Source organism: Dromiciops gliroides, chromosome 2 (genome assembly GCF_019393635.1).
Source record: "Dromiciops gliroides isolate mDroGli1 chromosome 2, mDroGli1.pri, whole genome shotgun sequence".
Taxonomy (NCBI): domain Eukaryota; kingdom Metazoa; phylum Chordata; class Mammalia; order Microbiotheria; family Microbiotheriidae; genus Dromiciops; species Dromiciops gliroides.
Window position 1 is genome coordinate 175,835,718 of NC_057862.1, and position 70,222 is coordinate 175,905,939.

Genomic DNA, 70,222 nt, shown 5'->3' on the forward strand with positions numbered 1-70,222 from the left:
AGGTCTTATGAAAAAAGCAGTCCATCTACAGAGAGAGAACTGATGGTATCTGAATACAGATTGAAGCATAACTTTTTTGTTAGTTCTTTTATCTGAAGTTTTGTTTTTGTCTGTTTTCTTTCACAACCTGACTAATGGGGAAATGTTTTGCATGATTACTCATTTATAGCTTATATTGAATTGTTTGAGGTTTTGGGGGGGGGTAGGGAGGGAGGGAAGAAGAGAATTTGGAACACAAAGTTTTTTAAAAATTCATGTCAAAATTTGTATTTTACATGTAATTTGGGAAAATACAATTCTAAATATAATTTAATTTTAAAAATTAGACTATCTGAAATATCAGATCACAGATAAAGACCTGAAAGGGACTTCAGAGGTCCCCTCGACACAGTCACTTTACAATACCAATTCTATGAAAGATCATGACTTAAAATCATGGAACCATAGAGTCCAATTCAATCCATTCATTTTACAGGTGATGAAACTGAAGCAAGACGAGACTATCATTTACCTGAGATGATACAGCTAGTTACCAACATATTCAAGACTAGAAATAAAACGTTAAGTTTCTGCCCTGCTCCGTACAAATGGGTTGGTCCCCTTCCAAACCCTTACCCACAAACATGCACCGGCTGCTTTCCTTTGGAGAGGGGGAGCATTGGTCTTTCTGTATCACCAGCCTTCTTTCCTGCTTAAGGTAAGGGGTGGGATGGGCAGCCGCAGTTTTGATGGTGGGATCTGCTGAAACTCACCTCTACAATCCTAAGGTGACATAGTTTTGCATAGCAAAAGGAGAAACTGAAATTTGGAGAGGTTAGTTGTCCTGGGAACAGGTATCCAAAATGGGGGTCCAGAAGGCTGGATTCTTGTCCCATTTCTGCCCCTAATGAGCTCACGTGTAAGCTTCACTGAATCACTAATCCTTCCTGGACCTTGAGTTCCTCATCTGTAAAATGGTGATAACACTACCTGCATAGGTCTTGTGAAAATCAGAGTGATGTGTGTAAAGCATTTTGTGAACCACAAAAGGACTGTAAATGTCAGCTAGCTAAAGTCCCTTGTGGCTCTGAAATTCTACATGCCTCCATAAGGTAATTATATAGTTTAAAGCAGGGCTTCTGAAACTTTTTCCACTTGTGACCCCTTTTCACCAGAGAAATTTTGTTTTGTTTTGTTTTGTGGGGCAAAGGGGGTTAAATGACTTGCCCAGGGTCACACAGCTAGTAAGTGTCAAGTGTCTGAGGCCAGATTTGAACTCAGGTCCTCCTGACTCCAGGGCCGGTGCTCTATCCACTGCGCCACCTAGCTGCCCCCACCACCAGAGAAATTTTTATGCAACCCCAGGTATATAAGTATATAAAATAGGTAAACATAACTTTTTACTGTTGCCAAATTTTTTGCAACCCCTACACTCAGTCACCTCTATATGGGGTTGCAACCCACAATTTAAGAAGCTTTGGTTTAAAGAAGTTGAACAGGGGCAGCTAGGTGGCACAATGGATAAAGCTCCAGCCCTGGATTCAGGAGGACCTGAGTTCAAATCCATCCTCAGACACTTGATACTCACTAGCTGTGTGACCCTGAGCAAGTCACTTAACCCTCATTGCCCCACCCCAAAGTTGAACAATGACGGAGTTCCCAACTCTAAATTTATAATGTAACATCTTTTCTCTTTTAGAACTTCATACCTCCTTCTAGATGTCCTCTTATAGCCCCCTTCACTATGTCACCCCTTTCTCCTTCTTTCCTCCTAGCCTCCTCTGCCCCTGCCCCAACTCCTTGATCATTATTTTTTTGTACAAATTTCCCCCCTTTTCTCTTTTTCATGATTACTATTGTTTTGGGGGGGGGTTTGTTTGTTTGTTTTGCAGGGCAATGGGGGTTAAGTGACTTGCCCAGGGTCACACAGCTAGTAAGTGTCAAGTATTTGAGGCTGGATTTGAACTCAGGTACTCCTGAATCCAGGGCTGGTGCTTTATCCACTGCACTACCTAGCTGCCCCTGATCATCATTATTTTTTTTTTTTTAGTGAGGCAATTGGGGTTAAGTGACTTGCCCAGGGTCACACAGCTAGTAAGTACCAAGTGTCTGAGGCCGGATTTGAACTCAGGTCCTCCGGTCTCCAGGGCCAGTGCTCTATTCACTGTGCCATCTAGCTGCCCTGATCATTATTTTTTAAATCATAAAAGTATTTTATTATTTTCCAGTTACTTGTAAAGATAGTTTTCAACATTTATTTTTATAAGATTTTTAGTTCCAGATTTTTCTCCCTCCCTCCTTTCCCTCCCCCCTCCCCAAGACAGAAAGAAATCTGATATTGGTTATATATGTACAATCACATTAAACATATTTCTGTATTAGTCATGTTGTGAAAGAGGAATCAGAACAAAAGAGAAAAACATCAAAAAACAAAAACAAAGTAGAAACAATATGATTCAATCTGCATTCAGATTCCACAATTCTTTTTTCTGGATGTGGAGAGCATTTTCCATCATGAATCCTTTGGAATTGTCTTGGATCAGTGTATTGCTAAGAAGAGCTAAGTCTATCACAGTTGATCATCACACGATGTTGCTGTTACTGTGTATAGTGTTCTCCTGGTTCTGCTCACTTCACTCAGCATCAGTCCACTTAAGTCTTTCCAGGTTTTTCTGAAATCTGCCTGCTCATCATTTCTTTCTTTCTTTCTTTCTTTCTTTCTTTCTTTCTTTCTTTCTTTCTTTCTTTCTTTCTTTCTTTCTTTCTTCTTTCTTTCTTTCTTTCTTCTTTCTTTTTCTTTTCTTTCTTTCTTTCTTTCCTTCCTTCCTTCCTTCCTTCCTTCCTTCCTTCCTTCCTTCCTTCTTCCTTCCTTCCTTCCTTCCTTCCTTCCTTCCTTCCTTCCTTTCTTTTTGGTGAGGCAGTTGGGGCTAAGTGACTTGCCCGGGGTCACACAGCTAGTAAGTCCCAAGGGTCTGAGGCCGAATTTGAACTCAGATCCTCCTGAATCCGGGCCCAGTGCTCTATCTACTGCGCCACCTAGCTGCCCCTGCTCATCATTTCTTACAGCACAATAGTATTCCATTACATTCATATACCACAACTTGTTCAGACATTCCCCAAGTGATGGGCATTCCCTCGATTTCCAATTCTTTGCCATAAAAATTTTGTTTATGCCATCACTTCTCAATACCTGTAAAGCACACACAGTAGGCACTTATTAAATGTTCATTCCCTTCCCCTTTCCCTTTCCTCCCCCAGTAGAATTCTCCCTTCTAACAAAAAGAGTAGTTAAACACTGCAAGTCCAGGCACCAGCCATGCTTGACAACCTGTTCCTCATGGAACACCTCTGGCCCCATCACTGTCAGGTGATTAGAAGCATGATTCACACTCTAAAGTCAGGACTCAGTCATTGCATTCAAATGTCTTACATCTTCCTTTATCCCCACTTATTTCATATAATTTTAAAAATGCTGTGAATTTATACATTAGCAAAAACAAACATATCAATATACAAAAGGACAAGAAAAAGGATTGTATAAGAAACTGTATGTCTTTCAATGTTGTTTTCTTCTATGTTATTGAGATCACTGTATAAATTCTTCTCCAGTTCCGCATTTTTCACTCTGGGTTAATTCATATACATCTTCCCAAAGTGTCTCTGAATTCTTCATTTTTGTTGGGGGTGTTTTGGGGTTTTTTACATAAAGAAAACAAAACAAAACAAAACAAAACAAAAAATAGGGGCAGCAAGGTTCACACAGTCAATAGAGAGCTGTTCCTGGAGTCAGGAATACCTGAGTTCAAATACAGCTTCAGACACCAACTCACTATGTTATCCTGGAACAGTCTTTTAACTTTGTGCCTCAGTTTCTTCAACTGTAAAATGGGACTAATAACAGCACCTACCTCACAGGATTGTTGTAAGGGTCAAATGAGATAATATTTGAAAAGCAGCACAGTACTTGGCAAGTAGTAGGTTCTTAATAAATGCTCATTTCCTTCTCCCCAGATTGAGGTGAGATAATGTATTTAAACCAGTAGATGCTATACAAATGCTTATTATTCCACTTTACTGTATAATAATATTCGTTTACATTCACATACTACAATTGATTCAGTGATTCCCCAACCGATGGGTACCTACTTTGCTTCCAATTTCACAAAAAGTGTTGCTATAAATGTTTATGTATACATGGGTTCTTTCCCTCTGTTCATTCCCTCCCCAGGACACATGCCTGGCAGTAGTATTGGTGGGTCATAGAGTACATGCATTTGAGCATCTTTCTAACTATACTTCCAAATTGTTCTCCAGAATGACTGGACCACTTTAGAGCTCACCAACAGTCTCAACTCACTTCTGACACTCAGAACTCCCCACGCCCAAGTCATGAAGTTGGAAGAAGGGCCCAGGAATGTGGATCAGGGAGGCTATGGTGGGAATGGGGGGGGGGGCAGCAACAGAGCTAGGGGTTGGAAGGAGTCTGGACCTGGAGACCCCAGGGTAAGGTTTGGGGAGGGCTCGCCTATTCTCTCTATCTCCCTCTGGGTGGGCTCCCAATTCCTGCCAGCTGTGGAATGTGAGGCTTGTCCAGGGAGATATTTTTGCTCCCTTTGGAGCTGCCCCCGCCCGCTGGAACTCAGACCCTGCGAGATCTCCGTGCCTTAACAATGACGACCACTTCCAATTGTTTCCTATCCCTCAGGGGGTGGGGGAGAGCGCTGCTTGGAAAGAGGGGGGGAGGGGGACTGGGGGAAATACTTCTGGTGACAACAGTCCTTTCTAAATCCGGCCAGGGACGGGGTGCGGGTGGGGGTGGGAGCACCCTTCAGTTCCATATATAAGGCCCCTGAGACCAGAGCTGCTTCCACATTCTTCTCTCCTTGTTTCTCTCTCTCTCTTTTTCTCTGTGTCTGACTTGCTAATCTCAGGTAGGAGTGGTAAGCCTGTGACCTCCCCGTGATGTGCCTGGGCCACCTTGGATTGGGAGGGGACAGGAGGTGCTCACAGAGAAGGGATTGGCTTAGAGGGATAGGTCTAGTTATCCCTGAGGGGCTGTACACCTGTGCAGGTGGACCTGAAAGGTGAAGGCAAGTGTATGGGGGGGGTATATATAATGGTTATATGGATCTGTACTAGTTATGAAGAGGGCTGTGTGTGTATGTGTTTGGGAGGGCAGGGTTGAGCATATGAAAAGATATTTCCAAGAAAGTGATGTGCCCAGTAACCTGCATGCTATGTGTTAGATATGTAAAGTGTAGGCAAACATGGCATATGAAATTGTGTTTGTCTAGATTTGTGTGTCCATGTCTTGATGAATCATATTAGGGAAGGGTTTTATGAACATATGTCTCTATGGGTATGGATCCCCCTATTAGTGAAAGTAGAGATAACAGAGAGAATGAGATTTCATACCATTTATACCACTTGTTGATCACCTGGAAATATGGGACACATAAAAACATGTGTCCAGGTATGTATAATGTATGTCTATGAGCCCAGGCATTATGTAAATTATTGTGTGTCTAATTATAGTTATGTGTATAATTAAGAATGGATCCCACTTGCATGTACGTATTCATGACATCAGGTATACATGTATGCTCAGGGATGTAGATCTATATTGAGATAGATATATAGAGTCAGATATAGATTATATCCCGGGTATAATCTGGAATATAATCTATATCTGAATCGATATATCTATCTCAATATAGATCTACATATATGTATGTGTGTATACCTGATGACATACATACATACATTCAAGTGGCATCAGTATGCATACATATTTGTGTGCATACATGCATGTTTATGTGGGTATGTATATGGATGTGCATGTGCATATACACATAACACACATGAACATGTATATAAATGGAATATTGGTCTTCGAGTCAGAAAGTCCGAATCGAAGAAAAAACACTGGACTTGGAGTTAGAGTATTGGGGTTTTCCCTTTGACTCTGGCTACTTACTACTTAGGTGGTGTTGGGAAAGTCACTAAACCTCTTTAGGCCTCAGTTTCTTCATCTGAAAAATGGAGAGACCTAGATGAGATGATCTTTAAAGTTCTTTCCAGCTCTCAATCCCATGACCCTATGACTTAAGCAGAATTTATGAGCTACACAACTCTGAGCAAGTCACTTAATTTCTTTGTGCCTCATTTTCTACATTTTTTAAAAAAAGGATTATAACACTTATATTTCCTGGCTTCTAATGTTGCAGGTGAAATGCTTTGTAAACTTTAAAACAGTATAAATATAGGAATTATTATTATTATTAATAATAATAATAACATTAATATTTCCCCACAACACCCCAGGCAGCCTGGCAGTCAGTGCAAATATTTTTGCTTCCTTTTGACAGATGAGGAAATTGAGTCACAAGGTAGTTAAGTGACTTACCCAAGGTTATACAATTAATAAGTAGAAGAGCTGTGATTTTAACTCTAGTTTCCAGCACTATCTCCTAATTATTATTATGTAAATATGTCTGCAAGATATATTTGAATCTACTTTGGAGGCATGGTTGGTTGAAGGATGTGGTCCAGACCTGTGATTTCCTCGGTGTGGGGAAATCATAGTGTGGGAGCTGCTTTCACTGATGGATATGGGCATACCCTGACACACTAAGATGTTTAGGGACCTGCTCAGGCTCCCACAGCCACAATGAATCAAAGTCAGGGCTTGAATTCAGGTCTTACTCCAAGGCAGGCTATATATAATAACTAGCATTTATGTAGCTTTTTAATGTTTGCAAAATGCTTTACATATGTTAACTTATTTCATCCTCATAACAATCCTGTGAAGAAGGTGATATTATTTTTCTCATTTCATAAATGAGGAAACTGAGGCACAGAGAGGTTAACTTACCCAGGGTCCCATAGCTAGTAAGTATCTGAGGCATGATTTGGACTCAGGTCTTCCTGAACCCAAGTCCTGAGCACTATCTACTGAGCTGCCCCTATACCACACTGTCCTTCATAGGAGACACATTGGTGTACATTTTGGGAGTAGAGGTATTCATTAGAAAGTGTGTGTATGCATTTGGAATGTGTACAGGTGTGTGTGTGTGTGTGTGTGTGTGTGTGTGTGTGTGTGTGTAAATGCACACATGCACCTATAAGGAGAAGTGTGTGATGGATGTGTATGAGGGGTGTGTCTGACTGGGGATGCATGGTGTGTCACTTACCTGCTGAGTAGATGGATGTACTCAGAGATACATCACTTTAGCATGTTCTAGGTGTGTTTCTAGCATAGTGAGACTGATGACTCTAGTAGTTTATGAAAATTCGAGTTATTCATTAGTAGCCACACTTTCTATAAACCATGAACACATGCATGGAAAGGGTGTCCGAAGGAGTGAGGGCAATTAAGGTTCAAGGCTCAACCACCATCGGGAAACCAAATTTGCAGCTGTTGAGACTAAAGCTCTGATCTAGAGGGTATGATGTCTGGGAGAAGGGTGGGGGAGGGAAGAGCAAAGCTGACCACCCTCACCCCCAGTCCCAAGAGTTGGGGGCAGGGGGACACACAGGCTCCTGAGGATAACCAGATTGAAGGAAAGTGAGGGTAGGGCCAGAGAAAGGCAAAGGCGATGGGGTTTGCCAGGCTGTGGGGTAAGGGGCCTCCTGTTCCCTTCCCCTGATGTTTCCTTTCTGCTTTCCAGGTCCCCTGCAGGCTTATCTTCTTCCTGTAGACTCTTTTGAGAAGAAGCCAAGGTAAGTGGTTGGGAGAGGGCTGGTGAGGTGATAGGACATGAGAGGAAGGGAGGATAAAAGTAGAGTCCAGCAACCCTAGAGCTTAGGGAGTTTGGGAGTTCTCCCTGCCTTCTTCTGGGAGTCTCCAGATAATGACTTGGAACCCATAGGGAGTGCACCAATGGAGGGATGAAATGAGGGAAAGGAAAGGGACATACCTAGAGAATCTCCCCAACCCACATAGTTCAGACCCAAAGCACAAGCACATTTTCCAAATGGGGGTGTCTCCAGTCTGAACAAATATCTTTTACTTCATTTTCCTTTGCTGCTGGATGTCAATGACTTAGTTGTTCCTCTATAGGAAAGGTGGATTGAGGAAACAGGAGGTGTACCATGGGGTTTAATCTTGTTGCAGAGACTGGAAAGGAAGAAGGAGGAGACAGAGAGATCAGTCTGTTTTTCCCCCTCAGGTGTAGCCATGGGTGATGCTGAGATGGCCGCGTTTGGGGCAGCTGCCCCCTTCCTTCGCAAATCAGAGAAGGAACGGCTAGAGGCACAAACCCGGGCCTTTGACCTCAAGAAGGATGTCTTTGTGCCTGATGACAAGGAAGAGTTTGTCAAAGCCAAGATTGTGTCTCGGGAGGGGGGCAAAGTCACCGCCGAGACTGAGAATGGCAAGGTGGGTCACAGGGCAGGTAGGAATGGCCAGAGGTCCCAATGTGGGTAGACTGTTTTGACTATAACTGAGGTCCCATCCCATAAACCCAAAGGTCCCCCATTCTTCCCCTGTCTTAGGGATCTATACCACCCCACTTTCACTTAGGTGATCCCCAAATTCAAACTCCCCTTCTCCCTTGGGGATCTTGGTTTTCCCTCCAACCTCCTGGTCCTCCACCTCCCTCCTAAAGACCTGACCCCCAATCCCCCAACCATCTCCAGTCCCCTCAGGAATCTTTAGCTATCCTTTCCCCAATGAACCTTAACTCCTGATGTTCTTCCAAGAGTTTGAGAAGGATGAATCGGGAAAGTGTAACCTGATGATGGCAACTGGGGTGTGGTCTATCATAGACGGTGACAGTAAAAGAAGACCAGGTCATGCAGCAGAACCCACCCAAGTTTGACAAGATTGAGGATATGGCGATGCTGACCTTCCTGCACGAGCCTGCAGTGCTGTACAACCTCAAGGACCGCTATGCCTCCTGGATGATCTATGTGAGTGCCCCATTCCAAGACCAGCCCTCTTTCTTCCCTCCCTCTCCACAATGGAAAGTGGCATCATCCTTGGCACTATCATTATCAATTCTATCTCCAGACTCTCCCACCTGTTCTCCTCCTTCTATTCCCACTGTCACCACCACCCTAATTCAGGATCTGATTATCTCTTGCCCAAACTATTATAACAGTCTCTTAATTAGTCTCCATGATCTAGTCCTCCAATCTCACTCCCTTTCAAAACATCAGTGTCAGATTCATCCTCCTCAAGGACAACTCTGACTACATCACTCCTGTATTCTAAAAACTTCAGTAGCTCTGCATTGCCCAGTGAATCAAACCCAAACTTCTTAGCCCGGCATTTAAGGCTTTACACAACCTGGTCACAAGTCTACTTTTTCCAGCTGTATTTCACATAACTCCCCTTTATATATTCCATGCTCCAGCCCAGCTAGGTTATTCATGTATTCAGAAATTCATCTCGTACTTTCTAGGAAGAACAAGTGTTAGACTTGGGATCAAGAAGATAGGAGTTCAGATTCTATCTCAGACACTCACTAGCTGTGTGACCACGGGCAAGTCCCTTGCAGTCTCAGATTCCAAAATGGAGATAACAATAGATCATTATGAAAATCAAATGAGATTATATACATGAAGATTTTCAAGTTGTAAATCACTAGATCAATATTAATTACTATCACCATTATCATTATTCCATGCCTTTGTTCATGGCATTTCCTTCCTTCTCCAACCCAACTCTACCCGCTAAAATCTTTCAAAAGCCCAGGTCAAATGGTATTTCTTCCATAAATCTTTCCCTGTTCCCCCAGCTAGAAATTCCCTCCTTCCTAAAAACAAAACAAAACCCCAACAAACTTATAACACTTGGTAAATCTCTCATGAACCTATTATGTTCAATTTTGTGCTATAGTTATTTGAATATACCTTTTTTCCCCTATGGGGTTGTGAGTTCTTTGAAAGCAAAGACCATATCTTATTCATCCTTATATCTCCCTTAGCACCTAATACAGTGACTTGCACAAAGTCAACACCCCCTAACTACTTGCTGAACATGCTGAATTCAGATGTTTTCATTCTGATTTACACATTCTTTACCCTTTGGAAGCCAGATGTTTCTGCGCTTTATATCCAGATGCTATCATTCACTTAGTCTACATATAATCACCCTTTGATTCAATAATAATTTCTTGATAGGCATAATTTTTTTACTCCTTCAATGAACTCAACATTTTTCTCCTTTTCCTCTTTTTGCATCCTTTTATATGTGTGTAGCTCTCTTGTTTGACAAGAAAGAGACTCACAGGCACAAAAACAGATACAGAGACATAATCACAAAAAGACAGAGAGAAAGAAGCTTGAGAAAAACAGAGACAGAGACAGAGACATGAACAGAGAGACCCTGAGAAAAGAGAGACAGAGACACACAGAGAATCAGATACAGAGAGAGACAGACATGGAGACACAGAGATATAAAGACAGAAAAAGACAGAGACATAATGAGATAGACAAAAAAGACTCCATGTGTATATGCGTTTCCCATTTCTGAATCTATGAGTCCTCTTTCCTCCTCCCCACCCCACACTGTCTCTGACCCTCCTCTCTCTGTCTCTCTCTCTCTCTCTGCTACAGACCTACTCCGGCCTCTTCTGTGTCACTGTCAACCCCTACAAGTGGCTGCCAGTGTACAACGCAGAGGTGGTGGCTGCCTACAGGGGCAAAAAGAGGAGTGAAGCTCCACCCCACATCTTCTCCATTTCTGACAATGCCTATCAGTACATGCTGACAGGTGAGGAAATACCCCATGCCTTCCTGAGCAGGGCCCAAATGAGGAAACTCCCACACTCACCTCCTTCCTCCTCAGAAAGAATAGGAAATTGGGAATATTGAATGAAAGGCAAGGACAGTTGTCTGGTTGGGGAGAGGGGGACAGAAAGAATGTCAGAGAGGATGAAGAAGTAGGAATTACTTCTGCATTCCCTGACTCTCTCCTTTCCATTTTCTTCTGGCAGATAGAGAAAATCAGTCTATCCTCATCACGTGAGTAAAACTCCTATCCTGGTCCTGTCTAGTACACACCCCTACCATCAAATCCCAAATCCAGGATCCTATATCTAATCTTGAACCATTAAACCCTCTTTTCCCTCTCTTCCCCCAAATCTATCTCATCCTTCTTTCTCCTTTATTATTCCCTTTCTAGTTTTCCTTCTCTTTAACTCCTCCCTTCTCATTATTTCTCCTTTCATTCTCTCCCTCTTCTTCTCTTTCCTCTATCCTTCCTCCCTGCTCTCATTCTCTCTACTTCCTTTTCCTCATTCCTTTTCTTTCTCCTCTCTCCCTGGCTCATTTCTTATCTTCTTGCTATTCTCCCAGGAATCTTCCCTGCCCCCTCTGCATTTTGTTTCATCTGGACCTTTGTACATGGTTGGTGTACAATAGTCCTTTTTTTGACTGGTCTATTTGACCAACTGATATCATTCCCACAGCGGAGAATCCGGGGCAGGGAAGACTGTCAACACCAAGAGAGTCATCCAGTACTTTGCCGTCATCGCGGCCATTGGGGACAGAAGCAAGAAGGACCAGACCCCAGGAAAGGTTGGTTTATCAGTCTCCCAGGGAGCTGCAATCCAGAGCAGGAGAGCTAACATCCCTTACCTCTGGTTCCTCTCTCTCATTCTCTCTAGGGTACCCTAGAGGACCAGATCATCCAAGCCAACCCTGCCCTAGAGGCTTTTGGCAATGCCAAGACTGTGAGGAATGACAATTCTTCCCGCTTTGTGAGTTGTACCTGACTCCCAGTTTGGGACTTGGGCATGACTATGGGATGACTCTTAATCTGAGCCTTCCTCTTAATTCTCTCACACTTCTCCCCTCAACTCCACAGGGCAAATTCATTCGCATCCATTTTGGGGCAACAGGGAAGCTGGCATCAGCCGACATTGAGACCTGTAAGTGATGAGTTTGTTGGGGCTGACCCTGAGTTCGCTCCCAGCCCACTCCATCTGCAACTATATCACTCTTCCTGTCTCCCTTGGTCTTTCTATCCCTGCCTCTCTGTTGCTCTTATTTGTCTCCTCTCCCCTTCTCTGGTGGCTATCTTCCTGTTTCTCTCCTTCCATTACTATCCTTTCTCTTCCTTACCTCCTCTCAGACCTCCTAGAGAAGTCCCGGGTTATCTTCCAGCTTAAATCCGAGAGAGATTATCACATCTTCTACCAGATCCTGTCCAACAAGAAGCCAGAGCTGTTGGGTAAGTCAGGGTTCTTGAACAAGATAAAGCCTCTTTTGAGGGACCATGTGGTCCCCTCCATTTTTGCTGAGTTTCTGTGGTGTCTCATTCACCTCCTCTGCTGTGCTGATTTGGATGGGGCTGTGGTGGGAGAGGCAGAGGCTTACATACCTTCCTCACTCGTGTATCTTTCTCTCTAGACATGCTGCTGATTACCAACAACCCCTATGACTATGCATTCATCTCTCAGGGAGAGACCACCGTGGCTTCCATAGATGACTCTGAAGAACTCATGGCCACTGATGTGAGTGAGGGTTTGGAGGAGAGTGGCTACCAGAGTTCCCAAGGATTGGAACGAGTGGAGTCCATTCACTTGGCAAACCTAGGAGTGCTACATAAACGTTAACTACCATCATTATTACCATCAGATAAAACAGTTTTGCCCTTTGGCCTTAAGATACTAGGACCATTGATTTAGGGTAGGAAAGGACTTTAAAGGCCATCTAGCTCAAGGCCTTAATTTTTAAAATGGGAAAACTGAGGCCTAGAGAGTTTAAGTGACTTTCCTAAGGTCGATCAGGTATAAAGGGGCACATCTGATCTTCAAAACCAAGTCCTCTCACTCTAAACCCAGTGCTCTTTCCACTGTACCCAAACAAAGCATGGGAGGCTGGTTTGGCTGACCAAGCCTGGACCCCCACCCAGCTAAGCCACAGGAGACTGTTGCTGGCTGAGACAAGTCAATTGAGAACTCAGGTGAGGCAGGGGAAATCTGGCCAGCAGGCAAAGGACAGAATCCAGGAGACCAGGCCAGGCCTGTAGGCCTGGGCAGGAATGGCAGAGAGGAGAGATTCCAGGTCAACAAAGCCAATGTAACAAGCAGGGAAGCTAATATAACACCAGTGAAAAGAGCTGTGAGTGCCGATTCTATGGAAGAGACAGAGAAGCTGTTTTCTCTCTGTTTCTGCACTCCCTGCTAAGTAAGGAAACACTTAGCCCCACAGACATTGATTTCATCCAGGAGGAAGTCAGGGGGCCTACAGGGGAATCCTATTCTTGGATGGAGCAGGGATGGAGAGGTTAGGCTTATCTCACAGGCCTGGTGATCATGCATTTATCAGCATCCCTGGCCTCAGAAATCAGCCCAACCTATTTTTGAGGGGTGCCAAATCCCATGCCTGTTTACAGAGTGCCTTTGATGTGCTGGGCTTCACTCCTGAAGAGAAGAACTCCATCTACAAGCTGACAGGGGCCATCATGCACTTTGGGAACATGAAGTTTAAGCAGAAGCAGAGAGAGGAACAGGCTGAACCTGACGGCACTGAAGGTGAGAAGATGGGCAGCCTGGACTATGGAAGTAGCCTCCTAACTGGTCTTCTCAAATCTCTCCCCTCTCCAATCTGTCCTCTTCACTGCTGCCAAAATGACTTTCCTAAACTGTGGGTCTGCCCACATCACCTCCTACTCAATAAATTCCAATGGTCCCTGTTGTCCCTAGGACAAAATATGAACTCTTTTGTTTGGCATCTAAGGCCCTTCACAGACTGGTGACAAACTACCTCTCCAGACTGATTACCCATTACCCATTATTTACCTTGATCCCCTCCTACGACCCAGCAAAATGATTTTCTTACTATTCCCCATACATGAGACTGCATTTCCTTCCACCACACTTTTATCTAGCTATCCCCTTTGCCTGGAATATACTCCACAGTCTCAGAATCATTGATTTCTTTCAAGACTCACCCTTAAGAGCCACTTCCATACAAAGCCTCTCCTGATCTCCACAGCTGTGGAGCCTTGATTTCCTCATCTGTAAAATGGGGTAATAATAGCACCTGCCTTCCAGGGTGGTTGTGAGGAGAACATGAAATAATACTTGTAAAGCATTTTTCATATCATAAAAAGTTATATAAATGTCAACTATTATATTAGCTATTATTAATATTATACTCCCTGGCACATAGTAGGCATTTAATAAATGCTTTTTTGTTCAATAATTGAATTTAATTAATTTATTAATTTATTCATTAATTGAATTAATGAAGAAATAACAGAATTGATCTGAAAGTGAGTCAGTTCTTTCACTGGTATCTATCACAACTTTCTCCTCTATCTGCCTTTCCAGAGGCTGACAAGTCAGCCTACCTCATGGGCCTGAACTCAGCTGACCTCCTAAAGGGGCTGTGCCACCCAAGGGTGAAGGTGGGCAATGAATATGTCACCAAGGGACAAAATGTCCAGCAGGTGAGTCTTCTCCTGAGGACGATGAGATCATGGATACCAGGGGGATGGGACAGGGCTGTCTGTTCCTAGGATGATGGATTTGATTTCCCTTGACTATGCATCCTACCTATGCTTTTTACCATGATCATTGGTATCCTTCTCTTACCTCTAGGTGTCATATGCCATTGGAGCTCTTGCCAAGTCAGTCTATGAGAAGATGTTCAACTGGATGGTGACAAGGATCAATGCCACACTGGAAACCAAGCAGCCACGCCAGTATTTCATTGGTGTCCTTGACATTGCTGGCTTTGAGATCTTTGATGTGAGTGAGGGGAGCCTGGAATGACAGTATCTATGCTTCCTTCCCTCATCTGTGGGAAAATCGGCAATATTATTTGCCAGTATCAGGTGGCAAGGAAGGTAGGAGGGGGTTAGAGAGAACAACTTTTTTTTTTTTTTTGGTGGGGCAATGAGGGTTAAGTGACTCGCCCAGGGTCACACAGCCAGTAAGTGTCAAGTGTCTGAGGCCACACTTGAACTCAGGTCCTCCTGAATCCCTTTGCTACCTAGCTGCCCCCAGAACAGCTCTTTCTAATACAGAGAGTCCACCATAATAATCCAGCTCTATCAATTTCCGCCCTCTCTACTCCCCAACAAATCATCCCTCCACTCTGTTGAAAATCCAGTGTCTTCCCCACCTATATGCCATATTCACTGAGTGACTCACCTATCCCACTCTCTCCCTTCTGTCCCCTCCAGTTCAACAGCTTCGAGCAGCTCTGCATCAACTTCACCAATGAGAAACTGCAACAGTTTTTCAATCACCACATGTTTGTGCTGGAGCAGGAGGAGTACAAGAAAGAGGGCATTGAATGGGAGTTCATTGACTTTGGCATGGACCTACAGGCCTGCATCGACCTCATTGAGAAGGTGCCCAGTCCATGCTTCCTTGGCCCCTGCCCCCACACAGCATCATGTCCATGCCAAGACACATAGTCTAAGGAAAAAAATTAGAATCAAGAATCAAGTTAGAAACTAAGGACAAGAAGTTAGACTCCTTCTTCTCAATCCTTTTTTTTCAATCCCTTCTGGAATTACTAGGATCAAGAGAAGCCCTTCCCTTCCCCAGCATCTGTGGTCTCCATCCCTCCCTAGCCCTTCCATCAGGGTACCTCTTCCCCCATACCACTGATCTAATATATTCAGCTGTTCTGACTTCCAGCCATCAGCAAAACAGGAAATTTGGGAGTGGAGCAAGGGGCAGGGAGTACAGCTCACACTTTTTACCTCTGACAACTCAAGAATTTGTAGAATATGGTGATGGCAAAAAATAGTGATAATGAGGATGAGGATGATAATAACTCAAACTTTCACTTAGATATTGTAGGACTTAGAACAGGAAGACACTTTAGAGTTCCTCCCATTCCAAGCTTCTTTTTACAGATGAGGAAACTGAGATCCAGGGAAGTGAGGTGAATTGCTCAAGGTCACATAGATAATAAAGAGCAGGTCCAGGATTCAAACCAAAGGGTACAACTCCAAGTTCATTGCACTTTCCACTACACTGTCTCCTAGAGGCTAAGGTCTCTTTTCTCTAGAAACTCTTTTTTTTTTGGGGGGGGGGTTGAGGCAATTGGGGTTAAGTGACTTGCCCAGGGTCACACAGCTAGTAAGTGTTAAGTGTCTGAGGCCAGATTTGAACTCAGGTCCTCCTGACTCCAGGGCCGGTGCTCTATCCACTGTGCTAACTAGCTGCCCCCTCTCTAGAAACTCTTTATCAATACCATTCAATATTCACCTTTAGAATCAGAATTCTACCTTCCATCATCCCTTATTTCATTTCCTTCTTCCCTGCCTCACTTCCTTTCTTTCTTCTCCACAGCCCATGGGCATAATGTCCATCCTGGAGGAGGAATGTATGTTCCCCAAGGCCACTGACATGACCTTCAAGGCCAAACTCTATGACAACCACTTGGGCAAGTCCAACAACTTCCAGAAGCCCCGCAACATCAAAGGGAAGCAGGAAGCCCACTTCTCCCTGATACACTATGCCGGAACTGTGGATTATAACATCCTGGGCTGGCTGCAAAAGAACAAGGACCCCCTCAACGAGACTGTGGTGGGCCTCTACCAGAAGTCTTCCCTCAAGCTGCTCAGCAACCTATTTGCCAACTATGCTGGGGCTGATGCACGTAAGAAGAGTGGGAAGCAGGGAACTCGTGAGGACTGACTAGTCAGTGGAACCTTAGGAGATGACCTTGGCTATAGAAATATAGGGATGTTATCAAAATCTTGGTGTTAAGTTATACCCCAAGATTCACATATCCAGTGGGAAGGAGGGATGAGACAAGAACACCAAGATATTGGCCTTTTCAGGGAGGGGGTAGTCCAACAGACCACCTGAATGGCAGAGCTGCAAAGAAATAGTCAATAGTCCTCCTTCCCTGCCCATGTCCCTGCCCTTGTCTTCATGCTAAGATTGTCTTCCTTCTTGATCATCTTCTCTACAGCTGTTGAGAAGGGCAAAGGCAAAGCCAAGAAAGGTTCTTCTTTCCAGACGGTGTCTGCCCTGCACAGGGTGAGTGTCCCCCTCCAATCTACATCAGAAACATGATCCTCACATTTCCCTAACAGCTAGTCCCTCCTCTCCTATCATCTTTCTTCTTTCTCCCCCCTTCTTCCTCTCACTTCCCTTCACACTTGGCTCCTTCGTCTATCACTATTTTCTCCTCTTTTCCTACTTCTCTTTATTTCTCCTCCCCATCTCCCCCTCTCCTCACTTTCATTGTCTTTCCTTTTTCCCTTTTCCACTTACTTTCCCCTTTTTCTATTTCCACTTTCTCCTCATCACCCATTTCCATTATTTTCCTTTCCCTTCTCTTTTTGTTTTGCCTCCAATCCCTCCTCTTCTTACAGCTCCTCTTCTCTCCTCTTTCCTTCCCTTCCTCTTTCCTTCCCTTCCTCTCTCCTCTCCTTTTCTTTCTCATTTTTCTTCCTCTTCTTCCTTCTTTTCTGACTTCAGGAGAACCTGAACAAACTCATGACCAACCTCCGTTCTACTCATCCTCACTTTGTGCGTTGCATCATTCCCAATGAGACCAAGTCTCCAGGTGAGACCAGGACATCCAGGAAACCTCAGCCCATTTCTGGACATGCCCTGCCCAGGGACAGTCCCTTACTGAGACACTTCCCAAATCAGTATTATAGGAAAAGGGGGCTCTATTCTCCACCATCATTCTCCCCCAAATCACATAATGCTTTCCACTCTCATAAATTTTCCATAACCTCTCCGTTTCTCTAGCCCCTCATTTATCTATCTTTCCTTCCTCTTCTCTTGTTCATAGGAGTGATGGACAACCCCCTGGTAATGCACCAGCTACGCTGTAATGGGGTGCTTGAGGGGATCCGAATCTGCAGGAAGGGCTTCCCCAACCGCATCCTCTATGGGGACTTCCGACAGAGGTAGGTGAGGGTCCATAGGAAAAAATATTTAGGTTTGGAGAGAGGGCTAGATTAAAAGTGGTTGGAAGCTCTTGCTTCTACCCCGATGGGTTGAGACTCGGGGAGGGGTAATTTTCCATTCAGAAAACAACCACACAATAAGATGGCCATCTCCACTTCTCCCATCAGGTATCGGATTCTGAACCCAGCAGCCATCCCTGAGGGTCAGTTCATCGACAGCAGGAAGGGGGCAGAGAAGCTGCTTGGCTCCCTGGACATTGACCATAATCAGTACAAGTTTGGCCACACCAAGGTGAGGGAGGCAGGGCCATAGGGGAAAGGGCTGAGGGAGAAAATATAAGAACTTCCCCAAAGGGAAAGGGTGTGAGGTCACAGCTGGGAGAAGAGCAGAGGGAGGGAAAGAGATGCTGCTAGTCCTTTATTACTCACCATATCTTACTTATCCCATCAGTGTCATCTCATGTCTTCTTTTTACTTCTACTTACTCCTAGGAATCAGAGTCCTCCCTATGCCCCAACTTTTCTCTGGTGTCTAGGAAAACATACTAGGAAAAGGGAAATTAAATCTCTACCACTAGACTTTGGAATTTCATATATCTTTCATAATGGATACACACACTCAGCTCCCCTAGTCCTTTACTCCTCCCCTTCCAATTTTTGCCTGGGAATATTATCAAAACTTTTCCCATTGAGATAGCCTTCACTCTCCCTCTCTTTAACACACATACCTTCTTCTCAGGTGTTTTTCAAGGCTGGGCTGCTGGGTCTTCTGGAGGAGATGAGAGATGAGAGACTTTCCCGCATCATCACCCGAATCCAGGCCCAATCCAGGGGTGTTCTCTCTCGTATGGAATTCAAGAAGATCCTGGAAAGAAGGTGAGAAATGTTATGAGAAAGGTTCCCCGGCCTTCATTTCAATGCTGGGTCATATCAGGGGAAATTTTCCCTATAGTCTTCAAAAGAAAGGAGGGGAGGGAAGAGGAGAGGAGAGGAGAGGAGAGGAGAGGAGAGGAGAGGAGAGGAGAGGAGAGGAGAGGAGAGGAGAGGAGAGGAGAGGAGAGGAGAGGAGAGGAGAGGAAAGGAAACACAGAGGCAGAGGCAGTGTCCCCAGAGCTGGTGGTGGGGTGGGCACTTATAGGAACTAGAAGTTATAGAGAGAACATTTTTCAGGAGCCTGACAAAAAGGGGAGTGGATGTGAGAGACTTGCCATTGACTCTTTTCTCTGGGTTTCCGCAGAGACTCCTTGTTGATAATTCAATGGAATATTCGAGCTTTCATGAGTGTCAAGAATTGGCCCTGGATGAAGCTTTTCTTCAAGATCAAGCCATTGTTGAAGAGTGCAGAGACAGAGAAGGAGATGGCCACTATGAAGGAAGAGTTTGGGAAGCTCAAAGAAGCCCTGGAGAAGTCAGAAGCAAGACGCAAGGAACTGGAAGAGAAGATGGTGTCTTTGCTGCAGGAGAAGAATGACCTGCAGTTACAAGTCCAGGCGGTGAGCCCCAAGGGCCCCTCCAACTTTCTCTTTCTCACTCTCCTTCCTCAATTTCCCTCTCAGGAATGTTTTCCCATATCCACAGCAAGAACATGCCCAATGTCACTAAATCCATCATCATGGTTCCTTCTCCCTCCAAAAAGAAAAAAAAGGCTTCTAGAAGCAAGACATTCTAGATGGATCATTAGCAAAGGGTTCTCATTAAGCAGTGAGCAAACCCCAAACCCTCTGCATCTCCCTTGCTCAGATCCTGATGGAACTGTGCTCTTCTGGTGTTTTTTTTTGGGGGGGGGCAATGGGGGTTAAGTGACTTGCCCAAGGTCACACAGCTAGTAAGTGTCAAGTGTCTGAGGCCAGATTTGTACTCAGGTACTCCTGAATCCAGGGCCAGTGCTCTATCCACTGTGCTATCTAGCTGCCCCAAAGTGTAATTCTTTTTTTTTTGGATGAGGCAATTGGGGTTAAGTGACTTGCCCAGGGTCACACAGCCAGTAAGTGTTAAGTGTCTGAGACCAGATTTGAACACAGGTCCTCCCGACTCCAGGGCTGGTTCTCTATCCACTGTGCTACCTAGCTGCCCCATAACTGTGCTCTTCTAATAGGTTTATATATCTGATAATCACATTTTTTATTATGATGAATGCTTTTCAAAGCACCTAAATATCTAATTTCTCATTTGATGTTCACAGTTCCCCTGTAAGGAGAGGTTTTATTAGCCCCACTTTTCAGACAGGAATACAGAGTTTCAGAGAGATTAAATAACCTGCCCCAGTCACCCAGCAAGTGAGGGACAGATCTCTTCATGCCTAATCAGATTCTCCTTTTGCTAGAGTTAAATAGTTGCCTCTTTAGAGTAGTCACAATCTGTACTGTAATAGAGTTTACCTACACCGAGGAAGTCACAGATCCATCGAAATATTGAAGCAGAGTCATTTCTTGAGATTCTTTTCTTTCTTTTCTTTGTTCTCACTCATTTCTCATTCTCTCCTTCTTCCTACCAAGTGGAAAGGAAAGAGAGGACAGAAAAAGAGATAGGGATAGGAACTAGACCTGTATTTACATTGATATTCCCTCTACCAAAGCAAGTCTTTTCTACCTATAATCTTAGAGAATTATCTATAGCACTGAGAAGATAACTGATTTATTTACTCAGGGGCACAAAGCCAGCTTGTGTCAGAAGCAGGATTTGAATCTGGGCCTGGCCAGCTCTTTATTCACTTAAAGAAATTCCTATTCCATTCCCTCTCTAGTACTTCCTTCTTCTTCTTTTTCTTTTCTTTCTTTTTTTTTTTTTTTTTTGGTGGGGCAATGAGGATTAAGTGACTTGCCCAGGGTTGTATTTCCTTATTCTAAGCCACATTTCCCCTGTTTCTTTCTCTTCCTGCCTTCTCTGAAAGTTAATATAGTCTGGGAAGCCCCAGGAAGGTCTGGGATCTAAATATGGGAGGGGGGCACTGTCCATCCCAACCAGCACATTTCCCTATAAGGATTGGGACCCCTCTCCTCTCACCCCATCCTCCTCATTCGAGTGAGGACACAGCTCCAGCTGATGGGCCTCCAAAGCATCCTCACCCTTGACCTTGCCCTCAGGAACAAGACAACCTGGCAGATGCAGAAGAGCGCTGTGACCAGCTGATCAAAAACAAGATCCAGCTGGAGGCCAAGGTAAAGGAGCAGACAGAGCGCCTGGAGGATGAGGAGGAGATGAATGCTGAGCTCACCGCCAAGAAGCGAAAGCTGGAGGATGAGTGCTCAGAGCTCAAGAGGGACATAGATGACCTGGAGCTGACCTTGGCCAAGGTAGAGAAGGAGAAACACGCAACGGAGAACAAGGTGAGTAGAGGTTCCCACCTGGCTGATTCCAGCCAGCATGGCAGCTAGTGGTACCCAGGTTTGCAGGATTTTAAATTCTGTGATTATCAAAGATCTGTGGATAAATGCACAGTCCATCCAGAGAATCATAGGTTCATAGATTTAGGGCTGAAAGTGCCCTCAGAAGACATGTAGTCCAACTCCTCATTTTATAGATGAGAATAAAGGCAAGGGAAATAAAATTATTTGCCCACGGTCACTCAGGCAGCAACCATCATAGCATTGCACTCTGCATTACACTGGACTCAGGCCAGGCTGATGGAACCACATCCTCCACTTAGAAACCTGAAAGGATGATTTTCCACAGCTCCCCTGTATCCCTCAACCCAGATTCTGAACTCTTCATCATCTATCAAAAGGATCTTCCTTAGAGCTAAAAAAATCTTCCCCTAATATCAGTTAACAGTGAAGTTGGAGAACAGCTCATCCCTACACTTAGTTCCACAGAGTTGAAAAGTTCTATTTCCTTTGGCCTTTTCTTTTCCAAACTGACATTGGAACTCAATGTCAACTCAACAGCTGGGTGGTGCAGTGGATAGAGTTCTGGGCCTTGAGTCAGGAAGACTCATCTTCCTGAGTTCAAATATGGCCTCAGACACTTACTAGCTGTGTGACCCTGGACAAGTCACTTAACACTGCTTGCCTCAGTTTCCTCATCTGTAAAATGAGCTAGAAAAGGAAATGGCAAACCATTCCCCACTATCTTTGTCAAGAAAATCCTACATGGGCTCATGAAGAGTCAGACAAGATTGAAAACAACTAAACAACAACAGAAATATCAACTCAATCACCATTTTCCTTAGAAGTACCATTTTTCAGTCTAAGCCATTTGAAGATTTTCTTTTCAAATTCCATTTACATTTGCTATCTCCATATCATTGCATCCATTTCTATCCTCTGAATTCTCAAGTTTCTCCATATCCTTTTTTTCCTCCTCGGGGCAATGAGGGTTAAGTGACTTGCCCAGGGTCACACAACTAGTAAGTGTCAAGTGTCTGAGGCCACACTTGAACTCAGGTCCTCTTGAATCCAGGGCTGGTACTTTATCCACTGTGCCACCTAGCTGCCCTCTCCATATCCTTTTTTTTTGTATATTTTTTTCTGGGGCAATGGGGGTTAAGTGATTTGCCCAGGGTAACACAGTTAGTGTCAAGTGTCTGAGGCCAGGCTTGAACTCAGGTCCTCCTGAATCCAGGGCTGGTGCTTTATCCACTGCGCCACCTAGTTGCCCCCCTTCTCCATATCCTTCTTAAAGCAGAGTCCAAAACTGGCCAAAGTATTAAACAACATTGACCACAATTGAGGAATAATCTCCTAGCTTTTCAAACCATACGCTTCACAGCAAAATTCAATATTATCCTACTTTCTTTCACAACAGCTTCTGACACTGACTCTATCCACCGAAATGTCCACTTTTCCTAAATGTGCTTTTACCATGTTCACATTTACTGATGGCTTTCCCTTCCTAGTCCTTCCTTCTCCTGCCCCCAGCTCACCAGACTAGGTAGGAGAAATTATCATCATTCTACAGGAATTACATTCATATTCCTGACAATCCCTGTCAAATGCCCTATGAAAATCTGGAGAGAAAAAAAATAGGAGAGAGAAGTAAAGTTGGTTCTGTTTCCTTCCAGTTCATTGCCTGATTTCTTTAATAACTCTGGGCTCATGGACCTAGCACTTTTATGAGGCATTGGCCTTTTCCACATATATGGAGATTTCCTGATTAACCAGATTCTACCTCTGATCCTTGTGGTGTTTGTGGATACATGGTCCCCGGCATTAAATCACTGGGAATTCCCTTTGAATACAGTCTTAAGGTACCACAATTTGGGTATGATCAGTGGCCTCAATAGGGTTGGGGTTTCTTGGATGCTAGGTCAAGAACTTAACAGAGGAAATGGCCGGGCTGGATGAGATCATTGTCAAGCTGACCAAGGAAAAGAAGGCCTTACAGGAAGCCCACCAACAAGCACTGGATGACTTACAAGCTGAGGAGGACAAAGTCAACACCCTAACTAAGGCCAAGGTCAAGCTGGAACAGCAAGTAGATGATGTAAGTAGATGGTCAGTTGAGGGACTGGAATACCATATTAGTCTGGCCTTTGATGGGTGGTGGGTAGGACTAAGGGAGAAGAATCTTTCTTTTTCATGCTATGTTCTTAGAAGAGGAAATAGGGAGAAAAGACCAACAGAATGGTTCTCAGATCCTAGTCATTGACCTAATCTCATCAGTGTAATCAGAGGTGGGTGAGGCATCTCCATTGCCAACCAAATTGAAACCAATTTTTCCTGTCTTGTACTGGAAGTTTGGGAGGCTTGATTCCCTGGGAAGGGATTCAAGTTCTTAACAATTGTGTGAGTTTCATTTCAAAAAGGGATTGTTAGCGATCCTAAGATTTTATATGAAATCTAATCTTCAGTGATCTTTCCATATAAATTTTGGGGTTCATCTATAGGTCTCTGGTTATATCTGTCTGCTATATTCTGGGCCAACACTGAACTTCTCCTAAGTTAATTTTGTCCCCTATCCTGTGATCTCTCAATTCCTGGAGTGACTGACTTCACAAGATTATCAAGGCAGGCTCTCCCATCTCACCCTGAGTTGTTGACCTATTTTCTTTCTGGATGCCAGCTGGAGGGATCCCTGGAACAGGAGAAGAAGATTCGTATGGACTTGGAGAGGGCAAAGCGAAAGCTGGAAGGTGACCTGAAACTGACCCAGGAAAGCATCATGGACCTAGAGAATGATAAGCAACAGCTGGACGAGCGGCTGAAAAAGTACAATGTCCCCCACCATCTTCCCATCCCTTACTTAGCTAAGAAAGATCATTTTTGTTGTGACTTCACAGGGATAGACCTAAGCTCCTGCTTTCTGCCTTCTTTAAGGAGGGTATTAATGAAGCCAAGGACTGTCTTTTTGTTACCCTTTGCTCTTCTGACATAACTAGTCATATATCTTCTTCTGGTAATATGTCTCCTTGATTCTATCTTTTTATGTCACTTCTTGTGTACTAGTTGTATGTGATGATATGTTTACAACCACTCACTATATATCTCTCTATTACCTTCTGGGTGAGCCTCGATTTCCATTTTCAGAGATTATGGTATTCCAAAATTCCCAACTACCTAACTTCACTAGGGAAATATTGGTATTGAATAGATGGGTTCTTTCATAATAACAATACCTCAAAATTGTAGAGTACTTCAAAGTGTTATACAAATATGATCACTATTCTTATTAAAATTGTTGTTCATAGCTATGAGTAATTGGATAAATAAACAATCTTACTAGATTCTAAAATAAGCAATACAATATGTACCCATTTTACAGATTAGGAAACTCAGACCCCAAAAGGTTGACATCCAGGATCATAAAATCACAGAACCATGGAATTTTAGAGCTAGAATAGTAGAGTTCATCTGGATGATTTTCAATGAATATTTTTTAACAATGAACTTAGAGGTCATTTAGTCCAACCCCTCATTATACAGATGATGAAACTGAGGCATAGCTGAAAGTCCCAAAAGGTTTAAGTGACTTGCTCTAGATTACACAGCTAGTTATTAACAGAACCTGAATGAGAATCCAGGTCTACTGACTCTCAGTTAAAAGGTCCTTCCTCTATGATAGTGTTCAATTCTCAGTGTACAGAACTATAGTTATAAAAGATGTGAGTGGCTGGCTCTGTGGTGACTCCAGTACCCCCTTGAAAATATCTGTCACCTCTCCATAAGTTCAGTCATTTCAGTTCTATATAACTCTTTATGACCCCATTTGGGATTTTCTTGGCAAAGATGCTGGAGTGGATTGCCATTTCCTTCTCCAGCTCATTTTACAGATGAGGAAACTGAAGAAAATGGGGTTAAGTGACTTGCCCACGGTCACACAGCTAGCAAGTGTCTGAAACCAGATTTGAACTCAGGAAGATGAATCTTCCTAACTTCAGGTCCAGCACTCTTTCCACTGCACCACCTACCATAAATGGTCTGTTCAGGACACCTGCTTACTCTCTCTATCTCATACACATACCTCCCTCTTCCACAGGAAGGACTTTGAATTGAATGCTCTCAATGCAAGAATTGAGGATGAGCAAGCTCTAGGCAGCCAACTGCAGAAGAAACTCAAAGAACTACAGGTAAGGCCTGGGAATGAGGTGGACATATGAGTCATGAGGCACAGAAAACTTTTGTCTGGTTTATGGCTTCCCCACAAGTTCTTCCATGGCTTCTCCTGTTCATATGATTAGACCTTTTCAGGTAAGGTTGAGGGCTAGAACTCCATCATGAACCAATCAAGAAGAAAATGGAGATACACCAACAATCCCATGGAGGATTATCAAGCCCTTTGTTGTCTGAAAAGCAAGAACTCGCTCATTCTGTTTAGCCCCAACAGGCACCATCATTACACTGAATTAGGTTGTGGGTGGGGGGAGCAAGTCATCACAAAATGGACACCCAACCCATCAGACAAGGTTTTAACTTGCTTTAAAGTCCAGCATCATGGGAATTCAGGGAATGATAGGACTAGAGAAAAATTTAGAGATCATGTAATGCAAGTCTCTCATTTTTATAATTGAGGAAACTAGGGCTCAGGAAAGTTAAATGATTTTCCAAACACCATTCAGGTAATAAATAACATGTTGAAGATTTGAACCTGGGTTAACTGACTACCAATCCAGCTGTCTTTCAGTAGACCATGCTACTTACTCCTTTCATCCTGAGGGCAGTACTGTTTCCTGATATTACTAGAACCTCCTTAGGGAGGACATTGAAGTCTACTTATCCTGCTAAAACAATAGGAACAAGTGAAATGTAACTTTTGCCAGTAATTCATACACTTGTAGCCTCTAATCTCTTTCCTTTCTCCATCTTTGATTTCTTGGGCCAGAGAAGCCAAGAGGCTTTTCTCCACATAGCTTGTATTTCACTGAATGATATAGTTCTCTCCTTTTTTCCTTTCTGTTCTCATCATGACAGATTCAGAATTCTTTTTTTGGGGGGGTGGTGAGGCAATTGGGGTTAAGTGACTTGCCCAGGGTCACACAGCCAGTAAGTGTCAAGTGTCTGAGGCCAGATTTGAACTCAGGTCCTCCTGATTCCAGGGCTGGTGCTCTATCCACTGTGCCACCTAGCTGCCCCCAGACTCAGAATTCTAAGATTACAAGGTCCTTAGCAATCACTGAGTCCAACCCCAGCACCACTTATCTTTCATTTCACTGTTCTCTCACCTGACTCTCATTACCTCTTGTAGGACCAGAGATGTGGAACCTTCTAGTCCAACTTCCTTATTTTATAGATGAGGAAACTAAACTCTCAGGAGGTTAAATGACTTGCCCAAGATTACATGGTAATAAGTGGCAGAGGATAGGTTCAAATCCCTCTTGACCTCTTCTTCCCTCTCATTTTCTCTTTCTTCCAAAAATGTCTATGAAATTGCAACATTGGGCTCTGCCTACTCTAACTGGTATTCTCTACAATAGCATTTGGCCAACAATTGGATAAAATTAGACCTACTTTCTCAATTTATAGGAATTAATGTTGAAAATTATAGTGGATTTGAATACGGCCCCCCCACAAAAGCTTTCTAAATCAGGTGCAAATCCATGTCTTCACCTGATAAACCTTAGCTTTAGAGGCCTTTGGGCCTAAAATATGTTGAGACATGGCCCTCTTGTGAGATAGCCTATGACAATCAATAGCCATTGAACCTCACTCTGGAATCCAGAAGGTTTGAGTTCATTCTCTGAATGAAGACTCACTAATAAAGAAAATGACCCTCCCATATCTCCAAAGGCTAATGCTTCAGTCTAATTCTATGACTCTTTAAAAGTTCTAGGTAACACTGTTGGTCCTTCTTGTCTTCATTAAGAGACACAGGACTTCCCCCTCTCTCATGATACTCTACAAAAAATATTTTAAATGACAATCACAGACCTTGGAACAAAGGACTTCAACCCCCTTCAAGAGCTTAGTTTCAATACCTTTCATTCCATGAGCAGTATCTTATCCTCCAAAGTCTTTAAAAAACTAAATGAGGGTCCATTTCAAGGTGATTTTCAGAAGTCCTTACATCCTATAGAATTTAGGTCTAAGGGATGCTATAGGCAGAGAGGCAATGTGACATAGTGGATAGAGTGCTGGATTTTAAGTCAGAAAGACCTGGATTCGAATCCCACCTCCAACCCACACTAGCTGTGTGACCCATTGAATGTCTCGGACCTTCAGTTTCTTTCTTTTTTTTTTTTGCAGGGCAATGGGGTTTAAGTGACTTGCCCAGGGTCACACAGCTAGTAAGTGTCTGAGGCTGGGTTTGAACTCAGGTCCTCCTGAATACAAGGCTAGTGCCTTATCCATTGTGCCACCTAGCTGCCCCCCTTCAGTTTCTTAATAGATAAAATGAGGGGTGGGTTCAATGACCTCTCAAATCTGTCCCACTTCTACATTTATGATCCTGTAACTTTTAGAATATGACAAATTAGAACTCAGATCCTGACTTGGGTATTCCACAATGAAAGACTCTGAATCTCTGAGTAAGTAATGTCTCTTCTCTCTGACACCCAGGCTCGAATCGAGGAGCTGGAGGAGGAGCTGGAAGCAGAGAGGACAGCCCGAGCCAAGGTGGAGAAGCTGCGCTCAGACCTGTCCAGGGAACTGGAGGAGATCAGTGAGAGGCTGGAGGAGGCCGGCGGGGCCACATCCGTCCAGATCGAGATGAACAAGAAGAGGGAGGCTGAGTTCCAGAAGATGCGCAGGGACCTGGAAGAGGCGACGCTGCAGCATGAGGCCACAGCAGCCGCCCTGCGCAAGAAGCACGCAGACAGTGTGGCTGAGCTGGGAGAGCAGATTGACAACCTGCAGAGGGTCAAGCAGAAGCTGGAGAAGGAGAAGAGTGAGTTCAAGCTGGAGCTGGATGATGTCACCTCCAACATGGAGCAGATCATCAAGGCCAAGGTGAGATCTCTACCTGAATGGCTGAGTCTCTTGCCCTCAATTTCCTCCATCTAGCTCCATCCACTCACTCTCCTCTTTATTTCATTTCTTCTTCCTGTGAACCAATCTTAACATCGACAATGAGGGTTAAGTGACTTGCCCAGGGTCACACAGCTAGTAAGCGTCAAGTGTCTGAGGCTGGATTTGAACTCAGGTCCTCCTGAATCCAAGGCCAGTGCTTTATCCACTGCACCACCTAGCTGCCCCTCCATTCTTCTTTAATGCCCCACTCTCAGAGCCCACATTTTTACATCATGTCCTTACCCTCAATTCTTCATTGCTCTCTCCATTCTCAGGCTAACCTGGAGAAGATGTGCCGAACCCTAGAAGACCAAATGAATGAGCATCGCAGCAAGGCAGAGGAGACACAACGTTCTGTCAATGATCTCACCAGTCAAAGGGCCAAGTTGCAGACAGAAAATGGTGAGGCTGGGCTAGACTGAGCTGGTGAACACCTTTCCCCACAACATGAATGGGCTCAGGCCCCACTCCCGAAATCAATCACATTACTAGGAAGGCCTAAAAGATCACCACTCCACCATCTCATCATCCACATATACACTGACGTACTACAAGCCCCTGCTCCAAATCATTCCAGAGATCGGAGACGAAGGGTCAGGACAGGGCTGTTGGATAGGGAAGGGGATTACTAACACTATGTTCTCTGTACTTCCCCAGGTGAGCTGTCCCGTCAGCTGGATGAGAAGGAGGCTCTGATCTCCCAGTTGACCAGAGGCAAGCTTACCTACACTCAGCAACTGGAAGATCTCAAGAGGCAGCTGGAAGAAGAAGTCAAGGTGAGGCTAGGACTTCTCATCCATTTCCAGTCCCTGGAACATTCTTCTGGTGGGGAACAAAAATTAGCAACTACCTCAGCCCCTTATTTCCCACACAACCCCCAAAATGAGACCTACCACTTTCCTACTGTTTGCCCAGACCTCCAACAGGTGTCTGGCCCCTGCTGCTCCAGTAACTCCTCAGTTCTCCCAGTCTCATTTGCTAGGTTGAGCTCTACAGAGGCCTCTGTTCCCAATAATTGAGTATGAAGGACTTAGAAATGATCTAGGGAAAGAAGGAAACTTAATAGATAGCTAAGGATGAGAGGAAATGGAGAGACAGCAAGGACTGGAGAAATGGACACCCTTGATGGAACATGAAGATACAACACTGGCTCTGGAGTTAAGATCTAGCTTTGAGCCCTGGCTCAACTACTTGTGTGACCTTGGCCAAGTTCTATAATGTCTCTTGGCCTTACTTTCCTCATCTGAAAAATGAGGGAGTCAGACTAGGGTCTTGAAGAGTCTACCAGCTCTAAATCCTAGAGACACCATGGGATAGTGCATAGAATGTTGAACTTGGAGTCAGGAGGACCTGGGCTCAAAGTGCACCCCAGATGCATCCCAGCTATTTGACCCTGGAAAGCTACTTAATCACTCTGTGCCTCAATTTCCTCATCTGTAAAATTAAGGGGTTGGACTCAATAGCTTTTGAGGTCCCTTCCAGCTCTCAACCCATAATCTTTTTTTTTTTGTTTTGTTTTTGCTGGACAATTGGGGTTAAGTGACTTGCCCAGGGTCACACAGCTAATAAGTGTTAAGTGTCTGAAGCTGGATTTGAACTCAGGTCCTCCTGAATCCAGGGCCAATGCTCTATCCACTGCACCACCTAGCTGTCCCTTCAACCTATAATCTTTGACACAGAGTAAGTTCTCAGTAAATACTTGCAGATTTGTTTAATGTATTGACTAGGAGTAAGGACAAAGGGTAGACTCCAAGAAGAAGTTAATATCAAAAAACTGAAGGGGAAAAACCAAAGTGGGGGACGGAAGGTAGGATTTGTCTTCACTTGGTGCACATAATCGCTTCCTCTTCCACCCATCACTCCCAGGCAAAGAATGCCTTGGCTCACGCCCTGCAATCAGCCCGGCATGACTGTGATCTCCTAAGAGAACAATATGAGGAGGAAACTGAGGCCAAGGCCGAGCTCCAGCGTGTCCTGTCCAAGGCCAACTCAGAGGTGGCACAGTGGAGGACCAAGTATGAGACAGACGCCATCCAGAGGACTGAAGAGCTGGAGGAGGCCAAGTGAGTCCCTGGGGTCTCCCCAATGCCCAGTCACCAAAGAGAGCATAAGCAAGGCTCAGGGCTCAGGGGCCAGATCTCTCTTCCAGATGCTCTTTAGGGGTGGGAGACAAACCCCTTTCCCCACTCCTGCATCTTCTCCTCTCAGGGAAGCTTTTTGCTCGGGTTATGTTTCGGATTTGAATATAAGACGAACAAAAGGTTTGTCTGTGTGCAGAGAATTACGACATGAGACAGGGCACTGAAGCCCTGGGAAGGGCTGCATGGCAGGGTCTGTGAACTCAATGCAGGAAATGTGCCTCTCTATCATATTTGGATCTAGAACTCTATGCTGGGTTATAAGGAAATCTGTTTTTGGAGTGTGGCATTGATGGTTCCTTGTCTTAAGTCAATGTCACAGAGATTAAGTGCTAATTTTGTATACCCTAGATTGTGCTGGTACCTGTTCTTGGATCATTTGTTCTTAGTTTCTCTAGCATGGGTTCTGGATCATTTCAATGTTCTTAACTCCTCTTCCAGTCACAATGCCATTTGCATGTTCTCTAGATCACTCTGATGCCTGGTTCTAGATTTCTCTAAGAAGGATTCTAGGCTCCCAATACTTGTTGGTCTTGAGTGACTGTGTTGTATGTTGCCTAGCTCACTCTGCTACCTGGTCTCAGGCTTCTCTAGGTTTCTCTAAAAAGGTTCTAGGAGTGCCCAGGAATCATTCTCCAGAAGGTTCATGCTGTTTCCCTTTTCCTCCCACCTCCACCCTGGGCAGGAAGAAGCTGGCCCAGAGGCTGCAGGATGCAGAGGAGGCCGTGGAGGCCGTGAATGCCAAGTGTTCATCCCTGGAGAAGACCAAGCACCGACTGCAGAACGAAATCGAGGACCTGATGGTGGATGTGGAGCGGTCCAATGCTGCCGCTGCTGCCCTGGACAAGAAACAGAGGAACTTTGACAAGGTGGGGATGGGATGGAGAGGGACTGCCACAGGGTCATTGCTTTAGCACTTGAAGGGATGTTAAAGGACATTCAGGACAGTGCCTTCATCCTCTAGGTGAGGAAATTAACTTGCCCAGTGTCATGCAGGTATCAAGTGGGGAACCCAGGGTTCAGTTCCAGGTGCTATGAGTCCAAATCCAGTCCTTTTTACTGGGTGGGCCTTGCTCCCCATGAAGAAGGGAAGAAAGACAAGGGGGTGGGATCTCCACAATGGGGCTAGAGCAAGAGGCAGGGGAACAGAAGAAAGAGGAAACTAGATAAGAGTAGAAGGGGCCAAAGAAGACCATAGAGAAGCTTAGGGATGCCCAGGGGGAAGAGCCCAGGCATGGAAGAGGAGGCAGAGAGAGAGATTTGGGGAGAGGAAGCCAAGGGGATGGGGAGATGGGAGGCTAGGAGGGGCAAGGAAGGGAAGGAGGTAGAAGGAGAAGTGGGCCAGGGAGTGAGTCTGGAAGGAGACCCCAAGAATGCAGCTGAGGGGAGTGGAGCCTGGAGACTTTGCTGAGTCAGCTGGTCCCCATCCTTGGCCCTTAACAAGATTCAGAGAAACTTGGACAAGGTGTGGGAGAAAAGGATGGGGAAAAGGGACTAGGTAAGAAGGATGAGGATTAAAGATGGAGAATCCAAGTAGAGAGATGGAGGGAGAGGAAAAAAGAAGAAAGGGCAAGAAGGAGAAGGAATATGGCAGAAGAACAAGGTGTGAAAGAGAAAGATAGCACTAGAGGGGCAAATGGAAGGGGGTAATTAGCAGTAAAAGGACCAGGAGAAGCTCTCCTGGGGGTGAAGGAGACAGTGCCGTGGCTGGAAATAGAAGCCACAGATCATGGCGCCTCTAGCCCAGAACCCTGGGGGTGGAGCTGCTGGAAGAGCAGAGAGCCAGCCCTGGGAAGCTGTGGGGAGTGATCTGCTCCCTGTTTTTGCCTAGATCCTTGCCGAGTGGAAGCAGAAATATGAGGAGTCTCAGTCAGAGCTGGAGTCATCCCAGAAGGAGGCGCGTTCCCTCAGCACCGAGCTCTTCAAGCTCAAGAACGCCTACGAGGAATCCCTGGAGCATCTGGAGACCTTCAAGAGGGAAAACAAGAACCTCCAAGGTGAGTCAGGGAGGGCTCAGGGTAAAAGAAGGAGGCAGCGGTAGATGTGGTGATGAGCTGGCCCGGTCACCATGATCTCCCACCTGTTAGGTCAACTGATGGCTCAGGAGCCACAGTTCTCCTGGGGGATCCTGATGATTCCTGGGGCCAAATGCTCCCTCCCCTGAGGGATCATGCCAAGGATCCCAACCCCATAACTAGGTCATCTGTCTTTGACTCACAGAGGAGATCTCAGACCTGACAGAACAGTTGGGTTCCACCGGGAAGAGCATCCATGAGCTGGAGAAGATCCGGAAACAGCTGGAGGCTGAGAAGCTAGAGCTGCAGTCGGCCCTGGAGGAAGCAGAGGTGAGGGAGGCCTGGGCCACCCCTTGTGCCCTTCCTCCCCCTGTAACTCCCCTACATTCTCTCTTACCTCCATCCCTCCACTCTACCTTTCAAATGCCATCTGCCTGTCTCTCCTTTTCTGCCTCCTTTTCAGTAGCTCCCAGATCATAGGCTTAGAGGTTCTGACCTTAAAAAGGCCTTAAAGGTTATCAAGTCCATCTCTTTCCTTTAATAGAGGAAGAAACAGAATTTCCTACATAACTCCCCCCAGGTCATCCAGGTAGTAAGTGGCAAAGAGGAGATTCAAACCCAAGGCTTCTGAATCCAAATGCAGGGCTCTTTCTTCTCCCTGAACCATGCTGTACCCATTTCCTTTACTGAGCCAATTCTTTCTACTCTATTATCTTTCTATTACCTCTCCTCTGTCTGTGAAGTCCCCACCTCCTTCCTTAATTTCTTTCTTTCTTTCTTTCTTTTTTTTTGACTCAGACTATGATTTCATTGGAATCAGGAGTTTATTAGGGAGGACTCCATGCAGATCTAGCAGTCTACTCATGGGGAACTCCACCCGTTCCACAACATGTAGTCTTAGAGAATTAGTTGCCTGGAAAAATGAGGGGTCGAGTGACTTACGCAGGCTCACTCAGTGTGTAGCAGAGGTGGTGTTCGAGCTGAGGTTGTTCTGTCTCAATCCATCTGCGGATCCATTATGTCAAGCTGACATTCCCCCTTCCCTTATTCTTGACCCCACTCAGCATTTTTAACTTGTCATATGCTGTCTCTCTCCACATGTTCCCATGGTCCTAAAAACCGTTCACCCTTAGCTCTTCTCCTTCATCCTCCCAGGCCTCCTTGGAGCATGAGGAGGGCAAGATCCTCCGGGCACAGCTGGAGTTCAACCAGATCAAGGCAGAGATTGAACGCAAGTTGGCAGAGAAGGATGAGGAGATGGAGCAGGCCAAGCGCAACCACCTACGGGTGGTGGACTCCCTGCAGACCTCCCTGGATGCTGAGACCCGCAGCCGGAACGAGGCTCTTCGGGTGAAGAAGAAGATGGAGGGAGACCTCAACGAGATGGAGATCCAGCTCAGCCATGCTAATCGCATAGCTGCAGAGGCCCAGAAGCAAGTCAAGACCCTACAGGGCTTGCTCAAGGTACGCTACCTTTTTCAGAAGCAGAGGCATCTCCCCTATCATCACTGCAGAAACAATTTAAGTGTCTTAACAGCTGTTTAGTAGTTCAGCAGAAAGGGCAATGGAATTGGAGACAGATTTAAATCCTGCCTCCATTACCTAGGACAAGTCACTTAGCGTCCCCAGGCCTCAGTTTCCACATGTGTAAAACAAGGGCGTTAGACTGGATAATAATAATAACAATAATTGTTGTGGTTGTTGCTGCTGTTCAGTCATTTCAGTTGTGTCCATCTCTTCATGACTCTACTTGGCGTTTTCTTGGCAAAGGTACTAGAGTGGTTAGCCATTTCCTTCTCCAGCTCATTTAACAGATGAAGAAACTGAGGCAAACAGGGCTAAGTGACTTGCCCAGGGTCACACAGCTAGTAAGTGTCTAAGGACAAATTTGAACTCAGATCTTCCTGACTCTAGGCCCAGTGTTCTATCCTCTAGCTACTCTAGGTGGCCTCCAAGATCTCTATTAGTTTTAAATCCATGATCCTATATTGGGAGCAAATTCTGGTACAGTCCCCCAAACCCTGCTGCCTTCAGCTCAAAAGTCAGAACAGAGATATTGGTCATCGTGTGAGAAAATGGGAACCCCAACTTTTTTAGCCCATCATGGATCTCATAGCTGCCCAGGTCAGCCCAGACAGGGTCACTCTCATCTACCCACTCAGTTGATACTACTGCCCTTATCCTATCTAATGTCAGTTTCCTTCATTCTCAGGACACCCAGATCCAACTGGATGATGCGGTCCGGGCCAACGATGACCTGAAGGAGAACATTGCCATTGTGGAACGCCGAAACAACCTGCTACAGGCAGAGCTTGAGGAGCTACGGGCTGTGGTGGAGCAGACAGAGAGGGCCCGGAAGCTGGCTGAGCAGGAACTCATTGAGACCAGTGAGCGGGTGCAGCTGCTCCACTCCCAGGTGAGAGGGAAACTTCTGGACAGCCCAAACCATGCAGAACCCCACTGGTCTTTGTACCAAGAGGCTACTAGTAAATATTTAACAGCCGCCCACTCAAGAGTAACATACTTTTCAGTTTAATCTGCATCACCTTGTTAAGTCTACAAACCAATAAAACAATAAATGAAGCCCTGGTTTGTAGTTTGCTGATTTCTGAGGTATAAATGCTCACACTTAATTGATGCTTGGTTTTGGTTTTGTTTTGTTCACACTTAATTTAACAACTGACTCTTGAGCCCAAGCTGGGTCCAGCACATCCCTGGTTGTAGCTTTCAACAATCCCACCAGAGCAGGTGGTCTAGAACAAAACCACTTGTTGGGTGTCCTCTCTGAGTATAGCACATGACACAAATTACAGAATGTTAGAGTTGGAAGAGACCTCAGCAGGCATCGAGTCTGATCAGAACTCCTCCAAAAACCAAATCCCTACTATAATATCCCCAGCAAATGGTCATCCAGCCTCTGCTCCTCCAATGGGAAGGAGCCATCTGAACAGCCCGCTGAATGGACTTAATGATCAACTCTGTTAGATGGCTTTTCTGGCATTGAGCCCAAATGTGTTTCTTTGGTATTTCCAGCCTCAGTTTCCTTGTCCATCAAGGACTAGATCCTGTCATCCTTTAATTATATACCTGATTATGCCAGGATTATCGACTAGGACATTTTCTTTATAAAGGTTGCACGAGAGGAGGGGAAAGAGAACTAAACTTGGAATCAGGAGAATTGGATCTGAATCCCACCTCAGATGCTGAGTAGCTGTGTGACCATGGGCAAGTCACTTAACTTCTGAGATCCTCAATTTACTCAACTGTAAAATGGGCATAAGGATCCTCGAGCCCTCAGGGCTTCTGTGAGAACAGTGTTTCTCAAACCTTAAAGTACCAGATAAATATACAAGATAACTGTAAATGTTACCATTGTTTATGTCCTTTTAGATAAAGGAACTGGACTTGTTTCGGTTCATTGTTGGGGGTAAACCACCCTCGGACAGGGCCAATCCAGTGAGTCATGAATTTTGTTGTGTGTTTTTTTCCTCCCGATTTAGAACACCAGCCTAATCAACCAGAAGAAGAAGATGGAGGCAGACCTCTCTCAGCTCCAGACAGAAGTGGAAGAGGCCGTGCAGGAGTGCAGGAATGCTGAGGAAAAGGCCAAGAAGGCCATCACCGACGTGAGTCCGGAACCCACCATATACTCCCAACCCGTGTGGCATCATGGCCATTGGTAGGCCTAGGCCTAAAGAAGGCCCCCTCCCTCTCTCCCCACACCCCAGGCAGCCATGATGGCTGAAGAGCTGAAGAAGGAGCAGGATACCAGTGCCCACCTAGAGAGGATGAAGAAGAACATGGAGCAGACCATCAAGGACCTGCAGCATCGGCTGGATGAGGCCGAGCAGATCGCCCTCAAGGGAGGCAAGAAGCAGTTGCAGAAGCTCGAGGCCCGGGTGCGAGAGCTGGAGAATGAGCTTGAGTCTGAGCAGAAACGGAACGCCGAGTCGGTCAAGGGCATGAGGAAGTGTGAGAGGCGCATCAAGGAGCTCACCTACCAGGTGAGTCAGACAGTGACTTTTAGAACTGAGTGTTCTCAGCTCCTTTGATCTAGACCAGTGGCATCAAGCTCAAATAGAAATGGGGGCCACTAAACCCTAGAAAGATCCCTGCAAGCTGCAATTCACTTAGAAAACCACATATTAACATCATCTATGTTCTACCAGTTACATCTTAATCTGGTATTTCAGGCCGCATGTGGCCTAGTGTGTTTGGATACCTCTTATTTAGAACTAGGGTCCCTAAGATAAAGTGAGCCCTTTCTCCTTGGCCTACAGCATGGCAAGCCTCTTCCTGGGGTGGAGAAAGCAGCAGCTAATGCCTGGCCCCTGCCGCAACTCATAGTCATATCCCACATCATCTGCCTCTTGAACTACCACCCCTTTTAAACTCAACCTCCTAGCGGAGCATCATGGGAATATACCCAGAATTCTGGATAAAGATCATCCAACATAGCTCAAGAACCACATTTTAGAACAAGAAGTAAATAGAATCATCCCCTAAAGAGCTCTGGAGGTCTCCAGACCCTAGAAGCACCACCTGAAATACTTTAAATCTTCTAGGCAAGAACCAAAAGAGATGATGCCACTTTCAACTCAAACTCTAAGCTTTTGTTCTCCAGAATCAAATTCTGGAGAAAGTTCTTTCTTCCTAAAAAAAAATGACGCTATGCCTCTAGAGTAAGGATTAGTGGTGCTGCTTGTCCAAGGACCTGGAACATACCACCTTCCATGTGATGATTCCATTTTAGGAAAAATCTCAAGATCACATCTGGGGTTCTAGAACCAACTTTGTCCTGTACTCTAGAGAACGGTTCTTTAACTGCAGTCTGTGAAGGGGTTCATAGACTCCATAAAACTGCTAAAAGGGTCTATGACACTGAAAAAAGTAAAGAACCCCACCTCTAGAGCCAAAGCCCAGAGTCTCATCTTTTTCACTGGATAAATCTCAACTCATGCCTCCCACTCCCCTCCATTCCTTTTCCATGGAAATAAAGAGATTATGATGGTAGTGAATGAAAAGCAGAAAATGGTTGGTTTGTAGTAAAGGATATAATGAAAAATAATAAAAGGATAGGAGAAAAAAAAGCCAGTAGGCTCTCCAGTGACTTCTTCATCCCTGTCCCCGGCAGACAGAGGAAGACAGGAAGAACCTGCTTCGGCTGCAGGATCTGGTGGACAAGTTACAACTGAAGGTCAAGGCCTATAAGCGGCAGGCTGAGGAAGCGGTAAGTTTCCACTTCATGGGAATTGGGAAGCCTGGGCAGTGGATCCAGGAGATAGGAGTCTGGATCAGGGTAGCCCAACTGAGGCCCCCAAATGGAAAGGGAGTTAGTTCCCCAAGCCAAAAATGCCAAGGGAACCCCTTCTATGCTTATCCCTTCCATCCCCAATCATTTCTTCCTGATCTTTTCCCTGCCCATGCTTCAGGAGGAACAAGCCAATACCAACCTGTCCAAGTTCCGGAAGGTCCAGCATGAGCTTGATGAGGCAGAGGAACGGGCTGACATTGCTGAGTCCCAGGTCAACAAGCTTCGGGCCAAGAGCCGTGACATCGGTGCCAAGGTGAGCCCCCTTGTGTAGGGTACTCCCAATTGCCAGACATTGTACCTTCAATGCCCCATACTCACTCTAGCAAACAAGACCCATCCTGGACACCATTGCTTCCTCAGACATGGCACCTGCCTGAAGGAGCATCCCCCTATGGGGTACCCTGTACACAGCTCTCCCCACATGGTTTCCCAAACATTGGGTTTCTCATCCTCTGGGTTTCTCAGACCTTAGGCTCCATACCCCAGCAGACCAAGACGATCTTTTCTGAATCTAATTACTGCTAACTAGCTGTCACCTTCAGTAAGTCATTTCTCAATGACTGAGCCTCAATTTCTATTTCTGTAAAATGAGGTTTGACTAGATTTTTTAAAGTCCCTTCTAACTAAAATTCTATGATTCTATAAATCTCATAGCCAGACTTATCATCATCCCTGAAACTGTACCCATTATGACCCTTGAGATTCTTGACCTCTGCCATTTTGACCCTGAACGTATACCCCCTGTGATCCAAGCCTTGGGGAACTTTTACACTGATTCCCAAGAGCCTCCCACACAACCTCCACCTGTCAATTAGCCCCATACCTGCCCTCTTCACAGAATTGAAGCCCAGAACCAGACCCTTCTCCCACAATCCAGGTCCCTGGGTCCCTTTCCTCAGAACTGACTCGGACTTTGTTTCCTTTCAGAAGGGCTTGAATGAGGAGTAGCCAGGCCACAATGTCCTGCCCTGACTTGGAGTGGCTATTATGGGCCCTCTCAACTCCATGGTCCCTGTACAGTAGACCTTGCCTAGGAAGTAGAATAAAACATCCTCCTAGAAGCTGAGACACTGGTTCCTGCCTTTTCTTCTGCGCCACCTCACCCTAACGTAGAGAACATGGGGAGACAAGTTGAATTATTGGGAAGAAGAAGATTCAGGGGTCTGAGTTAGGGGATGCCCTCTTAAATGGTATTCATTCAAGTAGCTCCCTTCTCCCTACACTTTGGGATGCCCAGGGCCTGAATCTATAGCCCATAGAGAACAACATAGAATAAGAGGCCTCATGAAACAGTAGAAAGAATGCTGACTCTGGATTTATAGAACCTGGGTTCAAATCTTACCTCCAATATGTAAAACCTGTATGACTTTGAGCAAAGTCACTTAATTTTTCTGAGTCTCAGTTTCCTTATCTGTTAAAAATACGGCTTCCAAATCTTTTCTATATTATGGTCTATGATCCTATGAATAGACCAGAGAGTCCTCCTGATGGTCCCCTCTGACTGGAGGCCTTGCCCAAAGACGAGACCCAAAGAGGTTAGGACGGCTCTAGAGTTTGGTCAAACTGGGCCAGTCATATTGACCTATGCACACACCCCATGAGCAAGGATTGACAGACCTGGAGAAAACAGCCATCTGCTCACTGCATCCCATTTCTGTCAGACACAAGATGGCCTCTCGTATCCATTGCTCTGGTTCACTCCCAAGGACATTGGAATGCTGTGAGCCCTATAAGATAGTCCTCCTGAGTGAGGGAATAACCTTCTAAGTCCCAGTGAAGGTCACTGTAAAAGGCAACAAAGACTGGGAACCCAGATGTGATGGAGGTCGTGTTGGCTCCTCACCTATCATGGCATTCTATGTTACTTAGTGAGATGGTCACCACTCCACCAGCCCACATCCAAGTACCTGCTTAGGGGCTCCTCTCCTCTCTGCTCACCCAGTGTTTTCCTTGGTGTGTGGAGGAGTCTGCTTTTCTCCCACTAGAAAAGAGGAGTCAAATACCCAGCCCTTGGGCCAAATGTGGCCCACAACATTCCTGTGTGCCCCCTGAGCCAGATTCAAGATGTAATTGGGAAATATTTAACAAAATAAAAATACAGTAAAACCTAGGTAATATCACACTTTAAAACTGAGTCAAAACACAGCCTGCAGGGATCCCTTTTATGATATAGTGGCCTCCATTTCTATTTGAGTTTGACCCCATTGCTCTAGGACCCTATGTTCCTTTTTGTTTTTTGTTTTTTGGGGGGTTTTCGTGGGGCAATTGGGGTTAAGTGACTTGCCTAGGGTCACACAGCTAGTAAGTGTAAAGTGTCTGAGGCTGGATTTGAACTCAGGTACTCCTGACTCCAGGGCTGGTGATCTATCCACTGCACCACCTAGCTGCCCTGCCCCCATGTTCCTTTTTTATGCTCTTACTCCCCTTAAGCTCTATACCTCTCCTTCCCTACCCTTGCTCCTTCCAGGGTGGAGGGATGTTCTCTTGACCCATGAGGGCCAACGCTTCCTGAGAGAAGCAGAACAGGTGTGTCATAGAATAGAGGGATGGTGGGAGGAGACCTCAAGGATAAGGAAAGTTGGGTACATGGTCACTGAGCACAAAGACATTGGTGCCCAAAGATGGGCAAAGGTAAAACCCAAAGAAATTCCCTTCTGCTACTACCCTCCAACTCCCAGTCCTGGCTGCATAGCTATAAGTCCTCAGTCCTTCCCACGCAGCCCAGTAGCCCTGGGATGGAGTCAAAATGGCGTATAGGCCTCCCATCTAAGGAAAAATACTTTATTGGGGGAGGGGCTTCATTGAGTGAGGCTAGAGCAGTTGTTCTTAACCCAAGAGATCTGAGATGGATCTTATGGGGAACTTAGATAGGGGAAAAAGATTATATCTTTGTTTTCAATGGGAAAAGACTCTGACTGAAATTTAGCATTTCCTTTCATGATGAATGTAGGCCACAGGTGGCATAATGGATAGAGTGTTGGGCCCAGAGTCAGAAAGACCCGAGTTTGAATCTGACCTCCTAAACGTTCTGTGTGATCCTGGGCAAATCTTATAATTTCTGTTTGTTTCAGTTTCCTCAACTGGAAAATGGGGACAGTAATAGTTTCTACCCCCCAGGATTGTTGGGAGGATCAGATGAGATAGTATTTGTAAAAAGTGCCAGGCACAGAGTAGGAACTGAATCAATTCGTGTCTGCTTCCCTTCCCCTTACTAAAACATGTGGCTTTTTTACCAGGCTGCTAAAGGGGACCATAATGCAAAAAGGTTAAGAACCGCTGGGCCACAGGAAGGGGACACGAGTGGAAGGGAAGAGGAGGAAACTAGGGAAACGAAAGGGATACAGAGAATGACCAAGGAAGAGGGACAGAGGAAAAAAGAAATAGAGGCAGAATGCAGAAGAAAAATAGATGAGGTTTAGGGAGACACTCCATGAGCCAGTGACCTTCTCATCTTTCTCTTCCTCTTCCTACACTTTTTTTTCTCTCCTAGTCCCCTACTTATCCCCCTCTCCCTCTTTCCTGGCATTTCCCCCACTTTTGTTGCTGCTTCTCTCTTGGTCTTTTTGTCTCTGTCTCTGTCTCTGTCTTCCCTGTCCAGAACTGAGAGTCTAGGAAGTTCAGAAAGTGGAAATGAGACTAGTGAAAGTGGAAGAGAGAGAGAGAGAGAGAGAGAGAGAGAGAGAGAGAGAGAGGAGAGAGGAGAGAGAAGAGAGAGGAGCTAATTTTTTTTAAGCAGCAAGAAAGGCTAGAGAACAAAAGCAAAGGAAGAAAGAAGGATGCAAAGATAGAAGGAATACAAGAGGGGAGAAGGGGAGAGGAAGGAACAGAAGGGTGAATGGAGAGATAAGGGAGTTGATCTAAGAAATTTGAAAGGCTGGGGGGAGGTGGGAAAGGCAAGTGGACAAAGCAAACCCACATAGTCCTGGGTCACATTAGAGGGAAGCCTCACACTTCAGAGAAAATCCAAGTCACCGAGACATGCAATAGAGAGGCAAAGACTCAGAATGAGAAAGAAAGCAGATGGGAAGACAGAAACGCGGAGAGGCAAGCTGAGTCCCACAGGTGTAGAGATGGAAAGTGTGTCTTGTAGGGAGTAGCCTCCCCATTCCCCCCTTACCTGTAGCTTCGAAGTGCTGCTCTCAGAATCTAGCTCTCATCTTCTTAGTCGTTGAACAGAGTAGGGGAGTAGGTTTGGGAAGATAGGGACTAGGAGGAGGAGGAAGCCTTGATGAAAGGGGGGGGGCAGAGACCAGGACTGGAAAAGCAGAGCCTCAGAAGCAGTTTAACCCCTCCCTGTCCTCTCTCTCTTGTGAGGCACCAGGCTCCTGTATTGTACCCATTCAACCACCCCTCCCCACGCCCCTACCCTCAGTCCTTCATCTAGCCCACCAGTTTGCCTAGGACACAGGGTTCCTTAAGGACACGCCCTGTTCTCATTGCCCTGACTTGACCTCATCTAACCTGGCATTCTCAGCCCCCTTATCATGTATGTACCCAGGCTGGTGGGGGATAAGTACCAGTAGTGACATATAGGGCTCTGGGCTAAATAGCCCCTACTGTGACATGGAATGACCCTGAGTCTGGAGAAATAGGGCGTTTGGTATCCAGTAGGGGTGTAAAGAGGGATTTGAGGTGCACATCGGATAGTGGAGGGATCTGGGGCTCGTGGTAAAGGGAACTTGTGGGGGTACAAAGAAATATTCTGGGGGGCATTATGTAGCCTTTTGGGAAAAGAGGGTACATATTGCTGGGTACGGAAAGGGGTCCTGAAGAGCTGGGAATAGTGTGGGAGAGTGACTACAATGGAAAATTCCATTATTCTGGGGTGCTGACCTTGGCTTCCCTCCCTCTTTCACACTCCTGGAGCTATATTGAGAGGTGGCAGGGGATAGGGGATGAGAGGAGGGGGGGAAAGTCTGGGGAGAGTGTCCTGGCATGGGTTGGGAGGGGGTAGAATTTTGGCTTAGTTCCCTGGACACAATGTCCACTTAGTCACAACAGGCACGGTCTGCTGTGGGCTGACACCCACAGCCTCAATGAGGCAGCCCATTCCCAAGGGCATACACAAGGGTGCTCAGCAGGAGTTGGGGGAGCAGTGATGATAGCAACCCCCTGGAAGAGATGTGAGGGCACACACCCCTGAGGAAAGTAAAGTGGGGACCATGAAGGCACCTCTTTGGTAAGAGGGAGGGAGCAGACATAAAGGTTCCATCGCTCTGCCAGGAATGCCAAACTCAAAGCCTGAGTGTTAATCTCAAAGCATGACAGGCTTCCCAGTCATCCCCCCGGCACCTGTGTCCCCCATGCCACCCCACCTGCTCCAAATGAAAGGGAGCCCCTCACCACCACCCCCATCCTTTAGACCCTAGGATTAACACCTCCAGTGTTTCCTTGCCCAGCCCACCTCCCACCACCACCAGGGACAGAAGGACAAGGACCAGTGAGTGTGAGGGCCCCTGTATGATTGTATGTGTGTGACCGAGCAAATCTAAAGGTATGAGTGAGTATATGTATGGAAATGTGCACATATGGAAATATGCCCATGTGGTATATGAGGGAGAAGAGTGTATTGGTTACATATTCATATACTAGAAATATTGGATAGTAATAATCACTATCCGAAGAGACTTGAAGAGGGGGCAGCTAGGTGGTGCAGTGGATAAAGCACCGGCCCTGGATTCAGGAGGACCTGAGTTCAAATCCAGCCTCAGACACTTGACACTAGCTGTGTGACCCTGGGCAAGTCACTTAACCCTCATTGTCCTGCAAAAAATAAAAAATAAACAAAGAGACTTGAAGGGGTAGGTACAAGGGCATGAGATAGTCATTTCCCCCAGCCCCAGAGCCCCCAAATGTCCCCCAGAACCAAAGCAACCCATAGGTGCTGGGGAGACATATTTAGGATCTCCTTGAAAAGTAAGAGGTGGCATTTGTCATCCTTCCCAGAAGGGGAAATTGAGTTCCAGAGAAGGGCTAGGGGTTCTCCCCTACTTCATCTTGGCATCCTGGCACCATCCTTACCAACTGGGGTCATGGGGAGACAGGGTTCTGTGGTTGGAGAGTGGCGGGGGGGACAAGCATCTGAGCAAATGGGAGAAGGTGACCCGCAATGAGCTTACTTTACCACACCCACCCTTTCAGTTAAAAATAACCGAGGTAAGGAGCATGGTGGGGAGAGAGGACAGTGTTGAAAGAAGGCTGCTGTCTTACCATTATCAGCCCATCAGCCCCTCTGAGGTGAGGAATGCACCCAAGGCCTAAAAAAAGGTCCCAGAGCCAAGGGGCTGGGATGAAGCACCTTTCATGGGCAAATCTGAGGGCCTGGCTGTCCTGCCGTCACCTCGGGGGCAAAGGGAATGAGGGAGGAACTAAGAGGAGAAAGGGAGGGGGAGGGTCCCTCACAATGGGTCCTAATTTGGAGAGAGGGAGTGGGGGGGGGAATATAAAGGCGATAGGGAACTCTGAGAACACAGACACTGCAGTCTGCTGTTGGCTTAGGTAAGAGGGGGATGGCTGGTGAGGTGTGTTCTCTAGATTCCCTCCTCCACTTTGAGGGTAGGTGGGGGAGCCCTGACCCACCCTGGGATTGGGGTGTTGGTAGTGGGGGGTAGGGGATCACAGGAGAAGGCACCCTCACTCCTTTGGGACCCCATCCCCACACACCTGGGAGACTCCACTGGAAACTTTCTGTCTTTAAGAGGTTTCTGGTTGTGGGGTGTTCAGGGCACCATGGTGTCAGAAAACAGTGGCCCTTGGAAGGGTTTTATTTTAAGAGAGAAACATTACTGAATAAGTGAAAAAATCTTTCTTCTTCTTCTTCTTCTTCTTCTTCTTCTTCTTCTTCTTCTTCTTCTTCTCTCTTTCTGTTTCTGTCCTTCAATCTACTGCCATCCCCATCCCATCGCCATCTTCACATCATTCTCTCTTCCTGCATCACTGTCTCTGTATGTCCTTTCCTTCTCTGTATATCGCTTTTTGTAATACTTTTCTCCCTCTTGCCCTCCCTTTTCCACCTCATCTGTCTCTATCTTTATCTTCGTTTTCCTCTGGCTCTATGTGCTTCCATCTCCTTGTCTATATTATCATTTCCATGTCCGACTCCTGTATTTCCCCACTTTCTTTTGTTCTCTGTCTCTGTCTGTCTCTGTCTGTCTCTGTCTCTGTCTCTCTCTGTGTCTCTCTCCCTCTCCCATTTCCTCTTTATTATTTTCTCATTCATTTTCTTTACGTTCCTTCTCTTTCTCCATCTCATTTTCTTTCTTATTCTCTCTTCTCTCTCTGCTCTCACCTCCCCCCTCCCCCCTCCACCTTGGGATCTTTATGTCACCTTTTTTCTATTCTTATTCCTCTTTCTCTCTTCATTTTCCACCTCACTGTTTCTTTGTTTCCCTGACCATCTTTTGCTGCTTATCTCGACATCATGCTTATTATCTTGGTCTTCTCTGTCTTCTTTTCTCTGTCTCTCTGTCTCTGTCTCTGTCTCTGTCTCCTCTCCCTCCCTCTCTCTCTCTCTCTCTCTCTCTCTCTCTCTCTCTCTCTCTCTCTCCTTTGACTCACTCCCATCCCCATCCCATCGCCATCTTCACATCATTCTCTCTTCCTGTATCACTGTCTCTGTATGTCCTTTCCTTCTCTATAAATCCCTTTTTGTAATACTTTTCTCACTCTTGCTCTCCCTTTTCCACCCCATCTGTCTCTATCTTTATCTTTATTTTTCCCTGGCTCTATGTGCTTCCATCTCCTTGTCTGTATTATCATTTCCATCTCTGACTCCTGTATTTTCCCACTTTCCCTCTTTTATTCTCTCTCTGTCTGTCTCTCCCCCCCCCGTCTTTCTGTCTCTCACCTCTTTGTGTCTCTCTGTCTCTGTGTCCCCCTCCATCTCTCTATGTCCCTCTGTGTCTCTGCCTCTCCGTTTTCTATCTCTAACCACAACCCTCCATCTCCAGGGTCCCGGATTCCTCTAAATTCTCTAAAAAGCTGACCAGGTAAGAACCAATCTTTGCTCTTTCCCCACAGCCACAGACAGTCCTGTGGTAGAAGCCAGGCGGAGGAGATGGTCTAGGGATCTGCTCTCTGAGTTGCCCTGAGTTTCACAAAGTGCCCAACCCATTGCCTCACCTCATTCCCTAGTCTTTTGTTCATACAGTGGCCCCTCCTTTAGCTTCAAACTCAGACTTTAAAGAAAGGGATAAAGAAGTAGACCTTTGAAGGAAAGAGAGCTAATACATAGAGTTAGCAACTCAGAGCTAAATAGGGCATCATGGATAGCTAGAAGGGGCATGGAAGTCATTCATCCCAGGTGAAGGGATTCTCTAAGTTCAGCATTATCCCTTGAATATCCCAGAACTGAAGTGTCTTGGGCCCCTATGTCTGTTTAAGTCTATTATCTCCTGGGCTTGGTGCCACCTGCTCCCCTCCAGGTCACTGAGTCCTTTGTCCTTGGAATGACATTTGGGTCACAGCTGTAACAGAGCTGGAGAGCTACCAACCCTCTGTCCTCCCTCTTTCCTATTGCTGAACACTTACAGCATTGCTCCTCGCCCTGTCTTCTAGTTTGCTGTGAAGATGGGTGATGCCCATATGGCCGAGTTTGGGGCTGCTGCCCAATACCTACGCAAGTCTGATAAAGAGAGGCTAGAGGCACAAACCCGGCCCTTCGACATCAGAACAGAATGCTTTGTCCCCGATGACAAGGAAGAGTTCGTCAAGGCCAAAATCGTGTCCCGAGATGGGGGCAAGGTCACCGCGGAGACCGAGAATGGCAAGGTAAATAGGAGAGCCAAGAACAAGGAGGAGAGAGGCTCCTGGGATTGTTGGTGGGGAGGTATGGAGTTAGGATAAGGTAAGAGAAGAATAACTCTAAGAAGCCTGGGTTCTGTTGTAATGACAAAACCATCCCTTCTATACAGAGGAACTCACTGACCCACCTTCTAAGGCTGGTACTATGAGAATTAAGAATGGATTTGCACCAAGCCATTCAAACCTTCAACTCTATCCCCCCATATGACCAAGTGTGGGTATTTAGGAGACAGTGTTACAGAGCTAACCCACAACAGTGGTTAATCAGGAAGGTGCTGGATTCGAATCAGAAGACTTGAGGGTCTACATTCTGATGATGGGCAAGGAGAAAAAGAGCTAACGTCCTAGGGAGAGTTTGAAAAGGGGAATAGGAAGCAGGAGAGGTGGGAGAGAGCTGTGGGAAGGCAGATAGGGAGGAGACAGAATGATTTTGTAAGAGAGATGGGGCCTGAGATATCAAGCTAAGGGGAGAGCCCAGGACAGAAGACCCTCAATGAGAAGCACTACTAGCTGCAATGCCTATGGACTGTTAGAGGCAGAGCCTGGTGAGTGAAGTTGGGGTGGGCAGACAGAGGGGTTATCAGTGTCACATCCAGGCTCTGTTCCCCTGCCAGACGGTGACAGTGAAGGAGGATCAGGTCATGCAGCAGAACCCACCCAAGTTTGACAAGATCGAAGATATGGCAATGCTGACTTTCCTGCATGAGCCAGCTGTGCTCTTCAACCTCAAGGAGCGCTATGCAGCCTGGATGATCTATGTGAGTGCCCACAGCTGTGGGTGTTACAGTATCCAGACCATGGCATTGTGTTACAACAGCAGCCTTATATCATCCCAAGTTAAAAGGTTAAATCTTCCCAAAGGGGAATCAAAATGGGACATGATCCCTGTTTCCTGTCTTTCAGTATGTCCCAAATTAAGCTCTGGACAGCTGTGGAGGTATTCATGACATGCGGCTGAGCATCAGCTCCCATCTTATGGAGCACTGGAAAAACAACCCCCGGTGGGAGGGGGTGGTGGTGTAATCCAGTCTCCATCCCTAAACTCAGGATTCCTGGGGGCTCCTGCCAATCATTCCTTCAACACCTACACACACACACACACACACACACACACACACACACACACACACACACCAGAAAGATGCAATGATAGCCTTGGTTTGCCTGCTGTTTTCCCCATTTCTGAATCTATGAGTCCTCTTTCCTCCTCCCCACCCCACACTGTCTCTGATCCTCCTCTCCCTGTCTCTGTCTCTCTGTCTCTCTGTCTCTCTGTCTCTCTGTCTCTCTCTCTCTCTTGGCTACAGACCTACTCCGGCCTCTTCTGCGTCACTGTCAACCCCTACAAGTGGCTGCCAGTGTACGACGCAGAGGTGGTGGCTGCCTACAGGGGCAAAAAGAGGAGTGAAGCTCCACCCCACATCTTCTCCATTTCTGACAATGCCTATCAGTACATGCTGACAGGTGAGAATCCCCTGAGTAAGGAAACCTCTCTATTCCTTCCAGTCTCTCTTATTTCAACATCCTAACCCTATCCCTCCTTCCTCTTCTTTTCTTCAGACCGGGAGAACCAATCCATCCTGATCACGTGAGTCTCCTTCATTTCCCCCCTCTCAAGGGTACCCATTTCACTCTTGTGGATAGGTAGATTTCATGGAGAAGACTAGAGTATGGGGAGGAAAGAGGGTGTATCTAAGACACTATGGAGGGAACTAAGTGATGATATTAAGATTTTCAGGGGGGCAGCTAGATGGCGCAGTGGTAAAGCACCAGCCCTGAATTCAGGAGTACCTGAGTTCAAATCTTGCCTCAGACACTTTACACTTACTAGCTGTGTGACCCTGGGCAAGTCACTTAACCCTCATTGCCCTGCAAAAAAAGAAAAAAAAAAGATTTTCAGGCAAGTCAAGACTATGATCAATGGAATGCTGGGATAAGATTGGAAGAGAGTGGGGCAGGTTCAGATGTGAGTGTAGGATCACTGAATTCTAATTAGCTACTATTGTCTCCAGTGGAGAATCCGGGGCAGGAAAGACTGTGAACACGAAACGTGTGATCCAGTACTTTGCCAGCATCGCAGCCATTGGGGACCGTAGCAAGAAGGACAGCGCCAGTGCCAACAAGGTACCCATAGGGTCACAGGTTCCTGGGGAATAGTACAGGATGGCCTAACACACTAGGACTCCACTACCCAGAGGGAACCACTCAGGACAGGAAGTGCCTTCATTCAAAAGCAAACTGTTGAGGCTACACGTCCACCTCCCACGGCCTGGACTCCCCTTCCCTGGCAAGAGGAATTGAGAAGGCAAAGGGAGAGGTTGGGCAGTATGCAGGAGTCCTGTCTACCCATCTTCAGCTCTAGGCCCATGACCCAGTTCTAGACCCCGGCCTGGACATTCAGCCATCCAAAAGCTCCCAGCCAAGCCAGATTGGGCTCTTCAACCCCACCATCTGCAGATCTAGCCAAAATTGGGAGTATAAAATCTTGCTGGGGGTGTCTCCTCTCTCTACAGGGTACCCTGGAGGATCAAATCATCCAGGCTAACCCTGCCCTGGAGGCCTTTGGCAATGCTAAAACTCTGAGGAATGACAACTCTTCCCGCTTTGTAAGTAATGTCCACTAAAGAGTGAACTCTCATGACTGCACCCAATTAGTAAAGAGCAGTGGTTATTTAGCCTGGAATTAAACTTAGAGTCTGGGCACCTGGGCTTCAATATGTCATCAGACACTGTCTAGCTTCAAGAACTTGGACAGATCACTTAATTTCTGGGAGCCTCAGTTTCCTCATCTGTAAAATGGGCACTACCTCACAAGGTAGTACTGAGGCAAACATTTTGCAAATTTCAAAGTGTTGTATAAATATTGGAGAAGCCGCTCACTATAATAAACATCAAACTGCCTTTGCATTCAAGCCGACCTAGGTTCAAGTTTTGTTGCTGAGATAAACTGTGTGATCCTCAGGCAAGTCACTTAACTTTCCAGTGTTTAAGAAGCTGACGTTAAACTGCAGAAAAGGTGCCAGTCTGCATTAGTAAGGGGAGTGTCGTCACCTGAGAGTTCCCCATACCAGTGAAAACACAGATCTAAGCCCTGTCCCCAAACATGTGAATTCTATTTTGTAATGTATCAGTTTGGGGCTGCGATCAGAGATCTATATACATTCACCCTTGATGTGCCAGGCTCCATACCCTTCCAAACTCAGCCTGGCTATCATTTTAACAGCTAGATGGAAATAGAGGAAGGCTCTAGGTCACAGTTGAAAAGTGGATAATGTACATATGGAAAATTGGGAATTGATTATAAAAGCATATATTTCTCTAGTGACTTTATTTCCTTCTTCTATTTTAGTTTTTTTCTTGTTTTTACATCATCTTCATTTCCAAATATATCCTCTTCCTCATGTTTAACATGATTATATATATATGTATATATATGTATATATATGTATATATATATATATATATATATATAAAACCTATATCAGATCAGTTGCTGTCTTGTGGAGGGGGAAGGAAAGAGGGAGAAAGGGAGAAAAATTTGGATCTCAAAATCTTATAAAAATGAATGTTGAAAACTATCTTTACATGTAACTGGAAGAAAATAAAATACTATTAAGATTTAAAAAAAAAAAAAAAACATGGGGCAGCTAGGTGGCACAGTGGATAGAGCACCGGCCCTGGAGTCAGGAATACCTGAGTTCAAATCCAGCCTCGGACACTTAACACTTACTAGCTATGTGACCCTGGGCAAGTCACTTAACCCCCATTGCCTCACCCCCAAAATAAAACATACCCCCCCTCCTCTCATCCCCAGAAAGCCATTCCTTGTAACATTTTTTTTTAAAGAAAGAGGAAAAAAGCAGTTTAGGAATAGCTATCAACATTTAGGATTGTAGATTTGTTTCAATCTTAAGGCAATTAGGGTTAAGTAACTTGGCTAGGGTGACACAACTAGTAAGTTTCTGAGGTCAGATTCAAACTCAGGTCCTCCTGACCCCAGGGCTGGTGCTCTATCCACTGTGCTACCTAGCTGTACCTAGAATTGTAGATTTAAAGCTGGAGGGATCCCAGAGGTCTTCTTGGTCCAATATCTTCACTTTATAGATAAGGAAACTGAGACCAGAGAAGTTAGTGACTTGGCTAAAATCAGGACTTGGACCCTGGTTACAAGATGAAGGCTCTTTTTGACTCTACCAATATGCCTTCATTAATTTCTCTGATAGGGTATGCACCATTCCACACCCATAGTCCCCCATCTATGCAAAGAAGGCAGGAAGGTACATTTTTCTCAGCTCTTCTCTGGCAAAAGCTTGGTCATTATAATTACACAATATTAAATTTCACTTTTTTTTTGTTCCATTTACATTATTGTCCTTGTGAAAGGGTTTTCCTGATTTTGCTTACTTTACTTCGCACCCGCTCCCCTGAGTTCCCATGCTTTTTTTGAATATGTCATATTCCTTGTTTCTTATAGTACAACAGTACTCATGTATCACAATCCAGTTAGCCATCCCTACCCCATCCCTTCAATGAGCATCTACTTTGTGTCTGTTTCTCTGCTACCACACACATACACACACACACACACACACACACACACACACACAAGTGTTGCTGCAAATCTGTTGGTGTATAGGTGACTTTTTCTGCCTATAACTTACTTGAGATATACTCCTTGAAGTGGAGATGACTCTGGGTCAGAGTATCTACACCTCAGAGATGACTTTGTTTCCAGAGCTCTCCCATCCATTATCACTCTGTTCCCTGGGTGAGAAGTGGGCCTGCACATTTTTTTATTTTTTATTTTTACTTACTCAAGATCAAACAGTGTATGATGGGTACGGTCAGGGTTTATGGGGAAGGAAAGCCATAACTAGCCCCTCCTGATGATTTTACTTTCCTTCTGCCTCTGACTCTCCTCCTCCTCCTCTTCTTCTTCCTCCTCCTCCTCCTCTTCCTCTTCCTCCATCATTCAGGGAAAATTCATCCGGATCCACTTTGGAGCCACAGGAAAGTTGGCTTCAGCTGACATAGAGACCTGTGAGTGACTAAATTCCCTCCATATTCTTCTGCCTGTCTTTGTCTCCATCAACCTTGTAGCTTTCCTAAGTCCTTCTCTGTAATTCTCGCGCTCTCTGTCCTCTGAGTCACATGCTCTCTAATTCTGCCTCTGTCTGAATCTCATCTCTAATTCCCAGCCTATCTAGCTCTGATTCTGTATCATTTTTACTAGTATCTCCTAGTACTTCTATCACTGTTTCTGTATTTCTCTCTATATATCATTATCTCCCAGCCTCCTTATCTCTGTTTTTCCCAGCCTCTCTTTCCCTCCCTCTCTCTCTTCCTCCCCCTCCCTTTCCCTCTCTCTTTCCCTCCCTCACCCTCTCTCTGTTTCTGTATTACTTTGTCACTGTCCCCCCCACCTTCTTTCTGTCTCTCCATCACTAAGTTTCAAACCCCCCCTCCCCACCCCGTCTGTCTCTCTTGCTCTCTCTTCCTTTCTTTGTTATGTCTTGCTCAGCTTCTTTATCCTCTTTGTCCCCTCTCAGATCTCCTGGAAAAGTCCCGGGTTATCTTCCAGCTAAAAGCAGAAAGAAATTACCATATCTTCTACCAGATCCTGTCCAACAAGAAGCCAGAACTTCTGGGTAAGCCTCAGGCTCTGAGTTTTCTCCCCTAATCACAGGACACACATCCCACACCCCCCCCCACACATACATTCAGTTCTAGGGGAGAGTTGAGAGTAGCTCTGAGAAGAGGGGATCTTCTAATACCTAGATTCTCTAATTCACTCACTCAGTGACTCTTCTCTCTCTACCTCATTTTGTTCTGTTCTTACCTCTTTCCTTGTTGTCTTGCTTTTTCTTCTCTCCTTCCCCCCCTTCCCCTCTCTCTCCCCACCACATTCCCTTTCCAATTTTTTGTCCTTACCTACTCCTTTTCTTTTCTTCTTCCCCCTCTCCCCTTGCTACCCTCTCTCATCTTCATCCTGACAAATGCTGGGAACAGACATGCTGTTGATCACCAACAACCCCTATGACTACTCCTTCGTGTCCCAGGGAGAGGTGTCTGTGGCCTCCATCGATGACTCTGAGGAGCTCCTGGCCACTGATGTGAGTGAGTTGGATCTGGACTGGGGCTGGGGATACAAAGAGATGCTGAGATGCTCCAGAGCTTTGTTTTGAAACTAAAGTGCCCTCTTCTCTCTTCCCAAACCCACCCACCCAGAGTGCCTTTGATGTCCTGGGCTTCACAGCAGAGGAAAAAGCTGGGGTCTACAAGCTTACAGGGGCCATCATGCATTATGGAAACATGAAGTTCAAACAGAAGCAGAGGGAGGAGCAGGCAGAGCCAGATGGCACAGAAGGTGTGAGGGATCGATGGGAGGGCACTGGGTTGGGGGGAGGGGACAGAGGGAGGGATCAAAAGAGGGGGAGAGTGGATAGAGCACTGGCCCTGGAGTCAGGAGTACCTGAGTTCAAATCCGGCCTCAGACACTTAACACTTACTAGCTGTGTGACCCTGGGCAAGTCACTTAACCCCAATTGCCTCACACACAAAAAAAAAAAAAGAGGGGGAGAGAAAGAGAGATTGCAAGAGGGGAGAAAGGAGACAGGAAAGAGGGAGCAAAAGGAGAGAAACAGAGAGAGGAGAGACAGACAGAGACAGAGACACAGAGACACAGAGACAGAAAGAAATTGAAGGCCTTGGATAAAAAAAAAAAAGAGAACTGCAGTTTATACATCATTTTCAACTCCTGTCACCCTCCTGTTGTGATCAGCAGCAAGTAAACCCATCCAATTTTTTTTTGTATGTGTGTTTTTTTGTTTTTGTTTTCTGCGGGGCAGTGGGGGTTAAGTGACTTGCCCAAGGTCACACAGCTAGTAAGTGTCAAGTGTCTGAGGCCGGATTTGAACTCAGGAACTCCTGAATCCAGGGCCGATGCTTTATCCACTGCGTCACCTAGCCGCCCCTAACCCATCCAATTTTTAAAGATGGAGCTCTGGGCAGCTAGGTGACGCAGTGTATAGAGCACCAGCCCTGGAGTCAGGAGGACCTGAGTTCAAGTGTGGCCTCAGACACTTAACACTTACTAGCTGTGTGACCCTGGGCAAGTCACTTAACCCCAATTGCCTTACCCCAAAACAAAAACAAACAAACAAAATTTTTAAAAATATGGAGCTCTGCTTGATATGCCCAACTTCACCCACAGCCCTGGTAATAGGGAGATTTTATGGTGAGTTCCAAGGACAGAAGATGGGAGATGAAGCAGTAGGGAATCTTGGCAGAGATGGAGGTACAGAGAAGGCTAGAGTCGGGAGCCAGAAGAAACCTCAGAGGCCATTTAGTCCAACCCTCTCCCTTGACAGATGAGGAACTAAGAGATCTTAAGTGACTTGCCCAAAGTCCCAAGTCCTTGGATGGCAGAGCCTGCATTAGAACCCAGGTCTCTAAATCCAACACTCTTTCCACAGTGCCACAATGTCTTCCTAGGAGAGCTATAGACCTCCTCTAACCCTAGGTAAAACAGTGGGAGGATTTCCCTTCTCTAGTTGAGTGACTTTCAGCTCCCAGCAGGCTCTCCACAGGAATAGTAAGCACCAAACGCCCTCTACACTTCTTTTAACCAGACCTAAAGGTAAATCCTAATGAGAAAATTACCTCTAACCAAAGCAGATTGGCACCTTTCCCACAACTTAAAGTCTTAGGAAATTGTCTGGGGTCCTTAAAGGTTAAGTGACTTTCCCAGATTCACACAAACAATATCTGTCAGCAGAAGAACTTGAACCCAAGTCTGGCTACCTCTTAAATCTGGCTCCCAAACCACTACGTAATGCTAGTTTTCAGTTTGTAGCATAATAATTATAGTTTGCATTTATATAGCACTTTAAGGTTTACAAAACACATTAGATATATTATCTCATTTGAGCTTCATAAGCCTATGAGGGAGGTGCTATTATTATCCTCATTTTACACAAGAGGAAACTGAGACTGAAAGAGTTTGTGACTTGCCCCAAATCACACAACTATGAAGTTCTGAGGCAAAATTCAAATTCAGGTCTTTCTGACTCCAAGTCAACACTCATCCACTGTGTTACTTTGCTGCTGACATAGATGTCTCAATCATTTTAGAGGGGGTGGCAAAGAGAATGAAAACACAATCAGACCATTTCATATTGTTATTTAACTGAGCAATCATAAAACTAGGTCTCATGAGTTAACATTTGTTCACAAGCAGGGGGATGCTAGTAAATGTTTAACAGTTTTCTGGGGAAATGTAGGCATGGCACATTTTTATATTTAATCTGCATTATTAACATTTTCTCCATAGTTTTCTTAATGTCTAGACAAGCAACAAAATAACAACTCAAGCCCTGGTTTGTATGGTATATAACAACTGGCTCAGGTTCAAGCTGGATCCAGCATATCCCTGCCATATTCTGCTATCAGTTTCAGAGATAGCTGGGCGGGGGGAGTGGGGGGAAGATAGCAGAATGACCACTAGAATAGGTGTTTTGGTTTTTGTGGGGGATTTTTTTGTGGTGGTGGTGGTGGTGGTTTTTTGTCAGGGGTTTTTTGCAGGGCAATGAGGGTTAGGTGACTTGCCCAGGGTCACATACCTAGTAAGCATCAAGTGTCTGAGGCTGGATTTGAACTTAGGTCCTCCTGAATCCAGGGATGGTGCTTTATCCACTGTGTCACCTAGCTGCCCCCTATGGGCACTTAAATTCTAGTCCACATCATAGGTTTAAAGACTTAGAGAGAGAAGGTACCTTAGGGATCATCTAATCCAATCCCCTCCACTCACACACACAATCAATCATTAAGCACCTACTATGTGCCAGTCACTGTGCTAAGCACTTTATAGAATAGGAAACTGAGGCCAATGGAGGTTAAGTGACTTGCACAAAGTCACATAGGCAGTAAGTCAAAGAGCTGAACCCATAGCTCTGCTACCAATTAGCTGAGTGGCTTTGAACAAATCAATCCACCTCTGTTTCCTAATCTCTAAAATGGGAATAACAGTTAAACAACTGCCTACCTCTTGGGGGTAGGAGGAGGATCAAATAGGACTATGTGTGTGGAAGCTCTTTAAAAATTAGAAAATGCTAAGGCATTATAAGTCACTTTCAGTATTTACCCATCATCAGTGGGTGCTTCTCTAGGGTTATCCCAGAAATCCTTAAGACAGAGCTAAATAGTTCTGCTTTCATTACACCCTAGGACAATTTTTGGGGGGTACATGGACTCCTTTGGTACTTTGTACAAAGTTTACAGACCCTTTCTAAGAATAATAGTTTTAAATGTTGAAAATAAAAGTCAAAGGAAATCAATTATATTGAAATACTGTTATCAAAATATATTTTTTAAATCCATTCACAGATCCCAAATTAGGAACCTCTGCCCTAGGGCATCATCCATTATCAAGAGGATTATAAAACTCTCCCCCTCAAAGTCTTAAATTTAATATCTACCACCTCCCCCCTCCCACTCCCACAACTATCTCTTAAACTGAGGATAGCAGAATATTGCAAGGATTTTATTTAAATGTAAAAATATAAGGAGAAGAATTTTATAATCCCTGTGATGATGGATGATGCTTTAGGGCATTCAGATTTGTTTAAATTTAAATGTGTTTAAATTCCTTTCATTTAAAAAGAAATGATAGGGGCAGCTAGGTGGTGTAGTGGATAAAGCACCGGCCCTGGATTCAGGAGTACCTGAGTTCAAATCCGGCCTCAGACACTTGACACTAAATTAGCTGTGTGACCCTGGGCAAGTCACTTAACCCCCATTGCCCTGCAAAAAAAAAAAAAAGAAAGAAAGAAAGAAACGATAGGGGACAGCTAGGTGGCGCAGTGGATAGAGCACTGGCCCTGGAGTCGGGAGTACCTGAGTTCAAATCTGGCCTCGGACACTTGACACTTACTAGCTGTGTGACCCCAGGCAAGTCACTTAACCCCCATTGCCCCACAAAAAAAAAACAAAAACAAAAACAAAAACAAACAAAAAATGATAGATGTCAGATAGGATGTCGGCAGGATTAAATGGGTGAGTAAAAGAATCTAACCACTGATGGTTTGGTGCCAGGCAATCAACCTACCAACAAGTATCAACTGAATGCTTCCTGGGTGCCCTGCACTGCTAGGCTCTGTGGGATATACTTAAGAAACATAACTCTTGGTCTTAACCTTCAAGCAACTTACAGTTTAGGGAAAAGAAGGAAGGGAACAAGGAAGCAAACAAGCTTAAAAGAAGGAAGGAAAGAAGGAAGCAAACAAGCATTTATTAAGTGCCTACTATGCATCAGGCATTGTGCTAAGTGCTTTACAATATTATCTCATTTGATCCTTGCATCAACCCTGGGAGGTAGGTGCTACTAGAGAAGACTAGTACACAGGAAATATTCGATTCGATTCAGTTCAACAATCATTTATTAAATGGCTACTGTATGCCAATCCCTGTGCTAAGTTCTGGGAATATAGACCCTATGGAATAGGGAAATATGGAATAGACCCTTCCCTCAAGGTGCTTACATTATGGAGGGATGGAGAATGGTATGTGATAGGGATTTCAACAATCATTCAGCATTTATTAAACACCTACTATATGCACTGAGATATGGAAGGAGAGCATTCTAGGCATGGGGAATAGTCTGTGCAAAGGTGTGGTGGGAAATGGAGTAATATGTAGAAAGCAGCAAATAATAAGTCAATCTAGTTGGAACTTGAGGGCCAGAGAGAGAGTGTGTCTGTTTAGCTGGCTCTCCAATGGTTCAGCTCAATAGTACCTTGTCAAATGAGATGAGATCATGATGGTGAGAATTGGGAGGGCACTAGGAGGGGCATGGGAGAACATGCTCAACTCTTTCTCTCTCCATCAGATGCTGACAAGTCAGCCTACCTCATGGGGCTGAACTCAGCTGACCTTCTGAAGGGACTGTGCCATCCTCGGGTGAAGGTAGGCAATGAGTACGTCACCAAAGGTCAGAGCGTCCAACAGGTGAACTATTCCATTGGGGCCCTGGCCAAATCTGTCTATGAGAAGATGTTCAACTGGATGGTGGTTCGGATCAATGCTACTCTGGAGACCAAACAGCCACGCCAGTACTTTATTGGTGTCCTCGACATTGCTGGCTTTGAAATCTTTGATGTAAGTTGTGGGGGCTTGGTGGGGGAGACAGGGTGGGGAGGAAGTTTGGTTTAGGAGTGAGTCCTGTAGTGGTGTTGGGCTGGGAGCAGGAAATGATGCATCTCACCTGGACAAGACACACCTTTTAAGCACTAAATCAAGTCCCATCTCTTCCAAGGAGCCTTTGCCAAGTGCTCCAGCCCACATCAATTGCCTCCTTCTCTGAATTCCTATTGTACCAATATTCTACTTTACACTGTTTGGCCTTGATTGATCCTGACTGCTTTTTCTGGCTTTCTAATTGTTTTATATGTTTTATAATTATCTCTAATAGTTGAGGGCTTTATTATATATATTTTTCAGTTATCAAGCATTTATTTTTCTCCCTCCCCAATGAGGGAAAACAAACCCTTGTAACAAATATCTATAATCAAACAGAACAAATGTCCATATTCCTATGTTCAAAAATGTGTGTCTCATTTTGCATATTAGCCCATCTCCTATAGGTCAGAAGGTGCAAGTCATTCTTCATCACTGTTCCTCTGGAGTCATGATTGATCATTGCGTTGATCAGAGTTTTTAAGTCTTTCAAAATCATTCATCTTTACGATATTTGTATTATTGTATAAATTGTTCCCTTTGTTCTGCTCACTACCCTGCATCAGTTCACACAAGTCTTCTCAAGATTCTCTGAAATCATCTTTTTCATTTCTCACAACAGTATTCCATTATAACCATACGCTATTACTTTTTCAGCTCTTCCCCAATTGATAGGGACCCCCCTAGTTTCCAGTGTTTTGCTACTACAAAAAGAGTTGCTGTAAATATTTTTGTACATATAGAAACATTTCCTCTTTCTTTGATTCCTAATTGAATTGTAAAGTCCCTCAGGGCAAGGATCTTCTCTTCTAATCACTGATATGTCCTTCATGGCAATTTCTCAATTCAATTTAATAAAAACCATCCCTTTGCTCTGCTGAAAAGCCAGTGTCTTCCCTGATCCACCTATATGCCATATTCACTGATTGATTGACTCACCTGTCCCACTCTCTCCCTTCTGTCCCCTCCAGTTCAACAGCTTCGAGCAGCTCTGCATCAACTTCACCAATGAGAAACTGCAACAGTTTTTCAATCACCACATGTTTGTGCTGGAGCAGGAGGAGTACAAGAAAGAGGGCATTGAGTGGGAGTTCATTGACTTTGGCATGGACCTACAGGCCTGCATCGACCTCATTGAGAAGGTGCCCAGTCCCTGCTTCCTTGGCCCCCGCCCCCAAACAGCATCATGTCCATGCCAAGACACATAGTCTAAGGACAAGAAGTTAGAATCACAGTATTATGTTCTCTGCCTCCCTTACACCCAGAAAGAGGAATCAATCATAGAAAGAGCCAATGTCTATAACTAGAAATATTTTGTCCTCCTCCCAAACCAAAATGTACTGTCAAAAGGAGGTCCCTTTACTCCCTAATAAGTAGAAACTAAGCACATCTTTAAACATAGATACCTAGGAGGGAAGCCAGATGGCACAGTGGATAGAGCACCGGATTCAGGAGGACCTGAGTTCAAATCCGACCTCAGACACTTGACACTTACTAGCTGTGTGACCCTGGGCAAGTCACTTAACCCCAATTGCCACACAAACACACATACACACACACACAGAGAAAAAGACATAAATATCTAGGTGGTGATCCTACTTAGAAAGAAAGGAAAATAGGAAGCTAGCAGGCATTTTCTTCCTGCTCTGACTCTTTGGGTCTCTCCACTGCCTTTTGCGTTTTCCCCATGAAGACCAGAACCACCTACTGAGTAATCACTACCATTGAGTAAGCAATCCTCAACAGTCTGAATAATTTATCAGGAAGCAGTTATTTCCCTATATGTTGAGATTGAGTAGATGAATCTATAATGTATATGTATTCTATATAGACTTAGAAGTCTCTAGAACACTCTAGCCCTAGCTGAATTAGCACAACTCTCAGATGGATAGGAGCCTACCATATCACCCACTAGTTTATTACTCTTGGGTTGAGGTCTTGAGGCCCTTTCTGCTTCTGGACCCCCAGAATATTCAGGAGCTTCTTCGATAGGAACTTTGCCTATCACGTGAACATTTCATGAAGGAAGAATGTGGAAGAAAGGAAGGAAGAGAGGGAAGGAGGAAGGAAAAAGAGAGAGAGAGAAGAAGAAAGGAAGAAAGGAAGGAAGGAAGGAAAGAAAGAAGGAAAGCACAGGGTTATGGGAGGAAAGTTGCTTTTCTCTAACTCTACTGGGCATGGAATAGATCTCACAGGATCATGGATTTAGGGGTAGAAGAGATCCTGGAGACCATGGAGTCTAATACCCTCATTTTACAGATGAGAAAACTGAGGCCCAGAAAAGTTAAAGGACTTACCCAATCTGATGAAATAATATTGATAGAGCACTCAGCACCGAGTCTGGCACATAGTAGACACTTAACAAATCCCGTTTCCTTTCCCTTCCTAACATCACACAGGTCTTAAGTAGAAAAGCTAGGATTTGAACCCAGGTCCTCTAATGTCTAAATCCAACATTCTCTCCACAGTGTCATGAAATGGGTTTGACCTGAAATCGTGTGTATTTGGGTTAGATATGAGGAATCACTTCCTGAATTCAATCTCATGGACCTAAAAGCTATTCACCCCCACTTTATCTGTTGCCTCACCCTCAGGTCATGAGGTGACTGAAAGAGGCTATGGAAAGCTCCTGTGGGTCAGTAAGAGACCAGATACTCAAATAGAGGATTGGACAAGGGCAGCTAGGTGGCGCAGTGGATAGAGCACCGGCCCTGGATTCAGGAGGACCTGAGTTCAAATCCGCCCTCAGACACTTAACACTTACTAGCTGTGTGACCCTGGGCAAGTCACTTAACCCCAATTGCCTCACTAAAAAAAAAAAAAAAAAAAGTAGCTACATGGGACAGCTAGGTGGCACAGTGGATAGAGCACCGGCCCTGGATTCAGGAGGACCTGAGTTCAAATCCGCCCTCAGACACTTAACACTTACTAGCTGTGTGACCCTGGGCAAGTCACTTAACCCCAATTGCCTCACCAAAAAAAAAAGAGGATTGGACAAACTAACTTCTAGAGGTTCCTTCCTGTCTGGAAAGTCTATGGATCTGCGAGCCCTTGGGAGGAAACTCAGTTATATTCCCTGTCCCCTTCCCCACAGCCCATGGGCATAATGTCCATCCTGGAGGAGGAGTGCATGTTCCCCAAAGCCACTGACACGACCTTCAAGGCCAAACTCTATGACAACCACCTGGGCAAATCCAACAACTTCCAGAAACCCCGAAATATCAAGGGGAAGCCGGAGGCCCACTTCTCCCTGGTCCACTATGCAGGCACCGTAGATTACAACATCATGGGCTGGCTGGAGAAGAACAAGGACCCACTCAACGAGACTGTGGTGGGCCTCTACCAGAAGTCTTCCCTCAAACTGATGGCAACCCTCTTTTCTTCCTATGCTCCTGCCGATGCTGGTAAGGACCCCACTCTAGGCACTGTGCTAAGTGCTACGGGTAGAAAGAAAGGCAAAAAAACCCAGTCCCTGCACTCAAGGAGTATGCAAACAAATAAGTACAAACAAGATTTATACAGGATAAATTGGGGGTAGTCTCGAAGGAAAGGCACAAAGATTAAGGATGATTGGAAAAAAAATTTTGCAGAAGGCAGGACTTTAACTGAGACTTAAAGAAAGCCAGGAGGTAGAGATGAGGAGGGAGAGCCCTCCAGCCATTGGAGACAGTTCTGAGTAGGAAGATGGAGAGATGTGTGACATGTATAAACTATATGGGATTGCTTACCATATCTCAGGGAGGGTGGGAGATGGAGAGAGGGATAGAATTTGGAACTCAAAACTTAAAAGAGATGCTTAAAATTGTTTTAACATGTGATTGGGGGGAAAATAAAATATTATTTAAAAAGAGATGTGTGGGGCAGCTAGGTGGTGCAGTGGATAAAGCACTGGCCCTGGATTCAGCAGGACCTGAGTTCAAATCCAGACTCAGACACTTGACACTTACTAGCTGTGTGACCCTGGGCAAGTCACTTAACCCCCATTGCCCCACAAAACAAAACAAAGAAAAAACAAAAACAAAAAGAGATGTGTGAGAGGAAAAGTAAGGAGTGTCACTTCATCAAAGATAACATGGAGGAAATAAGGTGTAATGAGACTGGAAAAGTAGGAAACAACCAGGTTACAAAGGGCTTTAAGAGCCAAACAGAAGATTTTATAGTTGATCCTGGAGGTGAAGGGGAGTCAGTGGCGTTTATTGAGTAGCAGTGATAGGGTCAGACCTGCACTTTAAAAAGACTTATTTGACCATTGAGAGGACGATGGATTGGAGTGGAAAGGGATGAGACAGAGACACCGAGGCAGGCTAGATTGTAATTGTCCAGGTGTAATGTAACAGGGGCATGTGGCAGGGTGGTTGTAGTGTCAGAGGAGAGAAGGGGGCATATATGAGAGATGGTAAGAAGGTATGGGGGGTGAGAGTCAAGAATAAAGGATGACTCCTAAGTTGCAAGCCTGAGTGACTGGGAGGATGGGAGCAGGCATCCTTGACAGTAAGAGAACTTAGGGCGGAAGGCTTGAGGGGGAAAAGTAATGAGAAAGGAAACATGGGGAGAGAGGGGACTGTGTGGGGTAGAGGTAGAAGGCATGCCTTCCCTCCCCAACTGATTCTTTCCTCTCTCCAATAGCCGATGCCAAAGGCAAAGGAAGCAAGAAAAAGGGTTCTTCCTTCCAGACGGTGTCGGCCCTCCACAGGGTAAGCCACTATGGGTAGAACTGGGAGTACTGAGGGAAAACTTCACCTAGAGGAAAGGGGCCAGAGGGATGTGTTACCTCAAACATGCAAATTCTGCCCAGGAAATAAGCAAACTAAGGGCTGTTAGTCTCGAGTCAACACGGGTAGTTCCAGTGTTGCTGGGGCTGGGCCTCAGGGTGCCCAAGAGATGGCTCCAGTCATTTCTAATAATCCTTGATCACTGCCATCCATCCCCAGGAGAACCTCAACAAGCTAATGGCCAACCTAAAGACCACCCATCCCCACTTTGTGAGATGCCTCATCCCCAATGAGAGGAAAGCTCCTGGTGAGTAGGGGGTGGGGAGGTAGGGAATGCTCTGCATCTATTTACTCAGAAACTTATCCTTCATCCTGTCTTCTGCTGCCCACAGGGGTGATGGACAATCCCTTGGTTATGCACCAGCTACGCTGTAATGGAGTGCTTGAGGGGATCCGAATCTGCAGGAAGGGCTTCCCCAACCGTATCCTCTATGGGGACTTCCGACAGAGGTGGGTGAGGGCCCCCAGGGAAGATATTTGGGTCCAGAGGGTGGAGTAGGTCAGAGGAGGGGAGGGTTGGTGGTAGAAGATCTTGTTCCCATTTAATCAAGAACCACACAGACAGTGAGGTGAGCATCCCTACCTCTCCCATCAGGTATCGGATTCTGAACCCAGCGGCCATCCCTGAGGGCCAGTTCATCGACAGCAGGAAGGGGGCAGAAAAGCTGCTTAGCTCCCTGGACATTGACCACAACCAGTACAAGTTTGGCCACACCAAGGTGAGGGAGGCAGAACCATAGAGCAGAGGGCTCACTGAGAATTTGTAGGGACTCCCTAAGGGAAGAGGGTCTGAGGCCACAGCAAGAAGAGCAGAGGGAGGAAGAGATCCATCTTGTCCTTTACTACCTATTATGGTTTCTTCCTCCTACCCTTCTCACCTCCAACTGCCTTTTCTCTCTTTTCCTCACCTCCAGAAATCAGAATCCTCTCTCTCTGGGAGGATGGCTCCTAGTTCATGCTCCAATGTTGGGGGTAGAGTGGGGGAATCCCAGAAAAGGGGAAATCTAGGTTCCATCCCACAACTCAGAAATCACAGCTCCTTCTGTAATGAAATCTCCCAGCTCCACCTATCTTCCTCCCCCAAGTCTCTCCTGGGAGGATTGTGATAACTTCCCAGTGAAGATAATCCTTACTCCTTCCTCATCCGCAATATGTGAACCTTCTCTCCAGGTGTTTTTCAAGGCTGGGCTGTTGGGGCTGCTGGAGGAGATGAGAGATGAGAGACTGTCCCGCATCATCACCCGGATTCAGGCTCAGGCCCGGGGCCAGCTGATGAGGATTGAGTTCAAGAAAATCGTGGAACGAAGGTGAGAAAGAAAAGAAGGCAGGGCAAGAGTTAAGAGAGTCATTGGGGAAGGACTGAAGCAGGGGTCCTGATAAGTTGTGTAAATAGAACTGAAGTTATATGACCACTAGATGGTTTAGTAAAGACAGAGTGCTAGAGTTAGCATCAGGAAGAATTGGGTTCTAATATGTCTCTGATACTCAATAGCCCCAGGTAAGTCACTTAACTTCTCACTGACTCTGTTTCTTTCTTTCTTTTTTTTTTTTTTTTGGTGAGGCAATTGGGGTTAAGTGACTTGCCCAGGGTCACACAGCTAGTAAGTATCAAGGGTCTGAGGCCGAATTTGAACTCAGGTACTCCTGAATCCAAGGCCGGTGCTCTATCCACTGCACCACCTAGCTGCCCCCGACTCTGTTTCTTCATGTGTAAAATGGAGATTATAATAGCACCTACCTTCTAGGGTTATTGTGAGATAACCCACGTAAAGTACTTTGTAGATGTTAATGCACCATATAAATGCCGCCCATTGATGGACTTGGGATTCTATGGGTTAGTCATGAACCCTAGAACTACCAAGGACATTGGGAGTCATAGTTATTAGGAAGTGATCAACACCTGGCTCCTTTATGGTTCCATCCTGATACCCCTCTCTGTCAGCAGTTATCAATGAGGCACATTGTTTTAATGCTACTGAGATAGGAGAAGTTTCAGTACAAAGTCTGCAGGGCAAGGGGTGGCGATAGCCTGTGATACTGAGAGGAAGTACACTATAGTGGGTAGAGGGCTGGACTTTGAGTCAGGAGAGAACTGGCTTCAAATCCCATCACTAACATTGATTAGCTGTGTGACCATAGGTAAATCACTTACCCTCTCTGAGACTCAGTTTCCTTCTTTGTAAAATGAGGATAATGACACCTGAGATACCTATTTTATAGAGGTATTGTAAGGCTCAAATGAGATAACATATGGAAAACAATTTGCAAATTCATGGCCCCATGTAAATCTCAGTTATTATTGACAGAGATCTCCCCCTTTCTATGAAAATGTCAATCAGCAAACATTTATTAAGTAACTGCCTTATGCCTAGCACTGTTCTGGGTCTTCTATGGGATACAAAGGGAAAAAGAGAATGTGCTACTGCCTTTGAGGAATTTACAGTCTTCCTTCCCTCTCAAGGTAGGAGGTCTCTTGAGACTTAGTGGAAGGTGGAGGCTAGTTCATGATGAGATTGAAGGACAAAATAAATGGGTTCTTGGCATTTCTTCCCCTTACATTGACTTTTCTCTCTTAGGGATGCCCTCCTGGTGATTCAGTGGAATATCCGGGCCTTCATGGGGGTCAAGAATTGGCCCTGGATGAAGCTCTACTTTAAGATTAAGCCTCTCCTGAAGAGCGCAGAGACAGAGAAGGAAATGGCCAACATGAAGGAAGAATTTGGACGCATCAAAGATGCCCTGGAGAAGTCAGATGCTCGACGCAAGGAACTGGAGGAAAAGATGGTGTCCCTGCTTCAGGAGAAGAATGACCTGCAGCTACAAGTCCAGGCAGTAAGACCACTTTGACCTCCTTGATCTTCTGTCAGATGTATAATATGCATCACCATCAGTCCTATGGAATCACAGCTGGTCATTGCATTGATCAGAGTTTTCAAGTCTTGTTTTTCTTTATAATCTCATTATTATTGCATAAATTATTCTCCTAGCTCTGTTCACTTCACCCTGCATCAGTTCATTCAGGTCTTCCCAGGCTTTTCTGAAACTGTCCGTGATGGATTTTCTTATGGCAAAATGATAATCCATTATACGCATATACTATAATTTGTTTGGCCGTTGCCAGGCAAATGGATTCCCTCTTCAGTCTCTTATTTTCTCTATCCTCTGCTCCCAGGAGCAAGATAACCTCAATGATGCAGAAGAGCGCTGTGACCAGCTGATCAAAAACAAGATCCAGCTGGAGGCCAAGGTGAAGGAGCAAACAGAGCGCCTGGAGGATGAGGAGGAGATGAATGCTGAGCTCACCGCCAAGAAGCGAAAGCTGGAGGATGAGTGCTCAGAGCTCAAGAAGGACATAGATGACCTGGAGCTGACCCTGGCCAAAGTGGAGAAGGAGAAGCATGCAACAGAGAACAAGGTGAGCAAAGGGATCCCTTCTAGTCCTATCCCAAAACCTCTGTGGGACTCCCAAGCCATGCTGGCCTCTGCCATAAGGCCAGGACACTAGTAACACCCACGATCAAATATGCCTTTCCCCCTGCAGTCTATGAGGTTACTGTGAGCCCTGATGTTGCACTTTACAAAGTCTCTTTGTGGAAAATACTTGGAATTAGTTAACTGGTTTGGGTCTGCCAACCTTTGACCAAGATGGTGGATGGGGAATGTGGTTCTTATCCCACAGGTGAAAAACCTGACCGAGGAGATGGCTGGGCTGGATGAGATCATTGCCAAGCTGACTAAGGAGAAGAAGGCCCTGCAAGAGGCCCACCAGCAAGCACTGGATGACCTGCAGGCTGAGGAAGACAAGGTCAACACATTGACCAAGTCTAAGGTCAAACTGGAGCAGCAAGTAGATGATGTGAGTATCTTCGACCTGATCCCCTTATGTCACAGAGCTAGTTCTTTCCAGGAGACTCCCATGGTCCAATGGAACCCACTTGCTCTAAGAGGGCAGGGGCTATCCCCTTTCATTCCGTGAATGACATTGGGCATGTCATCCAATCTCCTTGGGCCTTTGGATTAGATGACCCCTAAAATCCCTTCCATGTTGAGATCTAGTGGATCCTATGATCTCTGACACCTTGCACACTAACATTCACATAGAAGGATCCTAATAAGTATTTGTTAAATTGAATTAAATAAAATCCACTGATCTTATTCCTGAGGTGACTGGAACCTCTAAATTATCATCTGAGATCCTTCTTCAGACTTCGTCCCTATTTCCCTTGTCCACTTGACTTTAGGTCCCACATGCTTAAGGACAGGAGTCCCATGAACTTTGGGTCAAGAGTTAAGGTGGAGAGGAGAGGATTCTGGATCTTATCTGGAATAGTCTGTCTCTCTAACTATGTCTGTCTCTCTGTCTCTCTATCAGCTGGAAGGATCCCTGGAACAGGAGAAAAAGGTCCGGATGGACCTGGAGCGGGCAAAGAGGAAGCTGGAAGGAGACTTGAAGCTAACTCAAGAGAGCATCATGGACCTGGAGAATGACAAGCAGCAGCTAGAGGAAAAGCTCAAGAAGTATGAGCCCATGGTGGAAAGGAGGGAGGGAGATCTGTGCATCGGTCAGAGGGTACTTCAGAAGAACAGAACACCCAACCTCCATTGTGCCTCTATTCTGTCAGGGGCATCAGGGAATGACTGATATAACCCCTTCTACAGGGCAGATTTATCCCAGGCATTCCCCCACTCCCCATCCACACTCCCTAGAAAAGCAGGAATTGATCATTTATCTGGGGGGGGGAGGGGGGGGACCTGGGCAATCCCAGTGTACTAGAGCAAGGGAAGAAAAGAGGCAGAAATGAAGGAGGGGGGATGCCCACTATTCACTAACTACCTCTATTCCAGGAAAGAGTTTGACATAAATCAGCTGAACAGCAAAATTGAGGATGAGCAGGCTGTGGCTCTCCAGCTACAGAAGAAACTAAAGGAAAACCAGGTAATTGTCTAGACAGCTAGGTTGAGAGCATTGTGGGGAACTGAAGGTTTTGAACACCTCAGAGTAGACACCTGGGCCATTCTAAGATGTAGGCTCAAGTTCTATCATCTAATAGAGCAGCTAGGTGGCTTGATGGATAGAGTAATGGGGCCTGGGGGCAGGAAGACTTGTGTTCAAATCCAGCCTGGGACACTTACTGCGTGACCCCAGGCAAGTCACTTAACCCTGTTTGATAACCCTGTAAAATAAGCTGGAGAAGAAAATGGTATCTTAGCCAAGAAAACCCCAAATGGGATCACAAAGAGGGAGACACAACTGAAAATGACTAAACAACAACAACAAACTCTATCATCTAAAGGCAGAAGAATCTCAGAGGGCAATCTAATCTTACAGATGAGGCCCATGGAGGTTATATGACTTAACCAAGGTCATAGAGGTAGTAAGTGTCAGATTGGGGATTTAAGTGAGGTTTTACCTACAACTCTAGAGCTAGGGCTCTTTCTGCTATACCACAGGGCCTCCTCTCCTTGAGCAACCTCAAAGTTAACTAACAAGGACACTCAATCACTTTACCCTGAGGATTTAGTGACTCTAGAATGACAATTATTTCTCAGATGAGACTAGTTTTCTAGAACAGCTTCAAGTTGGGCTACTCTGGATGCAGAGTGGGAAATGTCTTCTAACAATTAGCTACTTTTTTTTCTGGGATAAAAAGTGGTGTTGGTCTCTTCTTCCTGGTCCTTTTGCTCTAAAGCAAATGATGGAGAAAGCCCCTCCCTTACTCCCCTCTCCCTTCGATCCACTTTCTTTCTATACAAAGGAGCAGACTATCACAAAGAAAGGTAGGCAGTCTCAGGATCTCTCTTTAAGACAATACTAACTTCATAACCTTTAACAAGAATGAAAAGTCAGATAATATTCAAAGCAAGAAGTAAGAACTTACATGGAACCCTTAGTATTTAACAAAATAGAACCAAAGGAATTCATAAGCATGAGAAAAACAAGTAGATTTTCAATGTGTCCCTTTCCAGGTCTGCCTGAAGCTTTGTTACCTCTGGCTTTATTTTCTTTGCCCCACCCCCCAAAAAAATAGGGTTATAGTCGGCATATTTGTAGTTCAGGTGTTGCTGGTCTGCCATCGCAACATTTTGTGCTTCCTTATGTGTAGCAATATCTTTGTATAGGGAAAATATCTGACATCTCATGTACAATTCACCACCTCCCTGAGGCAACTCCTCCCTCCAGAGCACTCACTCACCCAAGGGCAGTCTCAGCTGTCCACAGACAGAGATTCTGCCATCCTCCTGCTGTGGACTCTGTTGACTCAGCCAGGATTCAATTGATTTGGCAAACATTTACTAAGTACCTACTGTTTGGGTGTCATCATGCAGGACACACTTTGCTCATAGTAGGACCCCAATTGCCTCACCAAAAAAACCAACAAAAACAACAACTCATTTTGTCCTTATCTGGGTATAGCTCTGACGTGAGGTAGCTTGGCATTGTAGGGAAAAAACTGGGAATTAGAGCGCTAGGGCAAAGACCTGAGTATAACAACAGTAACAACAACGTTTGCATTTATACAGCACCTTAAGATCTGCAAAATAATTTGCATAATAATAACAGCTAACATTTATATGGTGCTTACTATGTGCTAAGAACTGTTCTAAACACTTTACAATTATTTTCTCATTTGATCCTCACAACAACCCTTTATTCTATTATGATTTCCATTGTACAGTTGAGGAAACTGAGGCAGGCAGAGGTTAAATGACTTTGCCCAGGGTCACACAGCTTGTAAGCATCCGAGGCTAGATTTGAACTCAGCCCTGGCCCAGAGCTCTATCCACTGAGTCACCTAACATTATCTCATCTTATCCTCACAACAACCCTCTGAGGTAGATGTTTTTACTATTCCCCTTTTTGGGAAGCAGGGCAATGAGGGGTAAGTGACTTGCCCAGGGTCATACAGCTAATGAGTGTCAAGTGTAAGAGGTTGAATTTGAACTCAGGTCCTCCTCAATTCAGGGCCAGTGCTTTATCCACTGCGCCACCTAGTTGCCCCATTTACTATTTCCATTTTACAAATCAGGAAACTGGGGCTGACAAAGGGAAAGTTACTTGCCCAAGATTACTCTATCCATGTTAGCACCTAGTGGCCTCCAGCCTTGTTGCTGCTATTTCCTGACTAGATGCCCTTGGGCAAGTTATATAACCTCTAATTTCTGTCGCCATACAAATGTTAATATGGAATGTCCAAAAAGCATTAGTGCTGTTTAAGTTTTAATAGCTTTAAACTGCACCAAGACTTTTCGGACACTCTGTATTTGTCCTACCATAGGACTGCTAACTTATTCAGTGGAATAATGTTAGTAAAACACTTTAGGGGCAGCTAGGTGGCACAGTGGATAGAGCACCGGCCCTGGAGTCAGGAGTACCTGAGTTCAAATCCGGCCTCAGACACTTGACACTTACTAGCTGTGTGACCCTGGGCAAGTCACTTAACCCCCATTGCCTCACTAAAAAAAAAAAACCAAACAGACAAAAAAAACCACTTTAGCCAGACAACACTGCATAAAGGTCAGCTATTATTATCTTCCACTCAAGTCCTATTGGACACTCCATCATGGTATAGAGGTATGACCCTCAGTACTGGAAGACTGTGGCAGCAGAGCACTGGTTCCAGTGGGTCCAATCAAGCAAGAAAGGCTTTGAGCATTGGCCCAGCAGCAAGCTGTGGCTGGCGTTCAGGGACCAGGATGGCTAAGTTTAGAGAGAGACTTAGCTATCACCAGCAAGTTGGCTACC

The 70,222-nt window shown here is 45.4% G+C and overlaps 2 protein-coding genes across 3 annotated transcripts in view; both read left to right on the forward strand.

Annotated features, from left to right (window-relative positions):
• The first annotated feature begins 4,828 nt into the window (after positions 1-4,828).
• LOC122741012 (myosin-7) lies at positions 4,829-38,739 on the forward strand. Of its 2 annotated transcripts, none has more exons than XM_043984014.1 (40): positions 4,829-4,910; positions 7,650-7,701; positions 8,151-8,359; positions 8,749-8,892; positions 10,543-10,699; positions 10,923-10,950; positions 11,397-11,505; positions 11,595-11,687; positions 11,795-11,858; positions 12,062-12,160; positions 12,340-12,443; positions 13,328-13,466; positions 14,268-14,386; positions 14,538-14,687; positions 15,125-15,295; positions 16,248-16,557; positions 16,876-16,943; positions 17,388-17,475; positions 17,710-17,827; positions 17,996-18,119; positions 18,566-18,702; positions 19,064-19,319; positions 20,910-21,152; positions 23,071-23,247; positions 23,827-23,972; positions 25,240-25,330; positions 27,756-28,145; positions 28,481-28,607; positions 28,863-28,981; positions 30,072-30,268; positions 31,029-31,212; positions 32,175-32,340; positions 32,564-32,688; positions 33,514-33,822; positions 34,571-34,774; positions 35,859-35,984; positions 36,087-36,362; positions 37,493-37,588; positions 37,791-37,925; positions 38,603-38,739. In XM_043984014.1, exons 3-40 carry the CDS (start codon positions 8,159-8,161, stop codon positions 38,618-38,620), a joined length of 5,808 nt encoding a protein of 1,935 aa, XP_043839949.1. In that variant the 5' UTR covers positions 4,829-4,910; positions 7,650-7,701; positions 8,151-8,158; the 3' UTR covers positions 38,621-38,739. The 2 variants fall into 2 exon arrangements, with proteins under 2 accessions (XP_043839949.1, XP_043839948.1); XM_043984013.1 differs by having other exon boundaries at positions 38,600-38,732.
• Positions 38,740-45,619: 6,880 nt separating this feature from the next.
• The window catches only part of LOC122741706 (myosin-6), a 49,805-nt gene continuing 25,202 nt past the window's right edge, over positions 45,620-70,222 (forward strand). The window contains exons 1-24 of the mRNA XM_043985432.1: positions 45,620-45,660; positions 46,229-46,441; positions 47,089-47,232; positions 47,782-47,938; positions 48,035-48,062; positions 48,487-48,598; positions 48,988-49,080; positions 51,451-51,514; positions 52,024-52,122; positions 52,484-52,587; positions 52,703-52,841; positions 57,360-57,628; positions 58,678-58,848; positions 60,801-61,110; positions 62,333-62,400; positions 62,638-62,725; positions 62,811-62,928; positions 63,074-63,197; positions 63,649-63,785; positions 65,055-65,310; positions 65,651-65,893; positions 66,158-66,334; positions 66,851-66,996; positions 67,324-67,414. Coding sequence (XP_043841367.1) covers positions 46,241-46,441; positions 47,089-47,232; positions 47,782-47,938; positions 48,035-48,062; positions 48,487-48,598; positions 48,988-49,080; positions 51,451-51,514; positions 52,024-52,122; positions 52,484-52,587; positions 52,703-52,841; positions 57,360-57,628; positions 58,678-58,848; positions 60,801-61,110; positions 62,333-62,400; positions 62,638-62,725; positions 62,811-62,928; positions 63,074-63,197; positions 63,649-63,785; positions 65,055-65,310; positions 65,651-65,893; positions 66,158-66,334; positions 66,851-66,996; positions 67,324-67,414 — 3,339 coding nt within the window. The 5' untranslated portion in view covers positions 45,620-45,660; positions 46,229-46,240. The remainder of the gene's footprint in view (positions 45,661-46,228; positions 46,442-47,088; positions 47,233-47,781; positions 47,939-48,034; positions 48,063-48,486; positions 48,599-48,987; positions 49,081-51,450; positions 51,515-52,023; positions 52,123-52,483; positions 52,588-52,702; positions 52,842-57,359; positions 57,629-58,677; positions 58,849-60,800; positions 61,111-62,332; positions 62,401-62,637; positions 62,726-62,810; positions 62,929-63,073; positions 63,198-63,648; positions 63,786-65,054; positions 65,311-65,650; positions 65,894-66,157; positions 66,335-66,850; positions 66,997-67,323; positions 67,415-70,222) is intronic.

Coding starts and splice junctions, on each gene's coding strand:
- LOC122741012 (XM_043984013.1), top strand. CDS start 8,159: ATGGGTGATGCTGAGATGGCCGCGTTTGGGGCAGCTGCCCCCTTCCTT. Junction 10,951..11,396: donor AATCAGTCTATCCTCATCAC/GTGAGTAAAACT, acceptor TCATTCCCACAG/CGGAGAATCCGGGGCAGGGA. Junction 23,248..23,826: donor TGGAACAGCAAGTAGATGAT/GTAAGTAGATGG, acceptor TCTGGATGCCAG/CTGGAGGGATCCCTGGAACA.